At 49.0% G+C, this 70269-nt stretch overlaps 3 protein-coding genes across 5 annotated transcripts; all 3 read left to right on the forward strand.

Moving 5' to 3' along the window:
* The first annotated feature begins 3153 nt into the window (after positions 1-3153).
* Positions 3154-21982, forward strand: ZFAND1 (zinc finger AN1-type containing 1). Of its 3 annotated transcripts, XM_059672643.1 has the most exons (9): positions 3154-3261; positions 5793-5835; positions 7156-7195; positions 9702-9829; positions 9922-10013; positions 11018-11139; positions 20704-20859; positions 20953-21173; positions 21518-21982. In XM_059672643.1, the coding sequence occupies exons 1-8, from the start codon at positions 3207-3209 to the stop codon at positions 21124-21126; spliced, it is 810 nt and encodes a 269-aa protein (XP_059528626.1). In that variant the 5' UTR covers positions 3154-3206; the 3' UTR covers positions 21127-21173; positions 21518-21982. The 3 variants fall into 3 exon arrangements, with proteins under 3 accessions (XP_059528626.1, XP_059528625.1, XP_059528627.1); XM_059672642.1 differs by having other exon boundaries at positions 20953-21982; XM_059672644.1 differs by having other exon boundaries at positions 20956-21982.
* A 3082-nt stretch (positions 21983-25064) lies between these two features.
* On the forward strand, positions 25065-28429 carry SLC10A5 (solute carrier family 10 member 5). The gene has a single exon (XM_059672645.1). The coding sequence runs from the start codon at positions 25520-25522 to the stop codon at positions 26858-26860; it is 1341 nt and encodes a 446-aa protein (XP_059528628.1). The 5' UTR covers positions 25065-25519; the 3' UTR covers positions 26861-28429.
* A 3623-nt stretch (positions 28430-32052) lies between these two features.
* On the forward strand, positions 32053-46710 carry IMPA1 (inositol monophosphatase 1). The gene is made up of 9 exons (XM_059672646.1): positions 32053-32181; positions 34666-34780; positions 35246-35379; positions 36884-36988; positions 38576-38621; positions 41020-41128; positions 42366-42474; positions 44446-44597; positions 45374-46710. Exons 2-9 carry the CDS (start codon positions 34718-34720, stop codon positions 45487-45489), a joined length of 834 nt encoding a protein of 277 aa, XP_059528629.1. The 5' UTR covers positions 32053-32181; positions 34666-34717; the 3' UTR covers positions 45490-46710.
* The last annotated feature ends 23559 nt before the right edge of the window (positions 46711-70269 follow it).

Genomic DNA, 70269 nt, shown 5'->3' on the forward strand with positions numbered 1-70269 from the left:
TATGGTAAAGAGAACACTCAATGGACAAACGAAAGAGCTGGAAGGTAGGTTCAGGAAGTAGTTGGAGGTGGGAAGTGAGTGCTGGAGCCTGTGAGGAGTGTTACCACTAAAGCAGGTCCCCACCAAGCTAAGGAATCCGATGAGTAATGGGAACCAGTGGAGGGAGGAAGTGAGCTCTTTGGGGGAAATAACGGGAGAATCGAAGCGTGCAGGCGCGAGAGACTGACAGTTCAGCAGGTGCTTCCCCGGGAGAAGTAAGAAAGGAGAGTGGAGACTGCTCTCCTCAGGGAGGGTCATAGGGCAGGGAGGCATTCCTTTTCCCACTGGAGTTTTACATGACAAGTGACACCACGCACCTCACTTAGCCCAACCTCTCCCAGGAATGGAAACACAGACCTCCAGGTTGGGAGAAGGTTATTGGGGCTGGGAATATGGGCATGGGAGTCACTGGAACTGTTGGCAACAGGGAGAAGGGCACCCGGTGTTAGGCTTGTGGGGTCAGACCGGGCTGGGTTCGGCAACCTTGGTACTTGAGTTCTGGCTAGAAAAGAATTCAGAGCCAAGACTCAAACTAAACTATAAGAGAAAGTTTATTTAGAAAGTCGCAGAGGTAGACGTGAGTGGTAGGAGAAATGGGCTCAGGAAACAAGTTACAGAGGCAAAGGAAGAGGCCTTGGAGCTTAGGAGAGAGGAAGGTCATGGTAATAGGCCTGGGCAGGGGGTGGGGGAAAGGGGAGGAGAGGAAGGGGAAGGAGAGAGGAATGGGAAAGGCATGGGTGGGTGTGCTCCTGGGAGGGAGAGCGCTGGGTCCTCCATCCTAACGGTTTCAAGGTGGATATTTTAGGAGAGGTCCCCGGGGAGCATCTCCATAGACCAGCGGTTCTCAACCTGGGGGTCGCAACCCTTTTGGGGGTCAAACGACCCTTTCACAGGGGTCGCCTAAGACCATCCTGCATATCAGATATTTACATTACGATTCATAACAGTAGCAACATTACAGTTATGAAGTAGCAACAAAAATAATTTTATGGTTGGGGGTCACCACAACATGAGGAACTGTATTAAAGGGCCAGAAGGTTGAGAACCCCTGCCATAGACTATGTCTCAGCTTTCCAGGTGTGTCCTTTCAGGATCTCGGTCTCCGCTGATTGGTCAGCACCAGGGCAGGGGTCCTTAGTCAATGCAGCTGGTCCTTGGTCAGGCTTGTCTGGTTTTGCTGCTTTTCTGGGCCCTGAGCTGAAACACAACTGAGGCCTAGATGCATCGATGCGGGTCAGAACCTCATTGTCCTGGGGCTTAATGCGTAAGGGCTACTCTTTGGATCCCTTTGTCATTCCCCCTCTAAGGGGGGTTCTAACCCACATGACCAGCAGCATGCCAGGGCAGGAAAGGTGAGGCGAGGGTCCGAATCGCGTGACCAGCAATATGCTCAGGGGAGGAAAGGTTATGTTGGGGGCGAGGTCCTTGTTTCCCAGTTTCACCCATTGCTAGGTGCCAGGGGCTTTCCACCCAGTGACCTTCTACCGGGCCCGTCACCCTGGCTCTGCTCCTGTCTCTCTAACTGCCTACCACAGAAGCATGGGAACTTTCCTCATATGAGGATGCAAGCTGATAAATGGACCAAGGACAAAACTGTGGGGAAACAGGCATGTTTAAGTAGTACCTAGAGCAGTCAGTAAAGGAGACTAAGTAGAGATGGAAAAGCTAGCAACTGCAATCTTGGCTGTTCTAATTATTTAATACCTATACCCCCAGGCTCAGTGACCTGAAAAAATAAAAAATATTTTCATTATGATAGGACAGATAACATATATATTTGCCACCTATCTAGAACATTCTAGTAAATTAGAATTTACTTAGTAAATTCGAGTGAACAGTAAAATTTTAGAAAACCTATTGATTGATTGACCCAATCAGCTAAAATAAACATACCAAGTCCAGGTAAGGAGGCTGGGATATAGCCAGATGATATCTTAGCTTGCTTCCAGCTCTAATCTAAAGTGTTTCTGGAGATCCAAGAAACTCAGAGATGGATTTACTAAATAGAGTTATTCAAGAGCAAATCCTGAAATAATGGTACCTATTTCCTAAGCCTACCCTTCCCCCTTCCTCAGTGAGGACTGACTAGGGACAGTCCAAGGTCACAGAGCGGGCACTGGGATGCCAAGGTCATGAATAGGGCGCTGGCTACCTTTCCAGTCCCCATCATGAGTAGTCTGATTTGTCATTTATGCGCTCTGGCTGGAGCCGGGTGTGTCACGTCACTGGGTCACTGGGAATGGCATCCGTTTGTGCCTCGCCCAGCCAACCGCTCCTTCCTCTGAACCTGTGAAGTGGCTCACCAGGCACGCTGACTCCCGCACCCCAAAGGCTCAAAGGAACCCCGTCTGCAGTGCGTCTGGGCTCTCTAATGAGGGCCTTTACGGTTCCCTACGCACTCGGGAGCCAGAGACTTTTTTCTACCAGGATTTTTAAAAAGGCAAGAAAAAGGAAAAAAGAAACCTTTATTTATAAAAGAGCCTAATGTCTTCCTTACAAAGGGCATTTACTTTAAACTACATAATCAAGTAGCACGGGTGTAGGACAAACGAGGAATTGCACAAGCCACGTCGTCTCCTTCACTGGACTCTGGCAAATCCCTGTGCCAGGCACCGTGCTAGTCCCGTTACGCTGATCACAACACAACCCTAGTGAGACCTTCCGCGGCGCCGGCGGCAGCGCGAACCCTCAGCGCGGAAGCTGAGCGCTTCCTTACTGACCGTCGTGACGACTCCAGGCCTGGAGAAAGACTAACAAACCGCAAACCTCAGGACACCCTCAACGCAGCAGCTTCGCCGCTTCCGGCCCTGGCCCCGCCCCAGCTGCAGGCTCCGCCCCTGGGTTCACCACCTCCCAGCAGGCGCCGCGAGCGCCGTGGCCCCGCCCCTCCGGCCCTGGCCCCGCCCCAGCTGCAGGTTCCGCCCCTGGGTTTGCCACCTCCCCAGCAGGCGCCGCAAGCGCCGTGGCCCCGCCCCTCCGGCCCTGGCCCCGCCCCAGCTGCAGGCTCCGCCCCTGGGCTCGCCACCTCCCAGCAGGCGCCGCGAGCGCCGTGGCCCCGCCCCTCCGGCCCTGGCCACGCCCCAGCTGCAGGCTCCGCCCATGGGTTCCCCACGTTCCCAGCAGGCGCCGCGCGCCGTGGCCCCACCCCGCCCCAGCGGCGGGGAGAGATGGCGGAGCTGGACGTGGGGCAGCACTGCCAGGTGGAGCACTGCCGGCAACGAGGTGATGGCGGAGTCGGCCCAGCTCTGCCCCACGAACAGTGGCGGCGGGAGGGGGGCCTGGGCGGAGCTTCTCTGCGGGAGGGAAACGCGTAGCCTCCGTGGCATGGAGCCCGGGAGCTGCTGGAAACACCTGGCGTGCACCTGGGTGTTCAGGGGCGCTCGCCGTGAAGTCGCGCCCCGGGAGCACTGCAGCTCCGCTCTGGCCCTGGCACTGCGCCCTCGGGGCCGCCGCTTCTCTTCCCCTAACTTCAGTTTAAGCTGCTACTGTCGGTGAAGGCAGCGAGAGATCAGTGCTAACCTGGGTTCCGGGCCCCTCCCGAGAGAGCTCTAGGCGGAGGCCCTTGGCATTACCAGCTCCTCGGTGGGTCTGACCCCCAGGCTGCTCCGCCGGGGGTGCGCTCGCAGCTCAGTCTCGCTGGGACTCCGATTGTCGCCAGGCAACCAACACCTACCAGGCAGTCGGGAGCTAGGACAGCGTCCAGACTCGTTAGCGGCATTTTAGAGCATTAACAACAGTGTGAGCCCTCCCCCTGAGCCGGGAGACCCTGACCGCACAGCCCGTCCGGCAGCAGCGCGGGCAGTGCGGCCGGCGTTAGGGTTTCCGGTCCCCGGCAGGCGTTCCTGAAGCGGGCAGCACAGCAGGCGGTCCCGGGCCGGGGTTTCACCCGTGCGCCATCGCCTGGGGCTCCCACTGCGGGAGGGTGGCAAGTAGGTTGCATCGCTCGTGGCGGCTCCAGGCACTGGTGCAGGTACCCGAGTCACTGTGGAGAGGACTGAGGGTCGGCCCGATTAGTGGGAGTGCCACCCCTGATTAGTGTGCCCCGGTGGGCCGTGGGCGGAGGACAGCTCCCGCCGGGTCCTTGCTGCTGACGCGCTCTGTGTCCCTCTGCTGCGCCGCCGGCCCCTCGCAGCCCCCTCGCACGTCTTGCATGGGAAGCCTGGCCGGGCTTTGCGGGTGAGTCTGTATCGCTGCTGTGCCCGGCTCACCCTGTAAGTCCACCTCACCTGCCATGTGTGAGATGATCGGCTTCCTTGCCCACTCCCGGTGTCTTATAAAGTGCAAACGTCTGAAACGAGGCCGAGGTCTAGCTCTTGGACTAGAGGACAGCAGTTAAATTTGGAGTGTGCGGATCCTAAAACTTGTTAGCTTCCCGATGGATAGAAAGATGGTGTCCGGTACCAGGAAATTACCCCGATTTCACTCTTCCCCGAGTCCTCTTGGTTTGTATCTAATGTTTACGTGGTCACTAAAAGTCTCAAAATAGCAAACAGGTACAGTTCTTCCAAGTTGAGAAAGACATCAGAAGTTTCTGTTTCTGTCGCATTGACAAATGTATGCGCACTTTCTTGGTATGAAACGCTCTGGAATGGTGCAGCCAGAACCACAGGGACTGTTCTCAGGGGAAGGAAGAACCAACCGGGTCCTCTCGGCCCACAGCAGAATTACCCAGGGTCCCTTTCGGCTATAAGATCCTTTCTGCTTCAAGTTTAGATAGCCTGCAGGATGAGATCTTTGGGGGGAAATTGTAGCTTTCTCTAAAGGGCAGTATCTTATGTTTTCACTTTGTAAAAGTGGCGTGATTAGATATAGCCAGCCTTACGTTAGCTGTGATTTAATATGAGGTACATTGAAAACATTCTAGAGAGTAACTGATTGTGTCGGTGGTTAATAGTTGTCACATCTGGGAATGGATACTTCCATATGCTTTGCAAAAATTCTGTTCCTAATGTAGTTATTTGTCTATTTAGTTAGTTAGTTAGTTAGTTAGTTAATACTAACTTAGTTGTTCCTCAACAGCAAGGAAAAACACAATTCAGGATTACATTTTGCAGTATCAATCCACCAATCTATTGAATTTCTGGACTTTCTTTAAAAATATCTCCACCTAGTCATCACAGTATTTTTCTCAGAGCATATTCAAGACAAATTAATTGTTGTAATTATCTTAGGAATTATAGTTGCTTTCTAACTATTCATACCTTTTATGTATATCATTTGGTTTTTATAATTACCCTGTGAAGTAGATATAGCATATGGTATAGATATATATACACACACATATACATACAGACCTATATACATACTTAATAATAGCTCTGGTTTTGTGTATATATACTATAAAATATATTTATATATAAAATCTACAAAGCTCTACTGTTAAGTAACTTGCTTAGCATTGCTAAATTAGTAAATAGTGGAATCAGAATTGAATCCAGGTTTTTCACTTAAAATGCAGGAAATTTGCAAAATGCAGTCTTCGAAAACAACACCTACTAACTCTGGGAAACAAAAACAACATTTTTTTTGATTTAACATACTACTCTAAGTAACATTTGTGTCCTAACTTTCTCCCAGAGGACTTGAGGTTGTGATGGCTTTTGTTTACTTGCTACATTAGGATATTGGTCAAAAAAGGAAAGTTCTTGACCAATAGGAGAGGTGGCTCAGTACTTGCAGATTCTTTATTCTTAAAAAAACTGAATCAAAATCAAATACTGACCAGTACATATAACATTTTCCTTCAATTTTAGATTTTCTTCCATTTGTATGTGATGGTTGTTCAGGAATATTTTGGTAAGTTATTTGTTTGTATAGGATTTGAAAGTAACTTTGGTGTTTGTAATATGAGGTTTACTTCTGAACAGCAAAATGATGTAAAATAGCTCTTACTTTAGCCATTGATATTTAATGTTCATTATAGTAAAATGAACACTTGAAAAAAATAGGTTAGTCATAGGCTCTGATTACTTGTGCATATATTTAGCTAATCTTTAAATTTCATAGATGGCATTATCTGTGTGATTTTTCTTTTTTAAAATATATATTTTTATTGATTTCAGAAAGGAAGGGAGAGGGAGAGAGATAGAAATATCAATGATGAGAGAGAATCATTGACTGGCTGCCTCCTGCACCCCCCACCCCTACCCCCCAAGGGATTGAGCCTAAACCTTGGCATGTGCCAGGACCAGAATCAAACTGGGACCTCCTGGTTTATACATCGACACTCAACCACTGAGCCACACTGGCTGGGCTGTGTGTGATTTTGTATGTAAAAGTTGTATTTGTGGCTTTTAATCACAAGGAGAGAACATGTCCACAATATAAAGAATATGGGAAAAATCCAGTTAATGATTATACTCTTTATTTTAATTAATAAAATGAAAGTAATGCATATTTTAACATCAGAGCTAGAGCACATTTTTGACCTTTTATTATTGACTAGAGGCCCGGTGCACGAAAATTCATGCATGGGGAAGGGGGGGAGTCCCTCAGCCTGGCCTGTCTCCTCTCACAGTCCAGGAGCCCTTGGGGATTTCCTACTGAGGGCTTAGGCCCGTTCCCCGCGGGGAGCCGGCCTAAGCCGCAGTCTGGCCTCCCTCTGCGGGAGGCGACTGGCCAATCAGGAAGGCACTGCCCCCGTCACCCCCTCGCTGCTGCTGCTGCCGCCGGCCTTCCTCTGCAGGAGGCAGCTGGGCCGATCCCGGGAAGGCGATGCAGCTGCTGCTGCCACTGCCAGCCGCCGGGGCTGCCTGAGCCTCCGGCCCGGCCCTAGCAGTGGCAGACCCCCCTTCTCCACCCCCCCCGCCCCCCCCCCCCCCCCCCGCCATGTTTTGGTCTTTTCACACACCTGAACGCACTCAGAGTAAAGGAGGTAATTTAGAGTGGTGAGTTTGTTTTTTTTCTCATATGGAAGTTGAACAATTGTGTTTGAGGCAATAGATGCTCTATTTTTACATGATAAGGTATTTCAGCTTATCTTTATTTGTAGAGTTCTTATGTAGCATAAATGTAATTAATCTTAAGGATGCTAACAACTGAAATATCTCAGATTATGTTATCCTTACATTATTTGATTGCATTTAAATAAACACTATTTTTTTTTAATTATTTAAGCCTTGAGCACAGAAGCAGAGAGTCGCACAGCTGTCCTGAGGTATGTTAATAGTTCTCCTCTGTAATAACTCACATTTGTATTTATGTACTTTTCTTCCAATTTTTAAAAATGTATTTTTATTGATTTCAGAGGGGAAGGGAAAGGGAGAGAGATAGAAACATTAATGATGAGAGAGAATCATTGATTGGCTGCCTCCTGCAGGTCCCCTACTGAGGATAGAGCCCTCAACCCTGGCATGTGCCCTGACCGGGGAATTGAACTGTGATCTCCTGGTTCATAGATCAACACTCAACCACTGAGCCATGCCAGCTGGGCTTTCTTCCAATTTTGAAGAGGTTTCAAACCAGCCAGTGTCCAGCAGATTAACATTTGGCATACTAAGCTAATTATGCAAATTATTGTTTTTGCTTTATTTATATTATTTTTCTCAGTTTGTTTTTTAAAAAATTGGTCTACTTGGTATTTTTACTTTTTTAGCCTCATACTTCTTAGTTCTTTACACTCCAGTTCTGTTTGGGTGGCCGCTTGCAGCTCTCGGCTCGCTGTTTGCAGATCTGAAACGGGATTGCCGCCCTCATGCGCCCCTGCCAGTTTCCTCCGCTGGTTTGTTTGCACGGAGCCTGGTGTTAGGATTTGGTGACAATGTATGGTTCTGCCTCAGTCAGCCTTAGCCCACCCGGAACAAACCTGTGGTCGCACAAAGTCCCATTCTAATTCTGACCACATGGAGAGCTTAAAAAGCGGCCGGCGGACAGAAACCAAACTGTCGTCTGTGTTACTGATAAAGGATAAGGAGATGGTAAGGCTCAGCGAGGAGAGCCCAGTAGGTCTGCAGAGAACGCCAGGGCTGGGCACACTGCCTGCCCGTCCCAGCCGTGCGGGACCCGCCAGGCCTCCTCCCTGACACCCAGGTTCAGTTCCGAGAGGAAAAAGAGAAAGCTGGGCCCACTGTCTCACATCTGACAGGCAGACAAGTGGCCCTGCCTCCCTCGGGTCCGGAGAGGCGGGAAGTTAAACTGGATTCTCTCCGTTTGGAAGGAAGCGTTTGCCTCACACTTTGCAGGGGACACTTATTCCTGCCCACTGTTTGCCAAGCACGAGGATTTTACATCTGTTCTGTCGGTTATAGAAAATTCAGGTTAAATGGCTTCAAAGTCTGGCCCTGCGAAGTTTAGGTGATTTATTTGAGGGTACTAAAAATTAATGAACTTACTGGTATTACGCAGGGTTAACTGGGAGGAAAATCTCATTTAGAGTCACAGAAACATGCTGATGTTTCTTATGCACCTTGTAAATCTGCCCTGTGCTTTCCTTTTTCTTATGATACCACTTGCTTTTCTTTTAATGTCTCTCACAGAATGTCTCTCAATTGGATCTCAATTAAATTGTGAAGAAAAATCACTTACCTTGAGACTGTAGGCAAGTTTGGAAAAATAGTTAAGTCAATTCCAACAGATGCAACTATCATTTATATGGAGGAGTGTCTTTGATTGTGGATTTCAAGCAATTATTTCTCTAAATTCATTCAACTCTAGAAACGTAGTTACTTAATGCACCCCCCCTCTGTTTTCGAAAGTTCACTTTAAGCCCCTTCACTTGTATGAAAGACCCACATTAGTACCTGTTTGTGCTAACCTAAAGAAACCCAAAAAGGATGTTCACTTTTACAAAAAAAGGGGAGGAGGGAAAATAGCATTTAACACTTGTTTTGCAGTGAGCCATTCTCTACACAGGCAGCGCACCCCGAGCTGTGAGGGCAGCCTGGCAAGCTCCTTCCCCCGGAACCATGCTCAGCATCTCGGCATTAGGGCTCCCTGGCTTTGGACTGTGTCTGAGCATCTGGGAGACCCATTTTGGGGTCTGGGAACAGGGAAAAATTTTCCATGTAAATTAATGGTCATTGCGCCATTTCGGTTTATGAAAAGTTTCATAGGCAGGAATGCTCAGCTACTTTCGGATACTGGGGGACACCTGTAGTCAAAAGAGCCTGGTTGATCTGGATTTTTTTTTAATCTTATAAAATCTCATCTTTTTCTGATGTAATATTTGCTGGAAATACAATACTACACGCACCATCATGAACAGTATATCATTAGGAAAACTATCTTTAACGCTCTGTATCATGGATAAACATAATTTTAAGTGTTCATTTATTTATACTTAACTACTTAAAATTGGTGTAGAAAATCGGTAGACTTGTCATTGAGGGCTGATGTTGAGATGACTACCTGAGCTTGTTAGCGTGGGGCATCTTTGTGTTGGTCCGTTTACAAAGTAGAAGACTAAAATTGTAAAGAGTAACTCAGTAGTCACAGTAACTTGACGTAGAAGATAAATATACCACAGTAGGAAGATTATGAAAATGTAGAACAGTCAACACAATAATCATTTCTCACACAAATATTTACTATAATCTGTTTTGTGGGAGCATCGAAGTTGCTCTTATAAGTTTAAGCAGCAGTAAAATGAATGCTGCCTTCCTAAATAGATTTGTTGACTTATTCTCCATGTGAAATACACCAATTTCTCCTTTTTACATTTTCAGGTGACTGTAGTCAAGGAGAGGCTGAACTCAGATACACATGCGTCTTACCCATGTGCGTTCAAGGGCTGTGCTGAGAAAGAGCTTGTACCAGTGACCTGTCCTCACTGTGAGAAGAACTTTTGTCTGAGGTGATCTCTCAGATCCCCCACACCCTGTGTATCTGCTTAACTTGTATCTGATGCAAATACTTGAACTGGTGTCACTCTTCTGTTGCTCACAGACACCGTCACCAGTCAGATCATGAATGTGAAAAACTGGAACTCCCTAAGCCTCGCATGGCTGCCACTCAGAAACTTGTTAGAGACATTATTGGCAAGTACCAAGGAAACTGGTTTCATTGCTCTCTGTGTTGCTGTCTGCCTATTAGTTCCAAAGCTCCTGCTGCTTATGTCTGCTTCTCAGTATGGAAGGCATTGTTAACAGCCCCAGTGGGCTGAAACTTGCAGTCTATTTTGATGATACTCTTGCAACAGTATTTCTCACAAAGCCAGATGTTTTCCTGCTTGGCCACTCAGATCAGCTGGTTAACTATCACAGCTAGAAATAGTTTCACGGAGCTAAAGTAGTGGTTTGTAGTCTCTAAAGACTAAACATTAAGCCTAGTCTGCTGTCCTAAGAATGCTGTTACAATCTGAGATACCAGGAAATAATCTATAATAATAAAAGCGTAACATGCTAATTAGACCGGACGTCCTTCCGGTCGACCTTCCGGATGACGTCGTGTCTGCAAGGGAAGCCCGGGTCCCAGGTGCCTGCCAGTGGCCGGAGGGAAGCCTGGGTCCAGGGTGCCAGAGAGAAGCTGGTGCTGGCAGCCTGGAGAAGGAGGGCCTACTCGTGCACGAAATTCGTGCATTGGGCCTCTAGTATATCTATAAACTAGACCAGTCTCTGCCAACATGTTAGTTCAGCAGAATTTTCATTCTTTGTAAGAACGCTGCCTTTAATAAAATCTTCTATAAACAAATCTTAAAGTTCTCTGTGGAAGTGTTAGTGATTAGCGTAAATCAGCTTAAGTTAAAAGAAGCACCATACTAAGGGTTTTGATGTGGAGATTGTCAATATTTTAAATATACCTACACAATATGTTGTCTCTGTAGAGCTCTGTTGTGTGTCGTTTTTGATGTTTCAGAGCCATAAAAAATTAATCATGGAGGATGGGCCGAGACCATCCTCCGCCCCTGTGCCCACCGCAGCCTTGCAGCCCACAGTTCCTTTCAAGGTGCACGAATTCGTGCACTGGGCCCCTAGTAGTTAATAAAAGTCTAGAAAATATAATGTAAACATTATGTGTTTATATGGTTATTTTTATTTCTTAGATTCCAAGACAGGAGAGACAGCGAATAAGCGACGGAAGGGTGCAAAAAATAGCGCAACAGCTGCCAAGGTAGCACTGATGAAATTAAAGATGCATGCTGATGGGGATAAGTCACTGCCCCAGGTTGGTCTTGGAGACTTTGAAAAACGAAATGTTTACATGTGGTTGAAACCCCTCTCTACTCCTCCCTCCCACCTAGTAACAACTAACCTGAACCTGATGTGTATCTTTCCTAGTGTTACAGGTGTGTAGCTACATAAAAAATGGTACATTGTTTTGTGAGATTTTCACTTTATAGAAATGGTAGGGAGTCATACGTATCTTTCCTCAGCTCTTTTTTTTTCACTTGGCATCATGTTTTTAGCGTTTATCCATGGTGACACATTTAGTCTAGTTTGTTCAATGTGATAACTGCAAATCCTATAATATGAATATACCACATTTATTCATTCTCGTGATGAACAATATTCAGAATTTTCCCAAGTTTTTTTGCTATTATAAACTGTTCAACAGTGACTGTCCTCGTGTGTATATGGGAATGTCTCACTAGGGCAGTTCCTTTAAAAAGCCATAATGTCAATTGCATTTTCTACAGCAACCCAGTACATACATACATACATGCATACATACCTTAACACAGTGTCACCTAACCTTACACTGGTACTTTCTAATTCTATTTTGTTTTAAAGAGTACTGATTTTATAACCCCTGAAGGATTGAGGCCCTCAGATTGAAAAATGCTCCCCGAGGGAAGATACGGAGAAATAGAAAAGCTGGGTCCTGGGCTTTGCTTATCCTCAGGTTTCCTGGATGCTGTCAGCTTTGTGCTCGGTGGTTGTGCTAATTTTTCTTCTACCCGTCTGGGGGCCTCAGGGTTTCTTGCCAACACTGGGTGTCATTCACTGTTACCAAACTGATAGATATGAAGTTATGTCTCCCTGAGGTTTAAAGTTAAATCTCCCTTTTGACAATTAAGGTTCAGTTATTTTGCATGAGTTTATTGGCTATTGACTTTCTTCTGTGGATTATTTGTTCATATCCTTTGCCTATTTTTTCTGTTGGGTTGTTGCACTTTTTTTACTCTAGATCAGTGGTTCTCAACCTTCCTAATGCCGCAACCCTTTAATACAGCTCCTCATGTTGTGGTGACCCCCAACCATAAAATTATTTTCGTTGCTACTTCATATCTGTAATTTTGCTACTGTTATGAATCGTAATGCAATTATATATGTGTTTTCCGATGGTGACCCCTGTGAAAGGGTCGTTCGACCCCCAAAGGGGTCGCGACCCACAGGTTGAGATCGATGCTCTAGATGTTCTGCATTTTTTTACTACATGTGTTGCACATTTCCTCTCTCAATTTGTGGTTTGTCTTCTCTTTGTTTTTTATGAGTGGTCCAGACTTTTAAAATTTTAATATGTTCAAATTTATTAGTGATTTCTCTAAGATTTGTACTTTTCAAAATAAATTGTTTAAGATATTTTCTTACATTTTCCTTTAAAAGCTTTATTTTATTTGCTTATTTTGTGTAGCTCTTTATTCCATTTAATTATAAGTAGAAGTAAAGATTTACAGACATACACATATCTGAATGGATTACCTATGGTCATAACATAAGGTACTGAGAGTTCATCCTTGTAATTACACCTCAGTCACCTACCATATAGTACACATGGGACTAGTTTGGGACTGTCCATCTTTGCATCAATATCAAACTGGCTTATTATCATAGCTGTGTAAGAAGTAGGACACGTTTCTTCACCGTACGTTTTGCTTTCAGTTGTATCTATTCTTGGCTCTTTATTCTTTTGTAAAAATTGTTGGATCACTTTGTCCTGTTCTATGAAATTGTGCTTGATAGGAATTATACTGAATTTTCTATTAGAACGGTTTACCTCCTTAGAATTTTGACTCTTCTCAACCCATCCATGTTTGTGGTCTATTGTTCCAATTTTTTTTTTAGGTCTTCTTTTCTGTCTTTAAATAACATATGTAATGCTTATCATTCATATCTGTATGTCTTTTCTTAATTATATTCTTAGGTTCTTCATAATTTTTGCTGCCATTGTAAATAACTTTTGAAAGCTTAGCGCTTCCTTAATTGGTTATGCTGGTTGTTGTTTGTTGTCCTTCTGTCCTGCAAAGAAACCTCTCATTGTTCCCATGGTTTATAGGCTTTCTGGGATGTTTTCATGCACTTATATTTTCTGCAAATGACGGTTTTGTGTTTTGGTATTCCTTTTCCTCAAATTTTCTTTCCTCTTACTCCTGCTTTTCATCATTATTTGTCTTAATGCATGGGTTGATCTCTACAGAACAGGACTGAATAATATGGGTGACAGCAGGCATCTTCATCACAGTTCTGACTTTAATCCAAATGAGTCTGAAGTTTCAACATTAAATATTATCTTTATTGTAGGTTGTTCATAGTTGCCTTTATCAGGTTAACAATATTTCTTTCTATTCCTAGCTTACTAGAAATTTATGTCATGAATACTTATTAAATTTTTCTGTGGGTTTTTCCCCTACATCTAATAAGATGATCATGTTGATGTATTTTTTTTTTCCTTATCAGTGTGATAAATTATGTTGATTGATTTTCTGTTGTTGAATCACCCACATTTTCTGGGATAAACCACTTGACTTTGGTATATAATTCTTTTAAAATGCACTATTACATTGATTTTCTAATATGTTACTTAGTAGTATTTTGTGCCATTAGTAGCCAGATTATACTTATAAAATTAGTTGAGTAGCTTTCTCTCTTCTATTCTTTGAAATAGTTGTAGAAGGTGGGATTCTTTGTTGTTGAAGCTTTGGTAATGGCTATTATAGCCTTTTTGAAAAAGCGGAGAATATCTAACATGATTTCAAAATGTTAAATAGTTCTTGGTTTATTTGGATAATCTGTTGCTTCTGAAATAAATGTTGGTAAATAATATTTTTCTTAAAATTCCTGGTGTAGATTTTCCTGTTTATTATTATAAAGTTGTTCAACTTATTCTCTTAAATAAGAGAATTCCAGGATCTTTACTGTGTCTTTAGTCATTCCATTTCATTCTTAATATTTTTTCATTTGCATCTCTCTTTGTTTTCTCCTTGGCCAGTCTTCTTAGATGTTTGTGTTTATTTTATTTATTTATATTTTAGTCTTTTCAAAGAACCATATTTTGGTTTTATTGTCCTCTGTATTGTTGCTTTGCTTTCTTTTTCACCAAACTCTGGGTGTCCTTTTTTCTTTGTTCATATTTTTTCTGATGTTCTTTTTTCATCTTTTCTCATTCAATGGTGAACTTATGTTTTCAACCTACTTATTTGGGTGTGTTTTTCAGGTAACTTTAATTTGATATAGTTGCAAACACAAAATAGTAGCGAGAATAGTACAAAGAAATTTTCCATATTTTTTACCCAAATATACCAGTTATTACATTTTGCCCTTACTTGCTTTATCATTTGCAGTCTCTCTCTTTGTACCTATGTCTACACATGTGTACCTGTGTTTGTATGTGTGTGCATACTAATTTTTGGTTTGCTTATGTATTAGTTTCTGAGACAGGTGTGTTAAAATCTCCTGGAGCTGTAGTTTTGTCAGGGTTTTTCTTGTAATTCTAATGGTTTTGCTGAGTTGCATATTATCAGATGTGTGGAATTCTCCATTATTATATCTCCTTTATGAATTTTGCCTTTAATGCTATTTTGAATTATAATAGTACTAGGGGCCCAGTGCACAAATTCGTGCACCTTGAAAGGAACTGTGGGATGCGAGGCTGTGGCGGGCACAGGGGTGGGTCTCGGCCCATCCTCCGTGCCCCTGCCTGGCCCCTCCCACCGCGGCCCATGGTCCCCTGTCTGCCGGAAGCCTCGCTCCCGCCGCCGCCACTCCCATCCACTGATGGCACAGAGCAATTGGGGCCAGTGCCATCAGTGGGTGCGAACGACGGCTGCTGCCCCGATCGCCCCTCAGGAGCAGGGGGAGGTGGAGAAGACCTCACGGGCGATCAGGGCTAGCAGCCACCGCTTGCACCCACAGACAGCACCGAGTGATCAGGACTGACGCGGGGTGCTGGCAGCGGGTGTGAGCAGAGGCTCCGCCGCCAGCTGCAGGTGCTAGTGGGGCTGGTGCCAGCAGCAGGTGTGAGCTCCTGGCAGGACCACAGTGCATGGGAGCAAAGAATTTTCAGTAACCACCAGAGGCTTGCCCCAATGACAGCGACTGGTGCCCCGCCTTGGTCTGGCGCCCCCGCTTACCTGCTCCACCATCCCGCCGCGACCAATGCCTGCCATGTTCCCCGCTCTCCCACCTGCTGCCAATGCCCACCACGTTCCACATGTGCCCCCTGGTGGTCAGTGCACATCATAGTGACCGGTTGTTCAGTTGTGCCGCTGTTTGGTCTATTTGCATATTAGGGTTTTATCCTATCTAATAATAGACAGACATGGTAATTGACTGTACCTTTGCTACACCTCCCATTGGCTAATCAGCGTGATATGCAAATTAGCCACCAACAAAGATGGCGGCTGATTTGCATACTGTAGGCAGGGCGGGACAGCGCAAGCCGCCAGCATGCCGCCATCCAGGGCAGGCCTGCCCCAGAAGCCCCAGTAGCCGGCCTGCCTTGCTGCCGGGGACCCGATCGGCGGGTCCCGGGCGGCAAGGCAGGCCGGCCCCAGAAGACCCAGAAGCTGCCTGATATGGTAGTAACTCTATCAGTAAGCACTTTGAAAGTCAGTGGCATAAATGCACCAATTAAAAGACAGATTATGAAGGTGAATCAAAAACAAAACCCACTTTAAATATAAAGACACATATAGATTAAAAGTAAATGAATTAAGCTGCAGCCTGTTTTTCTCAGTGGATAGAGCATTAGCCCGTGGACTGAAGGGTCCCAGGTTCAATTCCAGTCAAGGGCATGCACCTCAGTTGCTGGCTTGATCTCCAGTCCCTATCAGAGCATGTGCAGGAGGCAACCAATCAATGTGTCTCTCCCTTTCCCTTCACTCTCTAAAATTCAATGGAAAAATATCCTTGGTGAAGATTAACAAAAACAAAGTAAATGGATTAAGTAACATTAAAGAGATTATAAGAAAAATATATTCCAAATTTTGTTAGTTCTATAATGGTTATGTTTAAATTATTAACACCTAAGAAATTGGGTGAAGGGTACATATAATATGCTGTAGTATTTTATAGGGTTTTTTTTACATGTATGAGATTATTTCATATTAAAATATTAAAAAATTAAAAATTAATAAAATATTAATTGAAATGTGTATGCATTACATGAAAAAATATCCTAATTGCTTCTAGCATAATTTATTAAATTGTGCTAAAATTTACAAGGGTTCAATTAAAAAATATCTTAATTCTAAATGATATAATAGAAAATATATAATAATGCAGTTATAAGCACTTATCTGAAAATAAACATTTAAAGAAGTGAATTTAAAAAAGGGATTAGCCAAAGAAAATATATGCACTACCCATGGACACAGACAACAGTATGGTGATGGCCAGAGAGAAGTGGGGGGTAAGAGCTGGGTAGAGGGGACAGAAGGGGGGAAATAAGGACATCCTATATAATAATAATAAAAGGCTAATATGCACATTGACTGAACGGCAGAATGACCGGTTGCTATGATGTGCACTGGCCACAAGGGGGCAGACGCTCAATGCAGGAACTGCCCCCTGGTGGTCAGTGCACTTCCATATGGGGAGTGCCACTCAGCCAGAAGCTGGCTCATGGCTGGCCAGCGCAGAGGTGGTGGCAGGAGCCTCTCACACCTCTGTGGCAGCACTAAGATTAGTCCAACTAACAGTTTAGACCTGATCCCTTGGGGACCTAAGCCTTTAGTCGGACATCCCCCGAGGGCTCCCTGGCTTCCAGAAGGATGTCTGACTGCAAGCTTAGGCCTGATCCCCAGGGGAGTGGGCCTAAGTCGACAGGTGGACATCCCCCAAGGGGTCCTGGACTGTGAATGGGCACAGGCCGGGCTGAGGGACCCCTCCCCCTCGAGTGCACAAATTTTTGTGCACCGGACCACTAGTATATATAGATTGTTTCACTAGTTTTCTTTTGGTTAAGATTTAACTCTTATGTCTTTTTTCATCATGTTATGTTCAACTTTTCTGCATTGTTTTGTTTTAGGGTGTCTCTTGTAAGCAGCAGATAGCTGGACTTTGTTTTCTTAATCCAGTTTGATAGTATTCCTCTTTTATAGGTGAGTTGAATCCATTTATATATATTGTGATCACTGATACATTTGAATGTATTTCTTCCATCTTATGATTTTTGCTCATCATCCTTATTTCTCTTTCCTGTCTTCTTTTGTATTGATTGGATTTTCTATGTTTTCTTGTATTCTACTCTTTTAGAAACCATTGATTGTATTCTTCTTTTAGTGATTATCCTTAGTATTTTTCTTTTTAAAAATCTTCCTTTAATGTTTTTAAATTTGCAAAGGTAGTACACACTTTTAGCAAGAGTAACTATTAAGAAATGTGTAAAGGAAAAAATCAAACTTCTTTAGGATTCATACTGGATTTGCATTACATGTTATTTACCAGTTTTGAGAGAAATAATGTTTTTATTACGTGGCCTTCCTATCCAGGAGCCTTATATGTCCTTCCAGTTATTCAGATCCTATTTCTTGTCTTGTGTAACATGCTTGTCTTCATTTAAGTCTCATTCCTTATTTATTTTCATTTCCAATTATTTTTGGGGTTTATTTCTGTTGTGAACAAAATATTTGTGTCCACCTCTATTTTCAGGTACTTACTGCTAATATAGAGAAAAGAGTCTTGATTTCTGTATATTCATCTGGTTCAGCCACATCATCAAACTCTTATGATTAATTTTAGAAGTTTCTTTTTTACCATTAGTGCCTTTGATTTCCTAGATATGTAGTCACACCCCATTAGCAGGATAGCTTTTATTTTATAACTAGAGGCCCGGTACACGAATTCATGCACTGGTGAGGTCTATTGGCCTGGCCGGTGATCGGGGCCATTGGGGCCATCTCGCCCAGTCTCCATCGGGGCTGGCTGGCTGGGGGGAGGGACTGTGGGAGGTTGGCTGTGGGAGCGCACTGACCACCAGGGGCAGCTCCTGCGTTGAGCGTCTGTCCCCTGGTGGTCAGTGTGCGTCACAGCGACCAGTCGTAATGGTTGCTTAGGCTTTATATATATAGATAATTATATTAGTTATTTCATTTTCTTATTCTACATTATCTAGAACAGCAGCTCTCAACCTGTGGGTCGCGACCCCTTTGGTGGTCAAACGACCCTTTCACAAGGGTCGCCTAAGACCATCCTGCATATCAGATATTTACATTACGATTCATAACAGTAGCAACATTACAGTTATGAAGTAGCAACGAAAATAATTTTATGGTTGGGTCACAACATGAGGAACTGTATTTAAAGGGCCAGAAGGTTGAGAACCACTGATCTAGAATCTCCAATATAATGTATTACAGTAATGGTGATAACAGGCTTATGTTTATATTTTTATTTTTTATGTATAAAAGTAAAGCCAATTTTCCTCTTTAAAGTTACTTGGTATTACATCCTCTCAAATAGCACGAGGAGCTTGACATGCCTACCCACTCGAATGTCTCCCATCCGTCATCTTTGTTCACACATAAAGATTATTGTCATCAATACCTATGTAAATCTACACATTTTTTTTAGTTTCTTCTTTCCTGAGGACTTACATTTATTTTTCTGAACTCCATTCTTTGGTGATTCACTCAGAGTCTGTGCAGGTAAACTCTCTTAGCCTTTCTTGTCTGAGGGTGCCCTCTTTTACCTTCGCTCAGCTGCGTGTCTATTAGACTCTCACTTCCCTGGATCTACGTACAGTGGCCTCTGATCTGTTATAGGGGAAGTATTTGCTGTCTCTTGATTTTCATTGCTATCTGGGTAACTGTCTTTTTTGTGGCTTTTAAGACTTTACCTGTGGTATTTTTCAATTTCAGTGAAATGTTTCTGGGCATGGAGTTATTTTAATTGCCCATCTTGGCCCTTGAGATACATTTAAAATTTTAACTTATGTCTTCACTTTTAGAAGATTATGTCATTTTTCTCTGACTATTGCTCCTCCATCATTACTTCTCTTCTGAAACTCTTGTTAGTTTCAGACCTATTTGGGGACATATAGTTTCTATCTTGCTGTCTCCTTGTGCTACATTCTAGATGACTTCCTCAACTCCATCTCCCTATCAAGTAAGCCTTTTTATGGAAGGTTAGAGAAATTTTATCCTGTTTGAACTTTTAATTTCAGAAACTGTTGTTTTTTATGTTTATATTTCTTATTAGCTATTTATAGCTTCTTATTTTATTTCTGCCTGTTTTGGTTTCACAACTTCTTGTTCCTTTTTTTATGGGTATTATCCCTTAATTTGTCTCTTTTTTAAATGTCTTTTTCACACTTAGTTATTTTCATCCTTGGTTTGCTATGAAATTTCAGTTTACAGATTGTGCATGTTGGTCTTGAATAGGAGCTCCCTTCTGGTCTCTCTCTGCCCACTCACCTTTCTGCATTTCTGTTCCATTTGTGATCTTCGAGCATATTTATCTTTTTTTTAGGTGAGTCTATATTTTTTTAATATTCTCTTTTCATATTTATACTCTGATTACTTTGATTTTATAGAGTTTGAACTTCCAATGATTTCTTATTTTTTCTTTTAATTCTTGTTATCTGTAATAACACACTCCACTGGTCTTCAACAAATCTAAGTTCTTTGGTGCTGGGAATGGTCTTGAATCTAATGTTTCCTAAAATAATTGTAATCTTTCCTCTATGACTTAGAGATGCTCCTCTTATGCCAACAATTTCATTGTGACAGGAATTGGTCTGTAAAGCCAACTCTTTTTAAGGCAATTTTTAGGAATCAAGGAACACCTTTGCTTTTACTCTTTTTTCCCTCTGCATTTATTAACTTAGCATGAAAATACAATATGAGGAAACATATCGGGTACAGAATCCTGGAGGGACCATCCAAATCTTCTATGAAACTTGTCTATTTTTTCTTTCTTTTTTTCTCGCTTCTTTATTCTCAAAAGCCCTGCTATCTCTAAAACATTGTCTTTCATGTAGGAAGATGTGTTTCATGTTTCAGGTATCTTTCATTTGCAAACGACAGAAACTTGATACCAACTAGCTTAATTAAAACAGTTTTCCCCTGGAGTGATGGGAGTGGCGTTGATCTGGTCACCTGGATGACTGAGTTCCAAGGCCCAGATGCATTAGAAAGAACCCATTGTGTCCTGACTTCCCTCTGTATTGGGCCCATTCTTTCCCATCCCACGGGACTTTTTCCACCTTGGTTCAGGAATGGCTGAGGGGCCTGGGCGATAGCTGTAGGCAAGTCCAGGTCTAATTCAATAAGCCCTAAAATCTCAGGAGAAAGAGTTGCACTTTCCACCCCAGCGTTTGAATGTAAAATCCCGGGAAAGACCTTAGTTGATTTACCTGGGGGTCACATAACCCGTCTTTGCACAGGTCACCCCGGCCAGGCCCTCTACCCATGCATTCAGGTGGCTGCTGGGCGACTCTGACTGCTACTCCCACCACCAGTTTTACCATCAGAGTGCAGTCCCTCGCTGACCAGGAGAAGAGTGGAAGTGACAAAAATATATGTCTCATTCATGTATGTAATCTGTTGTAACTGTTTTGTTCCTACAGACGGAAAGAGTCTACTTGCAGGTTTTCTTACCCCAGGGGAGCAAAGAGAAGAGCAAACCCATGTTCTTCTGCCAGCGCTGGAGCGTTGGGAAGGTCATCGACTTTGCAGCTTCTTCAGCCAGCCTCAGAAACGACAACAACAAGTCCACAGCCAAGGTACCCGCGGGTCGTAACAGCTCTGCCTGGGGGCTTAGGCTGTGCCACACACGCATGTTTGTTACGCTACCTTGTGCCTCGTTTCTCTCTCAGCAGAAGTTAAGGCTCTGTCACATGACTTCTGGAGAAGCGTTGCCCTTGGACCACACGCTGGAAGCCTGGATGGCCAGGGAGGACTGTCCCTTATACAACGGCGGGAATGTTGTCCTGGAGTATCTTAGTGAGGAAGAACAGTTTTTAAAGAATGTCGACTCTTACTTGGAATAGTCATTCAAGGATCCAATCCAGGAATCATGAGGAAAAGTCTCTGTGAAGTCAGTTTCTTTTACTACAAATACTATAAGTATTTTTTTAAGTTGCTCTTACATTTTTTTCATTATGTCGTAATGTCCATGATCAGTTTTCTATAAATTGAATTTAAATTTTTTGTTTCAAAGTTTAACTATGAGTTGACAGTTATTAGCACGTTACCGTGTTTAATTAGCTTTTGTTAGGGTGTGTTGCTCGTGGGCTGTGAGCTGTTGTTTGACTGCGATGCTCCCTGTCACCTGGACTCCAGGATCCACACTGAGTGTTTCGATGTCCCTTTGGGATGTTGCCGTTCTGTGGCAGAGGAAGATGCTCTGCAGGATACATGTATCTCTTTTGCTTTGAGCAGGTAACATGCAAGCGTAGCACTCTGGTGCCGGGAGTGGAGATGTTCGTGTGCCTGCACCATGGCGTATGCACTGATGTGTGACTCGGGACTGAGGGCTTGTCTCAGTCACTCTTCGGATGAGGATCCTCGGGCCTGGGGAGGAGAAGCGCTTTTCCCGCTGTCACCTGCCTGCTGTGGGGTACGGCTCTGACCAAGGCTCTCTTCCTGGGCGTCACCACCTGCGTGTGTTTGTGGGAATGGATTCAAATGAGAAGAAAGATGGCGCAGCTCAACTCGATGGCAGTCTCTTCTGCCCACCAAAGCAAAATGCATGCCAGGAGTGACTACAGTGTACCCTCAACAAAGGACTATTGTCTGGAGGGAACAGAAATTATTTGTTTGTTCTTTGTGCCTTTTCTATTTTAATTGTCATGGACTTGCAGAGTGGCTTTAGGTTTAATTAAAGGAATGAATTCGGAATGTTCATTTCATCTCTAATTTTTCGTCGTATAATTTTCATGCAAAGAACGGAGATAGCTTCTGACTTTCATCAGCTGCTTATATACTCATTTATTAGTGTGATTATTTGAGTACCTACTAAGGATAAGGATTTGATTTTTAGTTTCCATGGTAACTACAGTGCAAAGCTGTGTGACAAGTACCAAATGAACAGATGGATAGTAAGTATAGCTATGTTCCAACAGCTCTTTTTCACAAACTGTATGACCAGAAGTAGAAATAATCCTTAAATCTATTCCCAGAAAGTTTTCATACACACGAATACCTTAGCATGTTTCACAATTACTCACATGTGCCAGGGGATCAGCACACGGCTCATGACTCAGCTGAGGCTAAACATGGGAGAGAAGGTCCCAGTGGGGCTGAGCAGAGGGCAGGGAAGGCAGCAGGAACTGAGTCACGTGGAGGCGAAGGCAGAGCTGTCAGTGATCAGACAGGAGGGAGAGCCAGGGCATGGAGGGAAGGACTGGTGTTAGTCGGCACCCGAGTCTGGTGAGGGAGGTCAGTTTCCAGATAGCAGGCCAGCTTCTGGAAGGCACAGGTACCAGCCTCCTCAGAGGCTCCAGGCACGGCTCCAGCATGAGCCCCTAAAGACGGGTTGTGGGCGAGAGAAGCTCGAGCTTCGCACTTCAAATGACTGACGAGACAGCTTTCTCGGGCGATGTTGTGGGGCTCTCCGTGGAGTGTGCACAATGAAATGTTAGGTTTTGACTCTTCGCAGCCGACCCTAGTATCTGTCCACCTCTTGCAGACGACTAGAATTATAAGTAGGAAACACACAAACAGCTTTAAATTCCAATACTGTCACTGTAACAACAGAAGGGTACAAATGAGCTCCAGTTGAAATGTCATTAGCCAGTAAAGGTGTGTGGCGGATAGATCATTACGCTTTTCTGGACGTGTTGGTTTTATTCCCCACAGATCTTCGGCAAGGGGAGGGCCAGAGGGCCTGGTGACGGGAGAGGGTGCAGATAGCAATCAGGAAGACAAAAGGTCCCTTCCTCACACCTGTGACCTGGGCATCTAAAATTGGGAGCTAAAATACTTGCTCACGTACTATACAGATCGCTTTGGTTTTATGAAGTTTCTGTTTTACTTTTGTCTTTTTAAACTAGGAATGTTCTCTGGGAATTTAACTGAGATATCAGAAGCATTAGTTCTGTTCTCCATTTTCAGCATCAGCCAATGTCTTGATGTGGTACATGCAAATACAATTTATGAACTACAAGTTCCATTGCGTTTTTTAAAAGTGTAAACTTTTATTTTTTAATTACAGTTGACATTCAGTATTATATTAGTTTTAGGTATAAAGTCTACTGTGTTTGAAAGACTAATCCACATAAGTAGAATTTTTAAGAACTTACAAAATGTCCAGTAAAATTGCTTTAACAGTTTTTGAGGAGCAAATTATGGTGCAAAAATACTTACTCCAAACTGTCCTTCTTGTGTTGAACACAGATTCTGCCTTGATTCATGAAGGATCTGCTGAAGTGGGAATAGATTCAGAGACTACCAGGTCTGTAGGTTTAATACAGGATGTCCAAAAAAATGTATACGCACTTTGAATGATTATAAAGGCAGTGTTTATTAACAAACAGTTCATCTTCAAAATTTAAAAAAAATCTACAGAAATGCCTGGCCAGTGTGACTCAGTGGTTGAGTGTTGACCCAGGAACCAAGAGGTCATGGTTCCATTCCTGGTCAGGGCACATACCTGGGTTGCGGGCTCAATCCCCAATAGGGGGCGGGCAGGAGGCAGCTGATAATGTTTCTCTCTCATGGATGTTTCTTTTTGTTGTTAATCTCACTGGAGGATATTTTTCCGTTGATTTTTAGAGAGAATGGAAGGGAGAAGAAGAGAGAAACATCAATGTGAGAGAGGCACATCAATTGGTTGCCTCCACATGCTCCCCAACCAGGGCGGGGGATCTGGCCTGCAACTGAGGTTTGTGCCCTTGACTGGACTTGAACCCATGACCCTTCAGTCCTAGGGCTGAGGATCTATCCACAGAGCCATACCGGCTAGGGCTGTCATTGATGTTTCTATTTCTATCCCTCTTACTTCCTCTTTCTCTAAAAATCAATACAAAAATATTTAAAAGAATCTACAGAAATGAATAATTTTTTTGTCAGTGTCTGTTTTCAAACTGATGACCATTCTGGTCCAGGCACTGCTGATAACTGGAAGCAATGGAATCGCAAACATCAAGAATCATTTCGTTCGATATTTGTGCGCCCTCAATTCGTCAACTGTTGCCAGTTTTGTACCTTAAACTTCATATTTTATGTATCCCCATAAAAAAAAAAGTCTAGTGGAACTTAAAGATAAGTTTTCTTTGTTCAAAGCTTAGCCTGGTTTCACCCATTATTTCAAATCAGTTAAACCTGAAAAGAAGTGAAAATTAAGTGAGTTATCAGCTGTTAAAGTATAGGTATGTTTTTTGGGGACACCCTATAGTAGACAGTCACAGTGGATTTTTGTTCTTTTCTTTCCTTTTTTCTGCTTAGAATCTGAGCACCCTCTTGTTTGGGAATACATCATTATGGGAGTATGTGGGGTGTAAGTCCTCACTAGAAAACCCCCATTACTTTTCCTTCTTCCCGGCGGGCAAGGCACAGGCCTCTGACCTCGGGTGGGCAGTGGGATGACATGCCCTTAGCTGTGACGAGGCAGGGGTGTTACAGAGTTAGTGCCCGGGGCCTCCCAGTGCCCCATGGTGTCCAGCAGCAGGGACAGGCTGTCCCTTTGGCCATACATCTGGCCACCCACTTTCCCTCGGTTCCCAAGCTCCCCGGTCACCATCCAGGAAATTGTTTTTCTACTTAAGGATTCCAAAACCAGTTTCAGATTTTGCCTAACTGATGCACTCTCCAGAGTTGTAGGAAATTTATTAGCCGCCTCAGGATACGGCCAGCTAGTTTCTAGGCTCTGCGGTTGTCTAAGTCTTGCTCAGGGGCTGCCGGGGTGAGCCGCAGGGGGAGAGGGTGGAGCCGGTGACTGGCTGGATTGCTCTGCTCCACCCTGCTCCATGCCCAGCGCCCAGCAAACGTGGCCAATAAATACTTGTTTGATTTTGACGTGGCTCACCCACCTACCTGCAGGCCCCCTCAATATCTATTTTATATTTTTGGGTCGTGACTGTTTCTAGTGTAGATTTTCCTTAGGAAGAAAGAAAACTAAAAAAGGTGTAAGCTTTTAAATGCAAGGGAAGAGGAGGCTGTTTTTTCCTTAGCAGAAACCAGAAAATGAGGAAGAGATCGGGTTTCTGCTGTGAGCCGCTGGAGCTGTAGAGTGCCGGGCTTGGGCATTTTCGTAACTACAGGTTGGGCAGGTTGTGTCACTCAGGAGGCAGCCAGGTTTTGTTTGAACGTACAGGCCCTCCTCCTGGACTTTGATCCAGCAGAACAGCTCTTGCCTCAGCCTCCGCCCGGGACGCCTCTCCAGGGAATGTTCTCTCGTTGTCTTTGATGCGTTCGCATATATGATTGATTTAAGCTTTCAAAATGATTAGACGACTTTTTATTGTCTTGCTTTTTGTGACGCTGGGAGAAGCAAGGGAGCCATTCCTCAGTTTTCTGAGTACAGCGAGGACTGAAATACTGCTCTTCACAAAGACTGAAGAAACCGTCCTTGTCCGATCCACGTACAGAGATAAGCGGCCCAACGCCAGCGTCCTCGCTGTGCGGCTCCAAGACCCTGAAATGCTGCAGGTGGTGAAGGTGACCAGGGCCACCTCCGGTCCTACAACCTTCATCATAAAACTAGTGGCGGAGGAAGAAGGAGAGACCAACTTGACCATTCAACTGTGGGACTCCGAAGGTAGGCCAGAGAGGCTCATTGAAGAAATAACGAATGTCAGAGTCAAAGTGCTCGAACAGAGGCCAGACAGCCTTTTCCAGGCATCCACGCACATGGACAGGACTATCCTTCTGCTGGTGCTGCCAGTGATCCTGTTAAACAAGTGCGCATTTGGCTGCAAGATGGAAGTGCAGGTGTTCCGCGTAGTATGGAAGAGACCTTTGCCAGTAATTTTGGTGGCAGCTACACAGTTTTTTCTGATGCCGTTTTGTGGATTTCTTTTGACTCAGGTTTTGGCCTTGCCCGAGGCACTGGCTTTTGGGTTTGTAATGACCTGCACGTGCCCAGGAGGGGGTGGGGGCTATCTCTTCGCTCTGCTTCTAGAAGGAGACATCACTTTGGCCATTTTGATGACCTGCACATCAACGGTATTGGCCCTGGTAATGATGCCTGCCAATTCCTACCTGTACAGTAGGATCTTAGGGCTCTCCGGTACATTCCATGTTCCCGTTTCGAAAATTATGTCAACACTCCTCTTCATACTTGTACCTATATCAGCTGGAATAGTCATCAAGCAGAGAACACCTGAAAAAGCAAGCATCCTGGAGAGAATCATTAGACCTCTGAGTTTTATTTTAATGTCTGTGGGGATTTATTTGATGTTCCGGATGGGATTGGTGTTTCTAAGAACAGATAACCCAGAGGTGCTTCTGTTGGGTGTCTTAGTTCCTGCTCTGGGTTTGCTGTTCGGGTACTGCTCTGCTAAAAGCTGCAGGCTGCCTCCCGCTGTGTGCAAGACTGTGGCGATCGAAAGCGGGGCACTGAACAGCTTCTTGGCTCTGGCCATCATCCAGCTCGCCCTCCCCCAGTCCCAGGCCGACGCAGCTTCCGTGGCTCCCTTCACAGTGGCGCTGTGCTCTGGGTGTGAAATGCTGCTGATTCTCCTGTTGTACAAGGCGAAGAAGAGGTGTATCCTTATGACAGGAGAGGAAAGTAAGCATCCTCCCCGCTCTAGCAATCACAGCACGGCGGCACGCCCGCTCTGAGGCCCTGTGGGGCGTCAGGGTATCTACAGCGATGCTGCTCTCAGCCCCCTTCCGATCTGATTGAAAACTTGGCACTAGGGGGAGGCGTACCCGTTATAATATACCCATCATCATGCACACATTCTCACACAGGGGCTCGGGAGGAGGCCACTGCCTGTGTTGGCCTGGAAATGCTTTATAGAGTGGGATTTGATTATGACACTTCATTGCGGTCTCTTAAGTGGGAAAAAGCAATTTAAAAACACCTCCTGTAGTGCTTCTGAGAATATCCCACTTTTCACAGGAGGGGCACTCCCTACAGTCTCATAGTATTAGTTACTTAGTTTGCCAGCTGATAAGATAACCAAAGTTCTTTTTTTCTAATTTTACCAAATTCAGTATACGAATACCAGGATTTATAAAAGATGGGCTTCAGCCTGGTGGTGGCTCATTATTATTCCCTTTATAAAATGACTAGAGGCCTGATGCATGAAATTTGTGCACTGGTAGGGTCCCTAGGCCTGGCCAGCGATCAGGGCGGATCAGGTTCCCTCCTCCCTGCCTCCTCCTTCCCTTGCTCCATCAGCATCCCACTGCCGCTGGTTGCCCACCATGTTCCACATCGCCACCTCGTGGTCAGTACACATCATAGCAAGCAATCGAACTCCCGTTCTCCCAGTTGAATTCCTGAGGGGACACTTAGCCTTTTATGTATATATATAATTACCCTCATGGAATCTTTTACTGCTGAGTCCTTTCAACAGAAACCTCCATTTAGGAGTAGAAAATATAATTGAACTTGCACCAATTTCACTCATATGCGTTTCCATGAACATATTCTAGTGATCGGGTGATGAGAGACCTGCATCCTAGTTGCACTTTATCATGTACCTTGAGAGCTAGCAAGACACTCTCTGTACTTCAGTTTTCACATCTGTAAAATGAAAAGATCAACTGAGGTTTAAGATTTTGCTCAACTCCTGAGTTTGTGGTTGGGGCATGAAACTCCAGGACCTAGCAGCACAGCAGGGTGATGAGCGGAGAGAAGGTTCGGGCTGATGGAAGTAACCACACCGGACCGCTGTAGTGGAGGCAGCAATCAGCATTGGGCTTCTTGAGTGCAGGGACCCTGCATTCTCTGAATGCCTACAGTGTTTCACACAATGCCTTGGATAGAGTAGATGCTCATTAAACATTTATTGGATTAATTAATCAGTAACATCTATAACGGTCAAGGTCATATGCTCCAAGCCAGACTGTGCCTGGGTCTGCCATTTCAGCTCTGTCACCCGTCAGCTGGATGACGTTGGTCAAATTACTTGACCTCTCTTTGCCTAAATTCATGTGGAATGTGGGGGTGATGATCATACCTACCTCATGCTGTATATGTGAGGATTGAATGAGTTAATAGGAACAGGGTTCTCAGAGCCCAACACACAGGGGACTCCTCAGTACTGTTACCTTAGGCGTATCTGATTGGTCTTCCATGATGAAAATGCACTCTCTGTACTTGGACTTGGAATCTATTTTATTTCTCTTATAGATGTTTTGTGGAAAACAATTTATATATTAAAATTTATCTAATTTGGATTGGGATGAAATTCCTTTTTTTAAGTTTCATCCCTTAAGAGGGATGATTCTGTGATACATTGTCCAAGCATAAATGTCTATGATATATACTAGTGGCCTGGTGCACGGATTTGTGCACATTAAAAAGAAAATAATTTGTGCGCATTAAAAAGAAATATTTTAATACTGCTATTTGCCCTTTCTCTGTAATGGAAGTGTCAGAGCCGCCACTGGTCGCCATCTGCGGAGCGATAGGCAGGGTGATGGGGCCCCTGCCCGGCTTTCTTAGCACCTGGGAGCTAGGCAGCTGCCACCGCTGCTGGTCACCATCTGCGGGGCAATCAGGCCCCCCCGCTCGCACCTGCCTTGGCCTGGCGCTGCCTGCTCACCTGCTCCACCAGCCCACCACGATACTGCTCTCATCGGGGGCCCATTGGTGCTGGCAGCACCTCCACTGCTGCCTGCTGCCAGCGCCACATCGCCAACTCCCGCCATGTTCCGCGCCGCCCCCTGGTGGTCAGCGCACGTCATAGTGAGTGGTTGAACTCCCGGTCGAGGGGGCAATTTGCATATTAGGCTTTTATTATATAGGATTCTCAGATCTGGGAAAGTTGTTGGCATTACAGGGCACATCAGGGCTTAACCGATATCCGCAGCTCCAAACTATTTTATGTCAAAACAGTAAGTGCTGTCAGCTACCCAGGAGACTCCACCCCAAGAGCCTGCACATTGCCGTGTACTTTTTTTAAAATATATTTTATATTTTTACAGAGAGGAAGGGAGAGGGATAGAGAGTTAGAAACATCGATGAGAGAGAAACATCGATCAGCTGCCTCCTGCACACCCCGTACTGGGGATGTGCCTGCAACCAAGGTACATGCCCTTGACCAGAATCGAACCTGGGACTCTTCAGTCCCCAGGCCGACGCTCTATCTAGTGAGCCAAACCGGTGAGGGCGCCATGTACTTTTTAAAAAAAATCAGTCCCCTAAACAACTCTTACCCAAGAAAGTCTTGTGATGTGAACCTGATTTTTTTTTTTTTTTTTTTTTTTAGTGAGAGGAGTTGCCATTTGCAAGCAGTCATCTCTTGGGAGTAAGTAGGCTTAGCAAGATACCCAAATGCAAAAACAGGGCAGTTGGGCCCCTTTTGCCCTTGCGGAAGCCCGACCCAAGCTCTGGCTGACAGAGGCCATCCCCCCCAGAAGCCTCTCCGCGTACAGTCAGGTGTCTGGGGAGGAGCCAGGGCTTCAGATCTCTCCTCTCTTCCATTTGGAGGTTAGCATCATTAGCACCTCTCTCAGGGATGAAGTCCCCTGAGGGACTCCCCATTAGTGAAATGTGGGCCTGTGACCTGGGCTGCACAGGGGGGGGGGGGGGGGGGGCGCGTTCATTCTCACCCTGTGTGCCTCAGGCTGAGCCTGGCCCCTCCCTCCCTGTCTCCCAACCACCTTGGCGTGATGCAGTTTAAAAATTGAACTCAGGAGCGATACACCAGGTACTGAGGGCCCTGCAGCCACCTGGACTCAGACAAAAATCTTGGATTTTGTGGAACCAGTTTGCAATACATCCAAAGCGAGAGCCGCGCTGGACGGCCCTGTGCGCTGGAGGACTCTTCATTTGCTTTCAGGCGGGCCTTTGGGAACAGAACAGCCTCTCTGGACTGAAAACCCGCAGTGACTTGTGAACAACTGAGAGGCAGCAGCGGAGGCTCCTAGGAAAAGGGTGGACCTCCTGCTCATTTGAGGTAGGAAGCGTGAAGTGATTTTAATTTGAGAGAATAAGATATTGATCTTCTACCTATGAGCGGGACCACGTTCGCTTAAAGGAGGTTTAAAGAGGATGCTGATGACATTTCTGCAAATGCCTGGAACATTTTACTGGTTTATGAATCAACTCGTCACCGTGCAGTTGACAAGTTTATTTTAAGGTGTCTGACAACCAAGAACCAAAAAAGCTGATTTCTGAGGTTTTCTTCTCTTTTATTAAGAACATATAAGCATGTTTTGCTAGACACATCGGGGTATCCAATGCAGATACTTCAGGCATTCTTAGAAGAATTAAAACAAAGTTCTGGCTCTGTGTGAGGTTTGAGAATTGGTCACTAATCTGAGAGCTCCTGCATCTGCAGCATGTGGTGACAACACCTTGCCTTTCGGTGAAAGAAAGCAAGCAAGCTCTTCACAAGCAAGGAGCTTGTACTTTCTTGGTCCTGGTGTGGCTAGGGTGTCTCAGATCGGTGCATTGATTTCCCTCTACAACGGGAGACTGTATGTCCCGCACGGCCAGACCTGTTATTTGAGGACCTCGAGGATCCCAGACTAGCCTTGTGTCTCACAGAGCGCCGTGCCAGGGAGTCCCGGAGTGTGGACTCTGGGTCCGTGTTTCCACTCTGCCTTTGCTGTGTGACCTGAGGACAGGTGACTTCTCTGGGCCTACGTTTCCTCATCTGTATGGAAGTCATATCTTTGTCCTGAATCTGTTGCGATGTTTGAGTAAAAGAATACATAGAAAAATGCAATTGTCTGAAGCATGGTAAGTTCTCACTAAGTGGTAATGTTAACATAAAAACATTCAAACCTGTAAAAAATTTTTGGGAGTTTATTTGAGCCAAACTGTTGACAATTGCTAGGAAGCAGAACCTCAACGGTTTGAGATAATGCTCCAGAGAATGGCGGTTTCTCATCTATTTTATACATTGCAATCAAAGGAGGGATGTAGGTGGGTTACATGAAATCCACTGGTGAGAGACTAGAGAGGCGGGAGAAAGCAAAGCAGGGGCTGGGGGGAACCCCTGGGATTGGATAAAAAGTAAAATGATAGACACATGCTTAGGTGGGTGCAGGATCAATTAACATGATAATGAAGGAATTTTTGGTATCTGTCCTGGCACCCAGGCACATTAGGTTGTGCCCCAAGGGGTCCTGAAAAAGGGAGGTTACAAGTTACCCTGACATTTCAAGGGTGTGTTATCATAGATGCAAAAAGACAATAGGCTCAGTGAAGGTAAAGGTTGACCTTGTCAGTGAAGATACCGGCCTAGGATGTAACTACCCACCATCACTGCTTTTAGTTGAAGTTTAATTTCAGACCATCCTTTGTGGTGACTGTAGGTCTGAGTTTGCAAGACTGCCCTGCAGGCCTTCCCTGAGCTGTCAGGTCAGCGTGTGGCCAAGTGAATTATTGAGAATAGGGGCAGTTGGTGTGGCCATCACTCACCAGTCTTCCTATCTATATATATTTGTAATTTGTATGGTGTATATAATTTACATGGTTTACATATAATTTATATGCTGTATAAATAATTCATATCATATACTGGTGTATTTATTTATATTTACTCCCTAGCATAGGTTTAACAAGTTGCAAGGTACTTGCAATTTGTGTTTTGTCAGAAGTAGTCTGGAATAAGAGAAAGGGGTAAAAAAGAGAAATGGGGAAGGGAAGGGAAGTAATGGAAGAAGGGCAGTGCAGCATAAAGAGGAAAGGAATTAAAAAACAAAAACAAAAAAAAACAGAAGAAAGTGCAGGCAGGACGCTCTGAATCAGAACCAGAGATGAGAGCGGAGCCAGGCAGGAGGGGAAGCCTGAGGCCCCGCCCTGACACGGCGGGAGGGGCGGGGCGGGGCGGGGGTGGGCGGGGCCGAGACAGCCGCGCCCCAGTGGCCGGGCGGGGCGGGGCGGGGCGGGGACTTCCGGTCCGGACCTTCCCTTTGCCCCCGGAAGAACCTAGCGGTCCCGCTAGCAGCCAGCGAGCCGGGTGCCTGCGGCTGAGGTGAGACCGGCACCCCTGCGGCCCTGAAGCTGGGGGCCGGGCGGGCCGGGAGGGGCGGGCGGGCGGGCGGGCGGCGGGCCTGCGTGGCTGGGGGCCGGGAGGGGCGGGCGGGTGGCGCCGGGAGGGGCGGGCGGGCCTGCGGGGCTTGGGGCCGGGCGGGCCAGGCTGGCGGCGGGGCTGCGGGGCTGCGGTGAGTCCGGTGTGGCCGGTCCGCCTGGAGCTGGGCGAGAGGTTGGGGCGGAGCTGCACGGAGGGCCGTCCAGGCGCGGGCCTGTCCCCTGCTCCGGTGGCCTTTTCTCCCTGCCGGCCACACCCCTCTGCGAGCTCAGGCTCCCTGCGTCCGTCCGTCCGCCCGGGGGGCGCGTCCGCCTGGCCTCCGGAGGGCCTGCCTCCCCCGCCTCCCGCCCGACTCGGACTCCTTTCCGCTGCGCCCTGTTGCGGTCCAGGCACCACCCGTTCAGTTGCCGCGGGGAGACCTGGGCACCCTCAGCGCCTCCCGTCCTCCCGGACCCCGCCCAGCCTGTCGCTCGGTGCCCCCGGCTTCTCCGCCCCCAGCAAGTGCCTCCTGCACCTCAGCCCCACGCCCCCACCCCCAGAGCCTGCATTGGTTCTCAACCTGTGGGTCGCGACCCCTGAAAATACATCCTGCATATCAGATACTTACATTACGATTCATAACAGGAGCAACATTACAGTTATGAAGTAGTTTGAAATTTGTGGTTGGGGCTCACCACAACATGAACTGTATTAAAGGGTCGCGGCATGAGGAAGGTTGAGAACCACTGCAAGGTGTCAGCCAACCACCGGGGGCCCTGGTCTCGGGTTGAAACGTAAATCTGGAGCTGATCTGGAGCTGATCGGCCCCTCTCCACCCCCCCCCCCCCCCCCCCCCGCAGGAGGATCGGTGGGTGCTCACATCCGTCCTCCAGGCCTGCGCCGGCCCCTGCTCTCCCGCCTCCGCCCTCCCTTCCGCTGGATGCAGCTGTCCCTTCCCGGTGCCCTGCCCTGTGCTAGTTACTGGTAATGCCTGTTCACTCGTCACGTCCTCAGGGAAACGCCATCCGAGACGGGGAGCTGGTCAGAGCCCCCTGTTCGCTGCTTCTCATGGCTCCTCACCTTGTCTCGTCCATGACGGTGCAGGTAGCCCGATGGCGACGGTTTGATGACGGTGCAGGTAGCCCGATGGTTTGGTCCCTATCTGAGTCCCCACTAGGCAGCCCGTGGGAACCGCCGTGCAGGGCACAGCATACCGTATTCAGAAGTAGTTGGGGGTGGTAAACAAACCATGACTTCTGGGGGTCCTTTCCCGGGGGAGGGCCCCCAGGAGAAATGGCAGATTTGGGGGCGGGAGGACTGACTGCATGGTCAGTGCCATTGCACGGGGAGAGGGTGGCTGGAGGACAGGGAGGGCGGTAAATAGGAAAGGAAGAAAAAGAGTTTGCAAACAGCTCCTGGAGCCCCTCAGCAGTTACTGTAAAATTGTAAACTTTTAAACTGCTTTTCTGGGAAGAGAGCCCCTGCAGAAGCAGCTGGGATCTGCCTGCCCTTCCCTCCCCTGAGCACTGTGCAGGGTCCCCACGGCCCTCGGGGGGAAGCTCTGGCCGTTGTTTCCGCTGTGAAGGTGGCACAGTCCGGTTGCTCTGTCAGTGATGCGTTTCTGACCCTGAGCTTGAAGGCCTCCCCGCCCAGGGACAGACTGCGGGGCTCACCCTGCCTGGGCCTCCCTGCAGCGTCAGTGGACAGCTGGGCAGCAAGTATGTTGTGTGTTTTTCCTCTGAAACTCGGAGAGAAGTTTCCTTTTTGCTTTATTATCCTTTTTAGTCCTGGAATTTTCGCCCCGGGCCTGCCGAGGGTCTCCTCCTGATATAAGAGATACACCTCCGTCCCAGTTGGGACGCCATTCCTCCCGCCCTCCTGGCTGGGATCACTAGCGAGGCTCACCTGTCATCTGCTTGGAGGGCGTCATTTCTTTCTTTGGCTTGTGAAGCGCGATCGTCCCGCGTGCTCTGGGCGTGTGGCGCTCCCTCAGCAACCCCTGCGCTAGCAGAGACCAGACCGGCCTCCAAACGAAGCAACACGGGCGGGTGAGGGGTGGTGGGAGCTCCTGGTCTGTGGCCTTGATGCCTTCAGCTCAAAGTGATCCACGCGCAGGGTGCACATTTAGGGGAGACTTGTTCTGAACCCCTATCTTTGAAAATGTCCCTGTGTCCTTTCTCCTCCATTTTCCAAGCCAGGGTTGTTTTAATGTGACAAGATATGGGCACTTTGGGAGACACTTTTGTAGAGTATTTTTTGTTATGAAGAATGTTTCTGCAATAGAAGTGGAGTCATTTAGGTAAAAATGTTTTTTTGTGTTTTTTTTACTGGATCTACCAGTGAGTCTTGGGAAAAAATGGAACTCTGGATTCAGGAGGGGAGAGAATCCTGAATGAAAGGACGTTGCTAATTGAGATGCACTTGCGAACTATCTGTTCTGTGGTTCAGACTCAGAGATTCGGCACGGCTCTGTCCTGATATGCGTTAGACCTGTTCAAAGATGGCTGACCCCTGGGAGGAGTGCATGGACTACGCCGTGACCCTGGCAAGGCGAGCTGGAGAGGTACGGCTGCCATCGCGTCCTGATGCCACCAATCACCAATGCCGCCATGTCCCCGATGCCACCCTGTCCCCGATGCCTCCCTGTCCCTGATGCCGCCATGTCCCCGATGCCTCCCTGTCCCCGATGCCGCCATGTCCCCGATGCCGCCCTGTCCCCGATGCCGCGGGTTAAGCACCTGCGTTGCTTTTCATTTCACTAAACACTGTGCATGGAAAGAATACTCCAGTTTTGTGTCATTAACTTTTGGGGATGACAGTTGTGGATCTAAAATGGGATGTAAGATGCTATGATTTTGTACCTAGAAGGACATAACCACTAAAGGTTTATTTTGTAAACCCTGTGATAAGAAAATTTTAAGGATATCATTTAAGACAGACTGAATGTCTTACACCATTTCTCTGTTTCGTTTTAGCTTGATTTAAATTTACTTACGCTTTTCTACTTGCTTACCAAACAAATTTCCAGGTGGTTCGTGAAGCTCTGAAAAATGAAGTGAACGTGATGATTAAAAGCTCTCCAGCCGACTTGGTAACTGTGACGGACCAGAAGGTTGAAAAGATGCTTCTCTCTTTCATAAAGGAAAAGTACCCCTCACACAGGTGCGTCTCACTGCCACTCCAGGTGATAGAAAGGGACCTGCTTAGAGTCAGTACCTGAGGCAGCAGTGCCGACCTAGACAGAAGTTGACTGTAGTTCCCTTAACCTGGAAGGGAATGCCTCCGGAGGGTGGCGGGCGGGCAGCCCTGGGAGGGAGGTTGGGCAGGAGCCAGGGAGGAAGGAGGACCTGGACCCCCCACTGGAGCCACGGCTGCTGAGGCACCGGTTGCCTCGCTCTTGACTCTGATTTCCCAGTCGCTTACGATTACAGGTCCTGGGCAGGGCCACCAGCCAGGAGGGATAAGGGGCGTGTTTGGGTGCAGGGAAGCTGTTGTGAGAAAGGTCTGCCACAGGCGTGATTTAGGTCAGTTTTGTTCTCTATCGCAGACTCTTCTGCGTGGAAGCATTGGGGACCTAAAAGAAACCACCGGAGAGAGGGCTCTCGCAGGCACAGCCAGAGCAGGAACTGCCGCCACTTTACGTCTTAGTGCTGTCGTTCTCTGCCTCTTCCCGGTCGTGCGTGTTAAGCCTGTACACTTCCTCTCAAAACGCGCTGTACAGCTAGGAGACAGAAGATCATGAAGTGATGGTTAGGAGAGCTCACTGCCGAATAAGGGAAAAGATAAAACTGAGAGTAGGGAAGAGCGAAAGCAGTGAGCTCGGGCTCCACTTCCGGAATCCCCTGACATTTGTCGCACAGCGTGTTTGGGGAAGACAGGTACTTTTGGTGGGCGACTTGCCTTCTTGCTGACTTATCTCATGTTCCGTTTTATCTATTGCTGCAAAGCAAATTACCCTAAACATTAGCAGCTCTAGACAACAAACATTTATATCAGAGTTTTCTCTAGAGTTTTCTAGGTTCAAGAATATGGCAGTAGCTGAGCGCAGGGTCTCATGACACTTGGGAACCCGTGGGTCGGGGCCGCAGGATCCATTCACTTGGGTGGTTGTGGGTACTTCCCTGCCTCCCGAGGTCTGCGGGCAGCTCCCCTCGGTTCCTTGCCACGTGGCCCCCCTCAGAGCAGCTGACACGGGTGGCCTGCTTTCCCGGGCATGGCAGGGACGGAGTAGAGTGGGTAAGATGAACCACAGTTCGTGCTGTGAGTGGGTCCTCAGGGTGGCACATTGGCACTTCTGCTTCATTCTGTTGCTTAGAAATGAGTCACTAAGCCCACGTTCACACTCGAGGTGTGAGCGTTAAGCCTGCCTCTGGAAGAGAGGAGGATGAGAGACCTGGGGGTATCTTTTTAAAACCATCACGTCCTCACCTGTACCAGCGCCCTGTGCACGCCCACGCCTTTGCTCACCCGGCCCCGTGTTGCAGGTTCCAGTACTGCTTGTCGGGTGGCCTGGGAAGTGAAGCTTGCCCACTCCGTCCCTCTGGAGGAAGGAGGCCCGGGATGGAAGAGTGCTGTGTAGGCTTGTATGTTTGCTGTGACGGTAGCTAAGGGAATGTTAAACCTGGAACTTGTGGAAATTGGTGTAAAGAGTCATTCTTGCTTTTAGTTTCATCGGTGAGGAATCCGTGGCCGCCGGGGAGAAAAGTGTCCTCACCGACAACCCCACGTGGATCATCGACCCTATTGACGGAACAACTAACTTTGTGCATAGGTACGAATGGGTGTTTGCACTGAGGGGACCTTTCGAGTGCTCTGTTCATGAACAATCATACTTTAGAGAATCGTGTAATTTGTAAGCTGTGTTAGGAGACTTTCCATCACGTATAGCAGCAGTGATGAAATATTGCTGGTGGGACTTGTGCAACCCAGCGGCCTGCTCACTTCTTTTCCCACTGAGGGAGCAAGTGCAATATAAGCCAGCACCGTGCTGCTCTGAGGCAGCTAGGGGGCTCTGCAGTCCCACTGCAGTGCTGTCGGTGCTGCCTTCAGTCCAGGCGAGGAAGCTTAGAAAGCATGGGTTTTAGGGTCAGCACTCTTGGGCTTGAGCAGGTGCTTTTCATAGGCTTTGTGACCTGGGCAAGTTCCTTCACCTTTCTAAGCCTCAGATGCTTATCTGCGAAATGAACATATTATTGGTGCCTGCCTCATGGAACTGTGGAGACTCGATGAGTGGTACACAGACGTAAAGATGCTGTAAAGGGCTCAGGACTCAGGGTTGGCACACAGGCCTGGCACACAGGGCAGCAAAAAAGGCCTCACACACAGGGCCTGGCACACAGGGCGTGCATGGGAGAGAGCCCATTCCCAGTGAGCGAATATGAGCAGCCTCGCTGGGCGGGATCAGGGAGTTGCCCTGTGGCTGCGCATACCTGCAGGGACACAGAATTGTTTATATTGTAAACCAAGACATAGACTCTGTAGGTGATGGATAGGGATGTGGAAGGATGCCCCTGGGATGTTGTAACCGAGAGAATATTATAATGCAGTGTGTACAGAATGGTCTCATTTTTGTTAAAATAAAAGCTATTACATATTTCCAAAATTTTTTATTTTTAACTAAAGGCCTTGATGCACAAAATTCGTACAAGGGGCTTGGCCCTCCCAGCCCCAGCTTCATCCTGAAGGTTGTCCAGTCTAATTAGCATATTATGCTTTTATTATTATAGATAATTATATTGAACCCATTGTGTTTTTTCTTTATCTTGATTCTCTTCAGAGTCAGAAATTACCACCCCTGTCTTCAGACTGCTATGCAGCCATAGCAACCATGTGGCTACCAGTCACCTTGCAGGTGTGAGGCTCCGGGTGGGGTTCGAGGGAGACAAGTAACAGTCTATTCTGTGCAGGTCATGCCTGTGTTTACAGGTCCAGGCTGGGGGAGAAGTGACCACAGAAAAGAGACTTTTTAGCCGTGGTCAGTGTAAAGTCTCTTAAAAATTTTTTTGTTTTTATTTTTTGAAAAAATACTGTACATCATTACTATGTTTGTGGTATTCGACATTTAAAAGATATGAAATGGCATGCAGAGCGAAGTGGCCTTCCCGTTTCTGTCCCCGGTTTCTCAGGCCTGTCTCTGGAGGTGCCTCCTCCCAGAGTCCCCTGTGCGTCTGCATCTGTGTCCCCGAGCCCCAGCCCATGTACACGAAAGGTTCATACTGTACACACCGCTGTGGGGCAGCAGAATGGGACTTTATGTGAAAAATGTTATAAGCAACGATATTGTGAAAACACGTATTTATTGAAAATAAGTCCTATCTTGGTAAATTTGTGTGTGTGTGTATTTTTCTTTTTTTTTAAGATTTCCTTTTGTGGCTGTTTCCATCGGCTTTGTTGTCAATAAAGAGGTACGCTGTTTAATTATGGCTGGTAACATGCCTTGCTGTCCTTTCTGAGAAAGAGTAACTGCCCATAGTACGTACAGGTTTGTCTCTATTCAATTTATACGGCTGCGTTGTTGTGGAATAAGCTACAGGAGGATTAACATCATCATGGTACTTTTTCCATTGAGCAGCGGGAGTTTTAAGGAAGAAATACACACACCGATTTAGTCACCGCTGCGTATGTGAGAGTCGGGTGGTTACAGGGAGGGTGGGATGCCAGCTGGCACGCGTCCGTGGGTGTCGGCAGAAGGCCAGGTCTGGGTGGGAGAGCAGAGTGTCGAACCCGAAGCCGCTGTGTGCAAGCCCAGCAGAGCAGAGTGTAGCTCGGGCGGGCATTGTCACGCTGTGTGGCTGCTTATTGATAAACAGTGAGCGATGTTCCTGTTATCCGTGGACCTGTCTTCATGGGGCTTGTGATGGGTTGATCAGCATGGACACGAGAGAGTTCAGAGTCGCTGGAAAGGAAAGCACAAGGTAGTGCACACGAAATGAGCCATGGGCTGTGAGCCGTGGGAACGTGCGAAGGAGCCGAGTGAGCTCACCCTGCGTGGTGTGCGGTCCCGCCCTCGACTCCAGCCGGCGCCAGTTAGACGTGGGACAGATGGGGTCCTGTGGTGGGCGCTGAAAACCGGCCGCGAGAGTGTGAGTGGGTCCAGGCATTTGCCAGGAGGGTCTGAGGAGCTTCCTAACAGAAGGGTCTTAACATTTGATGGAGCGGTTTGGGCCTTGGAAAGTGAAGAAAAGGAATGCGTTTCCATCAGAAAGAACAGCTTGGAGAAGAGCCTGGTGTGGGGGAGCCGTGAGGGGCTGTGTGAAGCCCTGGGCGTGGCCGGGAAGGCCAGGGAGGCTGGTCGTGGAGGTCTGTGAGGCTGTGGCCTGTCTGTACCACAGCATTGAGGTTTGGCTGGGGGAGGGGGTGTGTGTGTGGGGGGGGTGGGGGTCAGGAGAGGTTTCTAAGTCCAGAGTTACAGGTGTTTGCAGCTGTGTCAGGATTCTGAACGAAGACAGTGCAGTGAGAATAGCTGAGGAAATGCCAAAAACAGGAAGTGTTCTCAAGACAGAATCTGGAGGAGGAGCCCTGGCCAGTGTTCTCAGCGGTAGAGCGTCGGCCCCAGCACCGCAGGGTCTGGGGTTCCATTCCTGGCCCAGGGCACGTACCAGGTGGGGCATGTATGGAAGACAACCAATCAGCGTGTCTGTCACATCGCCTCTCTCTCTCTCCCCTTTCTACCCCTCCCTCCCCCTCTCCCTCCCCCTCCTTTCCTTCCCCCCTTCCACTCTATAAAGAAAAAAAAATCTCAGGATTAAAAACATATTTTGAAGGAGAATGGGGAAGGATGGAGGTGTGATCAGGTGCTGAGTGTGGCCTCTCTGGTTGCGGTTCCTAGGAGAGGGTCTCACCTGTGATGGTGGAGTGGATGGAGCCACAGTGCCAGTGGTAGTTGATTTGTGGGCTGTAGGACGGGAGAGCTAGAAGGGACGGAGAATGGAAAACGCTGATGCACACAACTTTCAAAGGTTGAGCGAGAAGAAGTTCCTAAGAGAAGTGACGCGCCCACTGGTTAGTGAGTGAGGTGGGGGCTGAGTCCCGGGGAAGCGCGCAGCCTCCGGGTTCCTGGCTCCGTCTCAGAGAAGGCAGGTGGCCCGTGGAGTTCATAACCATCTCTCTGCGGGGGTTTCAGCAGAATGCGTGGTCAGGGCAGAGGCCAAACTAGTGTGTGACGGGAAGGGGAGAGGCGGAGTATAGACTGCTCTTTGGGAGGGAAGGGGAAAGAATGAACATTTTAAAGGTTTTGTAGGGAGGGAGAGCTTGGTGAAGAGGAAGCAGAATCGATATTCCAGAGGAGGGAGCAGCAGGGAGCAGTAGGAGGGGGAGCAGCCACACAGGAGGAAGGATTGGCCCTGGAAGATAGGCAAGCTCTGTCCTCTGGGCGAGAGGGAGGGGGCCACGTGGGGACTGCGAGGGTTCTAGATGCTGCGACCGCTTCCCTCCCATGAAGCTAGAACAGTGATGGCGAACCTATGACACGCGTGTCAGAGGTGACACGCGAACTCATTTTTTTGGTTGTTTTTTTCTTTGTTAAATGGCATTTAAATATATAAAATAAATATCAAACATATAAGTCTTTGTTTTACTATGGTTGCAAATATCAAAAAATTTCTATACGTGACATGCACCAGAGTTAAGTTAGGGTGTTTCCAAATGCTGACACGCCAAGCTCAGAAGGTTCGCCATCACTGGGCTAGAACTCGGCCTTCTCAGTGTCCCCTGTGTGGCCATTTGCAAACATTACCTGTCCGTGTGCCGGACTTCCCTGTTGCTGAGGGTGAGCGTCACCAACACCCAGGTTTCCGCCCGCAGATGGAGTTTGGAGTTGTGTACAGCTGCGTGGAGGACAAGATGTACACGGGCAGGAGGGGCAGGGGCGCCTTCTGTAACGGCCAGAAGCTGCAGGTCTCCCGGCAGGAAGGTAGGCTCACTGTGGGGGCGGCGCTAGCATCCGCTCCTGTTCTGTGCTTTTGAGTGTTAACTGACTCCTAAATGGTGTGTATTTTCTCTGCTGTTTGCTCGCACTGGAGCTTGAATGTGGTGGTGGAAGCGGGGAAGCTGGTGGAATTGAGCAGACCACACTTCGGGACAGCGCTGCGGGGCTGGGGACGGAGTTTATGGCGCTCTACTGCGGCCACTGCCTCGCGGATTCTTTGTAGACTTGCTCTGAGCTGATAGCGTTGGTACCATTTATTAGGCAGTAAGTCAGGGAAAGTGTGTTAAATTTAGGAATCACTAAAACTGACGCATGCACATTTAGTAAGAGCTGGATGATTGACAGTTAAGCCTTCTCTCTCCATGACAGCTGAGAGGGTTTGAGGACCTTTCCCCCATAAGCCACGCCCAGCTTTTTTCAGTTTGCATATCAGGTTTTCTTAAAAATATATTTTATTGTTTTTTTGTATAGAGAAGAAGGGAGAGGGATAGAGAGTTAGAAGCATTGATGAGAGAAACATAGATCAGCTGCCTCCTCCACACCCCCTACTGGGGATGTGCCCACAACCAAGGTACATGCCCTTGACCGGAATCGAACCTGAGACCCTTGAGTCCACAGGCCGACGCTCTATCCACTGAGCCAAATCGCTTAGGGTATACACATCAGATTTTTAAGTGCATCAAGAACTTAAAGATACTTGCAAAACCATCTAAGTTCAGAATCCTCCCACACTGTTAAAAGTTTTCTCCTTAAACACTTAATTTGAGAGCATTTATTTCATTATCTTTTTATTGAACTCTAAGACCCGAATGTCAAGACATTAATGTGTGAAAAATGTGCATCTCAGAATTGAAGGAGTGGTCGCTTTCCTACCAGTAACTCTTCCCCTCTTTATAATAATTCTGCTCTATAGTATTTAGTTAAACCTTGTGATGAAATATTTAAGGTATTTGCTTATTTTCCACTAAAGCTATTATGTAAGCAGGTAAGTTGGTTATATTCTGCATTTTGGGGGGATGGTCTAAGAAGCTAGACTCTTATAAAATGACCACTGAGGGATAATAAATGTATCCGTATTTTAATATTTAAAGCCTTAGAAGTAAACAAATTTGATACAACTAGGAAGAGGGCTAAGAATGTCCTATTTTGCTCTGAATCACAAGTGTTAATTTTTTTTTATCAGAATTCTAAATGAGTGATTTTTGAAGTCATTTCCCTTTAGATGTCACCAAGGCACTCCTGGTGACAGAGCTGGGCTCCTCCCGGACGCCGGAGACCGTGCGGACCGTCCTTGCCAACATGGAGAAGCTGCTCTGCCTCCCCATCCACGGGTAGGTAGGCTGTGCTCACAGCTGTGGGCAGCACAGCGATTTCCTTGTAGCTGTGAAATGTTCATACTGGACATGGGATCAGTACCATAATTCTAATTTTCTAATTCAACTTGAAAAACTTTTATTTGAAAATAATTTAAAACTTAACAAAATTTGCAGAAATAAAATAATGCAAAAAGACAACAGTATATCCTTTGCCCAGTTCACCTATCAATATGTTACCCCATGTGTTTTACCCTTTTACACACACCTTTCCCCCTGAGCAGTCTTAAGGTAAATTACTTACAGCATAGGTCTTTATTCCTAAACTAGAGGCCTGGTGCACGAATTCGTGCACCAGTGGGTGCCTTTGGCCTGGCCTGTGGGATCAGGCCGAAACTGGCTCTCCGACATCCCCCGAGGGGTCCCGAATTGCGAGAGGGTGCAGGGCAGGCCGAGGGACCCCACCAGTGCATGATTGGGGCCAGGGAGGGATGTGAGAGGTTGGCCAGCCAGGGAGGGACCGCTGGTGGGCTCCAGGGTGTGTCCGGCCCATCTCGCTCAGTCCTGATCAGTTGGACCCCAGCAGCAAGCTCACCTACCCGTCAGAGCGTCTGCCCTCTGGTGGTCAGTGCACGTCATAGCGAGTGGTTGAGTGGCCTTAGCATATCATTATCATATTATGCTTTGATTGGTTGAAGGACCGACTGGATGACCAGACACTTAGCATATTAGGCTTTTATTAGATAGGATACTTCAGCTTGTTACTTCCTAAGAGCAGGGATATTCTCTCCCGTAGCCACAGTGCATTGCTGACTTTATAAACGTTCTTGTTCTCTAATCTGCCGTCCACATTTGCTGTGGTCAGGGGATCTAATGACATCCGTCCTTTGCAGTGTTCCCGTCCTCCATGGGGAATCCAGGCGCCGGCCGGGCGTGGCCTTGGGCTGTCCTGCCTCTTCAGCCACCTGTGCTTTGCATGTTGTTTTTGAGGAACTTGGTGCCAGCCTGATTTTCTTGGCATTTAAACTATTTCTTGATTTACATGGAGCCGCTGGGATTCTGTTTTCCTTTTCACTTTTGAGGTCTGGTTGTTTTACAAGGATCTGTTTTGGAATTTCACATCTGGGGGAGTTTTCTCCTTCAGTATGGATTTGTGTCTTTTTTTTCAAGCTTTCTTGAGTTATAGTTTTAAATATTAGCTCAGGTCTGTTTTTATTTTCTTCAGACACCAATAGGCGAGATCCGTGTCCTCCGTTTCAGCCACTTTCTCTCTGACCCTTTTACTCGTGTTTTTTCCTGCTTTTCCTTGGGGCCTTGATTCGCTTTTCACTCGCAGCGGCTTGGTTAGGGGCTCCCTGAGTTGCAGTCGTCCTCGATGTCATGTGTCTTGTTTGCCCACCACTTCTCTGGGCTCGGTCTCTCATTTTATTTCCTCCTGGGCTTTGTTCCCCCTTTTCTGTGTGTAGGTTTTGTATTTCTGATTTAACATCTATGTTTACAACTACTTCTTTGAGATGTTTCATTGAGATGGATTGATGTCAGTTTCAGTTTTCTTCCATTTCATTGTTGATTTTTTCGAGAGAGACTTTATTAGCCACAAAAGTCCCAACAGGTTTATTAGCAGCTGAGCAGGGAGCAGAGTCAAATCTTTGTGATACAAAGGTGGTCAGTCCTTTACTGGGTTTCGACAAATGTGGTTATATACACACCTGTGCATGTAGTGGAATTTAGTATTTTCTTCAGCCTTTTCCCCTGAAGATGTCATGGCTGTAATGTTTATCTTATTAAATTACTTTGTGACAGTGGTCATTTCTATGGTGCACCACAGTAATTAGGTTTTTATGTATTTTTATTTAATCTAAAATTAGGTATGTGTCCTCTAGACGGGTTCAGATGGTCTCGGTCGACACTGAAAATGAACTGACGCGAAGGAGGACCTCCTTTGAAAGAACTCCTTTTCCAACCTCCTTTCTCAATGCTGTCTGCTAGGATCCGAGGAGTCGGGACGGCGGCTGTCAACATGTGCCTGGTGGCCAGCGGGGCTGCGGATGCGTACTACGAGATGGGCATCCACTGCTGGGACATGGCAGGAGCGGGCGTCATCGTCACCGAGGCCGGCGGGGTGCTGATGGACGTGACAGGTAGCGGATGCGGCGGGAAAGCATCTTCCTGCCCCATCGGTTGGACTTTGGTCTTCCAGTGTGTGCTGTGTTGATATTTGAGCTCTTAAAGACAAAACAAGCCATGTAACGGTCTGCGAATTCCAGATAGACATTGCAGTAGAGGCGAGGATAAGAGGCTAAGGGTAGTGTGGGGTTGCTCACGCTACGTGGCTAAGCCTCTTCAGACGTGAGGAGCAGGAGCTCTGGAGAGGCCGGGAAAGTCTGGCGGGTCCGCGGGCCTGAGGGTTGTGCCAGCAGCTCTTTGGGTGGTGGACGAGTGGCAGCTGATGATCGACCTCCGCCTCCATCACTTTCTGCCTTGGGCTGGAACGGTTCACAGCTTCAAACGGTTGATGATGTTTTTAAAAGTTGGGCGAACCTGGGTTAAAACTCTCCAGTGTCTGAGAAGGGCAACGGAGAAGTCAGGAAGTGGGAGGGGATTCCCTGCCCACGGATGCCCAGCCGTTGCAGAGACAGTCAGAGTATAACAGTGACTCAGGGGGAATGGAAAAAGGTGACAGGTTCAGACCGGTATGATTGAGGACCCCCAAACTGGTATTAAAATAAGATGCCTAGAAACTCATTTGTGTATTGCCAAAGCTTAACCAGTATGGTCACGTGACAGAGTAGCTTTTTGAAAAGATGACTGGAAGTATTAAAATGTTACGATTGGCCTAGTGCCTGTCACCAGACGAGTTCTGTAGGAATGGTTTTGGTATGAGACGTAACTGTCTTCCTTGTTTGATTGATTTCAGGGGGACCGTTCGATTTGATGTCGCGGAGAATCATTGCTGCGGGCAGTAAAACCTTAGCGGAGAGAATAGCCAGAGAAATCCAGGTCGTGCCCTTTCAAAGAGACGACGAAGACTGAGCCTCACCGCCTCACACTCGGCCACGGTGGCTGCTCGCCCAGATTTGCTGACACTGATGGTGTACAAAATTTAGGACATCATTTCGGTCCTGTAATCTGATTGGCTTAAATGGTCTTGATGTCCAGATTTAAAAATTGCCACTTGTTCCATATTTTACTAGGACTAGGTAGGCACGAGTAGTTGAACTGTTGTTTCATTGTTTTAAAATTCTGTGTGTAAGAATGTACCTTTGGCAGTTGATGAGACGAAGTAGTGAGCATTCAGTTTCCGAGTCTGTATGAGCCTCTGAAATTTTGACTTGCCACTGATGTACCTAAACATTCTTAATTACAAAGTCAACCTTTTGGAAAAGAATTTATATTGAAAATAATTTTAGGTTGAAAAGCCGCATTTCATTGAGTTTGTAAGAAGTGTGATGAGAGTACTGCCCGGGCCGGGCTTCTGTCTTTGCAGAGGGCCTTGCCTTGTGCACCGGTGCGCAGCTAGCACCTGGCACAGCACCTGTCAGGCACTCAGCAGTGCAAAGCAAAGCATTGCCACCACGAGGCTTCTGGAGGGAGCAGGCCCTGGTTATAGCAGATACGTAAGTGAAGAGCTCACCATTCTGTGTTATCACTTCAGGTTTTGAAGTGAGAATTATCTAGCCACCCTTTACATTTCACATTACCATTCCTATTAGCATTTCATTCCACACGTTCCCATTGCCACCCCGCCAGGTGTGAGCATTTCCGCAGCGAATGTATCGCCGGGACCTGCCTTCCATGTGCCGTGGCTCCCTGTGCTCACAGAGACCCGGGTGAGCGGCGGAGACTGGACGGGGCAGATAGATGGAGTTGATCATGTTGAGCTGCTTGGTCCTTCTTAGACTCCTTGTTTCATTTCGTTTCGACCGGTTTCTATTCAGCCTTTAAATATTCCTTAAGGTCTTTGGTTTATGAAACTCAAAAAGAAAATTGCTTCAGTTCATAGATGCTTTTAAAGATTTATTTATTGTTTATTGGCATGTGAACAGACTATTAAGTTTAGTTATAGGCTTATGCGAGCCTGGTGTTTGAGGGAACGGAAGTGTTCAGGGCAGGGCTATTTTATTGTGAGTGTCTCACATTAAACTGTGTGGTACTAGACTTGAGTGTTATCATTGTGCATTTGTGCTGTTGTCCACGTGCAGTAAAACATCTCATACTGTATTCTTGCAAGTAAATATATTTTAATTAAGACAATCATGAATAACATTTTAAATAAAACATAATTGAAATTTTTATTAAGGTTTATAGTTTAAGCTATCTTTTTATTTCTTTTAATAACTCATAATACATTTTAAAAATAAGAAATAGCCTTACTATTTAGCATTTGTCGAGCACTATAGCAGGCACCGTGTAGCACTTGGCACCGTGATCCTGTTTAATCCCACAATAGTCAGGAGAGCTGGGGTCCTCATTTTCCGAGGCACCTGGGTGGTATTACTGAGCCCGCTTTCCCTGCTCAAGGTAAGGAGCGGGGAAGCTCACGTAGAGAGCGAGACAGCCGGAGCCCACAGTCTGACCCTGCCCAGCGGTCCTCACCTGGCTGCCAGGAGAGCTGCCTGGGGCTCTTGAACAGGCATTGCTTGGTCCCACCTGAGGGAATCGGGTTTACTTGGTCTGCGCTGTGGCCTGGCCGGCTGTCCTTTGGTAAGGGGCCTGGGGACTCTGCGGGTGGCCAGGAGTGAGCACCGGTTGCTACACTCTCCTGCCTTCTCAGGAATGGCCGCCTCAGCGACTCGCCCTCGCCACCTCCACCGCCTCGGAGGGCTTCATGGTGAGATTGGGCGTCTTAACACTGAAATGTGGTTGTGAGTCATCCCTTTGCGGATGGCTGAGAGCCTGATTGTAGCAGCCTTTTTATTTCCACAAATGACCACTAGATGGCAAACTACACACAGGGATCATCTTACACATTAGCATTTTCATCACTGAAAACATTTTATTCTTCCTTCAAATAACCTCATTGGCCAGTATTCGATTTAATAATATAGCACCAGAGCCAGGGTAGTTTTCTCATGAAGTGAAAATGAAACACATTGTGGGTCAACTTATTTCCCTTCAGCAAAGCCAGAGGTACTGATGTCCTGTGGCCTAGACTTCAGCATCGTGCAGCTCTAGCTTTCGGGGTTCATTAACCACAAACATCAACCAAGTGTGGGCCTTGTAATACTTGAGGACGCCTTTCCTCCAGTGGAGTCCAGTGTCCCTGTCAAGTAACCAGCCGTTCACAGAGCCATTCCCGACGTCCTGCTCACCTTTCCTGGGGGCTGGTTAAAAGGTGAGGTGCGGTGGTGAGATGTGAGGAAAGTAATAAAAGTATATGAATGCAGTCATGCAAGCACTTGTGTTGATCAGTGAATGATTTTTAAATTTTTCTATCAAAAAGCAACTACTTTCCGTGGCCCTTCATTAGACTCATGCTTGGGCACCAGCTGAGGGCTGGCCTGGGAAGCTGTGATGTAGATGTCTGAGGGCCCTGCCCTGCCCACCCAAACCTTCCCTCCTCCATCCCTGCCTTGCTCCTGTTCCTCGCTAGCTGTCCCCACGAAGGCATTAATTTTTGGGCGCGTGGGAGAGCGATTCCTAGAATTACGGGAGCGAGGGGTCCGTAGGTTGTCTGGGAGAGTTTCAAGGAGGGAAGATGCCCTCGCTGTCCGTCTGTCTGCCCACAGCCAACACACCTGAGAAGGGCTGAGCCCGGCGCTGCACCTGTGCGTCTGCCGGGCAACCAGACTTCCCTCTCGGATCACTGGTCACTCCCAGGAGGAAGCTCCGGGAGACCCAGGTGTCAGCCATCGAGTGACGCAGCCTGGCATCGGCTCTGACCCAGGTGTGAGCTGGGCGTGCTCCACACCTGCTGGGCCCTCACTAAGGAGCTAACAGGGCCAGCGCTTCGCTGCGGGGCCTGGCTGGTCCCGGGGTGCAGACAGCAGACGCTGTGTGCTTAGAGCTAACAGGGCCAGCGCTTCGTGGGCCTGCAGTTAACATAGAGCTCAGCTGAACTTGAAAAAGTTGAGCCGCACTCACTTTTAGAGAACTGAGTCCAGATTGCCTGAGGACTTGCCACAGCAACGTGCTCAGCGTTCAATCCGAGGCTGCAGCCTTTTCCTAACCGCGGCCACCCCCGTGGGCCGTGTGGCTGTGAGCAGCGGCCCGGGGAGGGCGCCCTCCTCAGGACTTGGGCCGAGTTAGGGGGAGCGGAGCAGGTCGGGAGGAGTCACCTTGGACTTGCTGAGCTCCCAGCAGGAGTGGGGGGTGAGGGGGCCGTGTCCAGGCAGAGGTGCCGGAGGGCACCTAGGTTTCAGGAAGGGAGGACTGGCCAGCCAGGAGGGTCCCCCCAGAGTGGCAGCGGACATTGTCGAAGGGGTCACTGCAGGAGGCGGAAGGAGCGGATGGAGATAAAGCTCCTCTGGGAAGGTCTTCCCAGTGTGGCCGTCCACCGGGAGGGTTCACCGGGAGCTCGGCCGCGGAAAATAGTGACCAAGAGCAAGTTTACTCCACCAGGAACCGGCTCTCGACCTCTCAGAGTAAGATGGGGTTATGAACCCTAAGCCACCCGGCTGCGGGAGAAACAATGAGGGGGCGAGGTGAGCGGTGTGGGGTCCCCTGGAAGCTCGCCCCTGTAGAGGCAGGCACCCCGGGAGGAAGGACGCCGCCTCACCGTGTGGTGTGTTTTACCGCCCGGGGCGAGCAGCAGACCCGGGCCTGCGGCTGTTCCTGGGCCTGGTGGTGCTTCCTGCTCGCCCAGCCCTGGGCCTGGCCCCACCACGTGACCCCGTGACCCCTGGCTGCGCGGCCACTGAGCAAACTGCTCCAGCCGACAGCACTTCCCCTGGCGGGATTGCTCCTCCAGTATTCACCGATCCTCCGGTGACTCCGGCCGAGGCGCTCACGCCGCTCACACATGTGGGCCTTTGGGTGTGAGTGGCGGCCGCCAGGCTCTGAGCCGGGCTGAGTGGCTGGTGGCACAGGGCATGCGACACCGAGGGAGCAACTGCTATAAAGTAATTCACCAGATAACACCGTGGGAACGGCCCTTTCCTCAGGCATTAGGTTCCGTCTGCCGCCGCAGGGGAGGAAGGGGCCGCTCGCGGAGCCCACCGCTTTCCTCCACGCATGACGCTCTCCCCCATGCGTGACGCTCTCCCCCACGCGTGATGCTCTCCCCCATACATGACGCTCTCCTCCACGTGTAACGCTCTCCTCCACACGTGACACGCCAGGGGAGATGGCTTTGCTCCTCCGCCTCCTCCAGCTGTATCAGCAGAGGTGGCAAGCATGAGTCTGTTAAAGATCGCGAACCCTCTGACGATTCAGATCTTGTCATTTTAGACTCCGATTCCTTCCCTTGCTCCGTAAGAAAGTGGAGAGGACTTGTCGCTAGAAGAACCCGCCTGCACCGCCAGGCAGGGGCCGCTTCCTGTTTTTGGAAACTCACGGAGAGCAGGACACATGGTGAGGAGGGGCTGGAGGCAGTGAGTCCTGCCTTCAGTGACCTCTCCCTGATTCCTGCTCAGGAGCATTTAGGCGAGTTACTGTGGAGCGTCCCCAGGGCCCACCCCTGTGCTGGGTATGGGTGCAGCAGGGACAAGCAGACACAGCCCCGCCTCACGGTGCACGCGTGTCACCAGAGGAGACGGGCAAGTGAAAAAACGCCACGGAGGGCTGCCGGCTTTGGAGCTGTGGGGTCTGGCTGTCCGGGCAGCCGTCTGGGGCGGTGTACCCTGGGCCACCTGTGGGATCCGGCCAGTTTCTCCGCTTCTCAGGTTGCTGGCAGGGTGGTGGGAGGATCCGGTTAAATGATAACCACAATCCCTCGCACGCAGTCCACGTGTCTGATGGTGTTTTAAGCTCCTTGTGACAAGGTTTTGAATCATTTTGTTCACGCTGTGCTGTGTCCCCAGTGCCTGGAGCCACGCCCGACGCGAGGCAGGCATTGACAAACACTTGTTGGCTCAATGGCTTTAACAATGAAGAGACTCATGATGGGGAAAAAGAGACCACAGAGGAGACACACGTAAACGGCCAAAAAGATTCATAGGTTGCTGGATGGAGCCTTGGCAAACTGGACGTCACAGAGTGCAGCTTTTGGAGTGAGAATCTAAGCCAAAAACCAAGAGTTGGTGCTCAGAAATGGAAATCCTGTCATCCTCAAGAGAAGGAGTCGGGTGTGTTCCCATCTGTCCCCACTGGAGGGAGCCTGTCCCTTCGCATGAGCCAGCCGGTCCCCAGCCAGCGCACCCGCCTCACCAGGCAGCGCTCATGGGGAGGCCGCTGGGGCCACGGCCCGCTCTGTCTGGCTTTGTAGATGTTCTTTTAAAAGGCTCAGATCAAATCACTGGTAGCCAGAATAAATCACCAAACTGTAATTCATGTAGTCTTTCCGAAGAACTATTAAAGGAAACCATTTTTATTTCATTATCTTCAAAAGAACTAAATCTGTTCCCAACAGGGAGTATGTCTGCACATTTTTAATCTTTGGGCACTCGAACCTCGGTGCTCTGAAAATCACTGGAAATGTCATTCTGTGGTTGTTTTGGAAATTAAAGTTGGCCAACTTTCCTTTCTTTGCACATTTTCTTGAATGCTTGAGCCAGATAGTCTGCATCAAACGTCTTTGTATCTGACATGTGTGGGTGTGGTTAGTAACGTATAAGTGGTCACGATCACGATCACACCGTGTTGGGCACACGCTGACACGATGGACGAGAGGCATGCGTGGAGCAGGGATCCTGGGCAGAGCTGCGTGCCATTGGTCATGTGTGAACATAGATGCTGCATGGAGTTCTTCATGTTCAGAATTGCAGTTCAGAGCTTGGAGCACAAGCCACTTGCTGGTATGACCTGCAGGCCAGTGGCCCCGGGGACACCAAGCGTGTGCTCAGGGCCCTGTGGCTCGGGAGACAGAGGCCGCCCCTCCGGGAAAGGGCGGTTTGCTCCCAGCGGCCGAAGCTGTGGAGGCCCAGCATAGTCTTGGGAGGGCAGGTGCTGCCGAGAGACGACGCGCCCCTTCCCCGGGAACCGATCGGCCTGTCCCCTCCGTGCCACAGGCACTGTCAGGTGAGGCGTGATTCGGGCTGTGGGGTTTCACAGCTTTGGGCACTCCTTGGCATGCGTGCGTGTGTGCATGTGTGCGTGTGTGCACATCTGTGCATGCCTATAGATAGATGGTTTGTGATTCGGTCAGTGTTCAGCTGACTGGTCTCTCTAAGCCTCCAAATCCCCTTCACAGGGGAGAGACGGGCCCTCAGCTGTCACGCTGTTGTCAGATGAGAGTGACCCTCCGTGCCCTTCCACCCCTCAGGCCTGGCCCCGCTGCCACCTGGGTGGTGACCTGGAAGTCACGGCTCACTGCTCACTCTTGGATCAGCAACCAAAGCTCTGAGTCCAGCTGTGGCCCCGAGTGCCCAGGAGCCCAGGGCCCAGCTGCAAGCTCCTTACGCTGTATGTGGCTTCCTCGGGGGCTGGGCCCTGGGCCGCTGAGCTTCTCTGGGCCAGGTCTGTAGCCACAGGATTTCAGGAGCGTCGCCCCAGAAGCGGTCATGCTCATCAGTGAACAATTCCCTTCTCCGAGTCGCTGGAGGGCAGCTCACCCGCAGGACAGCTGAGCACAGGGAAGCAGCTGCTCGTGGGCCCATCTGGGGCGGTCAGCACTGCCCGGGGCCTGTGGACTCACGGGCCAGGCCCGGGCGGTCAGCACTGCGTGGGGCCTGTGGACTCACGGGCCAGGCCCGGGCGGTCAGCACTGCGTGGGGCCTGTGGACTCACGGGCCAGGCCCGGGCGGTCAGCACTGCGTGGGGCCTGTGGACTCACGGGCCAGGCCCGGGCGGTCAGCACTGCGTGGGGCCTGTGGACTCACGGGCCAGGCCCGGGCGGTCAGCACTGCGTGGGGCCTGTGGACTCACGGGCCAGGCCCGGGCGGTCAGCACTGCGTGGGGCCTGTGGACTCACGGGCCAGGCCCGGGCGGTCAGCACTGCGTGGGGCCTGTGGACTCACGGGCCAGGCCCGGGCGGTCAGCACTGCGTGGGGCCTGTGGACTCATGGGCCAGGCCCGGGCGGTCAGCACTGCGTGGGGCCTGTGGACTCACGGGCCAGGCCCGGGTGGTCAGTACCGTGTGGGGCCTGCAGATCCGTGGGCCAGGCCTGGGTGGTCACTGCACTGCGCGGGGCCTGCGGACTTGTGGGCCAGGCCCAGGTGGTCAGCACTGCGCAGGTCCTGCCAGATCAACAGCCAGGAGGCCTGAGGCTGGGCTGAGGGGTCACGTCGGTGACAAAGCCCGCCCACCGTGCAGGGAGTTCGGTCTCAGACAGGGGCCTGCCGGCGGAGCAGGGGGACACCCTCGGTCATTCTCTGAAGCTCCGAGAGGAGCTGATCCCACGGACAGACCCTGAGGTGAGACCCAGGCTCCGCTCTGGCAGCCTGGTCCCCCTCCCGTGTCGCTCACGTTTCCGCCATGTGTCTCCGTCCTGTACCCACGACGTGACATCGTGGTGTGACACACCGTTGTGACAAAGATGCAGAAATGAACGTTTTATAATAAAAATCCCGACAAAGTGGCTGTTTGGGCAGGAATGACCTTCACACGACATTCCCTAGGGAGGACCAGGGCGGGGCGCGGGCTTGCTGACGTTCCACACAGCTCCGGTTCATCCCAGCAGCGCCGGGACCTCGCCTCCTCCGCCGCCTGGGGAGGTGCGGGTGCTGCGCAGACGGGGCCCCACAGTCCTGTCCACCCTCTGGTGGAGAGTAACCCACAAAACTCCACAAAGGCCTCTCCTCCCTGTTCAGGGCCGTTAGGTATGTGACATGTGCTCGATGCCAGGGACCCCGTGGAGGCGGGAAAGAGGGCTCTGTGAGGGCTTAGAGCAGCGGTTCTCAACCTTCCTAATGCCGCGACCCTTTAATACAGTTCCTCATGTTGTGGTGACCCCCAACCATAAAATTATTTTCGTTGCTACTTCATAACTGTAATGTTGCTACTGTTATGAATCGTAATGTAAATATCTGATATGCAGGATGTATTTTCATTGTTACAAATTGAACACAATTAAAGCATAGTGATTCATCACAAAAACAATATGTAATTATATATGTGTTTTCCGATGGTCTTAGGCGACCCCTGTGAAAGGGTCATTTGACCCCCAAAGGGGTCGCGACCCACAGGTTGAGAACCGCTGGCTTAGAGGGTCAAGAGAATCGACCAGCATGGCACAATGCTCCTCACTCCCACAGACATCGTACTCGCTGTGGACACGAAGGATGACAAGTGAAACCATATTCTACACGAACACAGGGAAATCAGCATCATGCTTTCATTGCACGGAAAGGGAATGTATATGTCTGGGGAAATGTGTGGAAAACGCTATAGTTTCCAAAATAATTAAAAAGTATTTTTTTTCTCTTGGGAGGAATCCCAAATCTAAGCTTTGGCCTATAAACAAAAGGGTTTTTCTTGCCTTTGCAGGCGCCGCAGGGCGGGGAGCAGGCGGGCTGACGCTTGGGCCAGAGCAGAGCCTGCAGCAGGCCAGGCTTCCCTCCCGGGGGCTCGGGAGGCAGGTCGGGGAGCCCCATCCTCCATCATAGCCGTAGAAAGCCAGGCACCTGGCAAGCGCCAGCAGCGGCCTCGCAAGGCAGGTGACCAAGGACCCCTCAGCCGTCACTGTGGACCTGTTGGGACCAGACCCTGTCATCCTGACCGAGGAACAGGACGGGGGTCAGAGCCGGAAATGAAGAGAAGGAAGCACGAGGCTTCCTCTCAGCTGACCCCGTGTTCGGCCCGTGGGCCAGGAGCACCCCCAGGACACCACTCGCGAGGGGCATAGAGCACCCTGGATGTCACGGGATGGTGAGCACCCGTCACTGGAGCTCCTGCGGAGTGTGGAATGGAGGGTGGGTTGGGGTAGGACCTCCAAGAAAAATGCCCAGGGAGCAAGGTCTGCGGAGAAGCCTGTTTAAGCCGATCCTGTGCCGGCTGAGTGAAGTGCAAGTCTGCAGCCAGAGCGGAACTGTGCGGACCTGAGAGAGGCTCCCAGATGATCGCCTCTCTCCAGCCACCAGAGGCCCTCCTTCTCTGGCCCCCCCCCCCGCCCCCCCAGGAGAGCTCACCCAGCCTCCACCCACTGAAATGGCCAGAGTACCTTGGCCATGTGAGTCCCAAGGGTGACAAGTCCTGGTCAGCTGTGGTCGCCTTCATGTGCACAGACTCAGGGCCGGGCAGCCTGGAGGGGGTGTGGGTGGCCCACCCGCTCACTGTGGTGCAGAAAAGGAAAGACGGGGCTGCCCCGCTTCACGGCTCCCTCCCAGAGCCGCTACGGCTCCACATCCCAGCCCCTGAGCGGGATGGGCAGAGTCCGTATTCGAACCACTGCAGCTCCTCGGGGTACGCAGGGCAGACTCCCCTCTGACCTGCTTTCCACCCCTCCCGTGTGTGAGGAGCGCTGTGTCCGCAGGCCTGGCGGCCTTTCTCCTCCTCTCCCTCCTCGGCTGGATGTCTCCTTGCTCCTCTGTGCAGAGCACAGGCTGCAGGAGCAGGCGCCTGCCCAGGGGCCGGCTCTCCGTGGGCCATTCATGTTGATGCAATCCTCCTGTCCGTTCGGCCCAGAGAGGCCTTGGGCAACCGTGGTCCGCTGTGTCCCAGTGGCCTCTCCCCGAACTGGCCTCTTGGACTGTCCCCAGCGAGCCCCGTGCTGACCCAGAGCCTCCCCGGCTTCCTGCCCACGGAGGCTCTAGGCCACGGGGACCAGGGCGTCGCCTGTGGGCCTCAGGACTGCGTGCAGGGGGCAATCTGTGCTCCTCTGTTCAGCCTCTGAGATTTTCAAACCAAATTTAAATGAAGCTTAGAATCAACCCTTTTTGTCAAAGGACATGTCTTATTTTTCTTCTTTGGCTGATAAAAGACTTGCTGTAGAAAACAAATGGAAAATAAAATCTTATTTTTTTGGGGAAAAAATCACCACATTTAACCCAGATGTCAGCTAGGACCTCCTTGTAGTTTGAGAAAACAGTTCAAGATTTTAATTGGTTTCAGACCAAACTGGAATCATGGCTACTCTTCTGGCGCGCTTTCCCACAGCCGGTCCAATCTTACAATCACACCGCGTGAGGGTCAGCTGGACTTCCCTCTGCAGACTGTTTCATTCAGGGCACCACCTCATAAACAAATCTGAAAAGGTAGGCACATAAGAGAAAAATGAGGGGAATGGTTAAGGGGTAGGAAACGATGTTATGTAGAGAAGGTTCAGGAATTTATTACCTTCTTCCAGGAAAAAAAATACCACATACCTGAAAGGAAAATGTTAGCTGTCTTAAAATATTTGGAGGACAGCTAGGTTTATTTTGTTTGTATCAGGGACACATAATTATATCTAATAACTAGCAGATGTAGAAAAATGAGTTTGATGCAGTATAAGGAAAATCATCCTACTGGTATCTTCTAGAAACACAATTCAGTGCCAAAGAAAGCTTCCTTTCCCTAAAGTCGTTCAATCTGCAAATATTTGTTGTGCTGAGTTCCAGGTATTGTCCTAACACTGGAATGTAGCCAGGAAAAACTCAACAAAAGGCCTGATAGCCACATATCTGGGCTCATGTAGGATGTCCTAGAATCTGCACAGGAACGTGAAATTGTTATTTCTATAGGATTTCTCCTATTCGAAAAGGTGACACTTTCATTCACTTGAAGAAAATAATCGCAGCAAACCTAGTTATCGTTCACCGTTGTAACTACTGCTTTCGCGACAGCGACTTCCTCCGGAGCTGATGAACTGTGCTGTAGTGAAAAGCTGTCCATCCGTTCTGGGCTCTGGGCTCAGCCCCCGAGGAGGCAGCCATGCTAACCATGCTAACGTTTCCTGTCGCGGTGGCCGACAGGCCGGCCCTTTCCAATGGGTCCAGTCAGTCAAGATGTCTCACTCTCACCTTTCTTCTCAGGCACATTAGCTCTCATCCGGAACTGTGTGCAGCGGCCCCTGGAGCCATGTGCCTTCCGTATCTTCATTGCGATCCGTGGAGGAAGTGTTCACAGGACAGGAGTAGATACAAGGTGTTCCTGCCAACTTTCCATCACGCCACCAGGCCATGCGGGTGCCGGGAGCGGACGGGCTCACTGCGGCATCCCACATGCGGGCTTACACGCCCAGCTCAGATGCTGTGAAAGACGTTAGAACTGGCTTACGAGCACCAAGGCACTGTGTTTGCAGCAGGCTTTGTTCTGCTCATTACAAAAGTATGATTTGTGCCCTAGCTGGTGTGGCTCAGTGGGTAGAGCCTCGTCAGCCTGTGGACTGAGGGTCCCGGGTTTGATTCCCAGAAGGGCACGTGCCGGGGTTGCAGGCTTGGTCCCCAGTAGGGGGCGTGCGGGAGGCAGCGGTCAATGATTCTCATCATTGATGTTTCTATCTCTCCCTTGCCCTTCCTCTCTGAAATCAATAAAAACATATTTTTAAAAAGTATGATTTGTTATTAAGATACTTTGATTTTTTAGAGAGCACCACTTCACTGCCTATATGCTCACGAACAGTATTCAAAAATTTATTGTAACAGTGTTCCACAATCTAAATTTACTTAAAAAAATTAGCCCTGGCCCGTGTGGCTCAGTTGGTAAGGCGTCCTCCTGTGCACTGAAAAGTTGCCAGTTCGATTCCCGGTCAGGGCACGTGCCCAGGTTGTGGGCTCAATCCCCAGTAGGGGGCAGGCAGGAGGCAGCCAACTGACGTTTCACTCTCACATAGATATTTCTCTCTCTCCCTCTCCCCTTTCTTTTTTTTAAACATCAAGTTTTTAAAATCTTAAAAAATAAAGAACATCTAGAATCTTTTATCGCTCCAGCTGACTTTCTTTAGTGTCTCCAGGGGTGAAATTATTTTCCTGAGTCACTTTTCTTTTACTCCAGTTCCTCTTATTAAAAATTACTCCAGTTCCTCTTATTAAAAATTTCTATTAAGAATACACTTTAACATGTATTCTAATCTGGAATTTAATAGAATTCCTTATTTTAACTATGGTATAGGACCGTGATCGGCAAACTGTGGCTCGCGAGCCACATGAGGCCCCTTGAGTGTGGCTCTTCCTAAGCCTTAGGAGTACTCTAATTAAGTGCATAACAGTGTACCTACCTATATAGTTTAAGTTTAGAAAGTTTGGCTCTCAAAAGAAATTTCAATCGTTGTACTCTTGATATTTGGCTCTGTTGACTGATGAGTTTGCCGACCACTGGACTATAGGATGTTGCTTTTATTGAATTGATTTTTAAAAAACATATTTTTATTGATTTCAGAGAGGAAGGTAGAGAAAGAATCATCAATGATGAGAGAGAAACATTGATTGGCTGCCTCCTGCACATGCCTTACAAACGATGCTCAACCGGCCAGACTTGAATTGATATTTTAAGTACTAAAAAATACTTATAGAAATACAAAATAAAATGATGATAAATCTCCTTAAACATATTAAAGACTTTTAAAAAAATTATTAAAAGATAGAGAATTACCCTATGCCACTAGATTCTTTCCATGGAGGTTTTATTAGTCACTGAATAAAATTTTCAATTTAAAACTAGGTTTCCATCGTCAAGTGTTATATTGTTAACTCTCTCCATGAAGTTTCTAGAAACAAAGCACACACAAAGCAAACCCAGACACGTTCGCTAAGCCACGCAGTCTCCTCAGGCGTCCAGGCCAGTCAGTTATCCGTTGGGACATGTCTCCTTTTTATTTTTATTTTAAAAAATAGTTTTATCAAAGGATTGTAACAAGAATAAGATAGTGTCTTTGTGCTTGTTGAACACTGTCTTCCAAACATGGACTGCGGTGTAGAGCTTAGGGCAGGTGCTCATCCATGTTCACTTAATGCATGCTGAATGGATGAATATGCAAACTAAGTGCATCTCAGCATAGCCCAGGGTGGGTCCTGGAGAGGAGGACAGGGCTGAGAAGACTGAACTGCCCAGCCACGACCAGGATATGACAACCACAGGTCATTCTGACCACGTTTTAAAAACAAATACATGCAGCATTTCTACCCCCTGCCTGCCCCCGCCCCCTCCTTCCAATGGCCTTGGGGACACAAAACGTGTAAACGGGAGTCTTTGAAAACGAAGTTAGAATTGTAAGTTATAAAATTCTGAGTGTTCTTCCTTTGAAATCCTTCAATTTGTTTTGCTTCTTAAAAGTCTGGGCTGGTTTTCAGGGTGACTACATCAAAAGAGCACAGATTCGGCATCTCCAAGGATGGCGCAGACCAGGGGCTGACGTGGTACCTGCCTGAAGGATTTGAACTCCACAGCCTGGCAGTACATGTCTTAGGCACCGCTTCTCCCCTTTGATCTCCCTGACAGCTCGCTGATCTCTGGCCTCACAAGGGAACGTTCACAGTTTGGCAAGCTTCTTGAGCCTGCTCTAACAAGTTCCTTGTCTCTGAGTAGCTGCAACTCTTTCTCTGGAATCAGTTTAAAAGGAAGGGATTAACCCATGCTCTCCATTGCTGTTGGCTGTTTCGATGAGTGCTGAAGGGAAACTGAACTCTGAAGGCTCCCTGGCTCCCACCCGGATACAGACCCAAACCCTGAGCTTGCCCACCCAGGCCTTCCTTCAATGTATCCTCATCTTTCCAACTGCTCTTTCCATATTGGTCAAGGTTTTCCAGAGAAACAGAGCCACCAGGGTGTGTGGATGTGTGCATCTATGTATCTATCGTCTGTCTACCTACTATTATCTATCTATCTATCTATCTATCTATCTATCTATCTATCTATCTATCATCATCATCTGTATATCATCTATGTATGTATGTATTTATCTTCTATCTATCTATTTACTATTATCTACCTATCTACTGTTATCTATCTATCTATCTATCTATCTATCTATCTATCTATCTATCATCTGTATATCATCTATGTATGTATGTATGTATGTATGTATGTATGTATGTATGTATCTTCTATCTATCTATCTATCTATCTATCTATCTATCTATCTATCTATCTACCTATCTATCCATTTATCACCTATCATCTACCAATCTATCATCTGTCTGCCTATCTCTATTTTTCTTAAATAATTGGCTCATGCAATTGTGGGAGTTCTTAAGTTCAAATCTGCAGGTTAGGCCAGCAGGCTGGGGACGCAGGGCAGAGTGGCCATCCTGTTTCCAAGTCCTTGCTCAAGGGAGATCAGCTTTTGTTCTACTCAGGCCTTCAGCCAGCTGGATGAGGCCCACCTACATTATCAACTTTTCTCAAAGTCCACCAACTTAACTGTTAATCCTCATCTAAAAAATACCTTCACAGAAACACCTAGAGTAAGATTTGACCAATTATCTGGGCCTGGCTAGTTGTGTTGACATGAAATTACCATCATTCTTTCTGTCCCAACTGTGCAGCTCTCCTGCCACCATCACTCCCCTCCACACACAGCATACTTGTCCTGACTCCGACTTGTCCCCCAGCTGCAGCCCCTCTTCACCTGCCAATCCTGTCCTCCAAGTTGCCTTGCTCTAGTCAAATGGATCTCTTCGTGGTGTGTCTCAGAGTCATCGGGAGCGGAACAGACTAGAATGGCCCAAACTTGTGGGAGTAGCATAAGGTCCGAGGGGGGTTGAGTGGGGGGCTGGGTCTGTGTTTTGCTGCACGTTGTGGAGGATTCTGATACACAGCCAGGTCTGAGAATCACGACTCTAGTCCAAAGCCTGCCCAGTCTTTAAGTGTTTTATGTCCCCTTCATTTCGGAAATTATAATTTCCACGAATCCACCAGTTTACTAAGTCTGCCATAAAAAGTTCTTCAGACTGGTGGCGGGGAGGGGGGCTTAAACAGCAGACATGTATTTTCTCTCAGTTCTGGAGGCTGGAAGAGCAAGATCAAGGTGAGGGCAGGCCTGGTTTCTCCTGAGGCTGCTCTCTTTGGCTTGTAGACCTTAGCTCCTCACTGTGGCCTCATGTGGTCTGTCCGTCCTTCGTATGTGGGAAGCCCTGGTGTCTCTTTGTGCCCAAATTTCCTCTCCCAAGGACACCAGTCAGATTAGATTGGAGTCCACACTCATGATCTCCTTTTAACTTAATCACCTCATTAAAGGCCCGCTCTCCGAATGCAGGCACATCTGAAGCACTGGGGGTTAGAGTTTCAACGTGTGAGTTTGGGGGACACACCGTTCAGCCCAGAACACCAGCCAATTCCAGAAATAGTTTTCCTTTTGTAAAGTCCAGCCCGTTACACGGGCACAGCACTATGTCAGCTTTCTTTGGGCATTGCCCTCTGTTTTCCCAGTGTGTTATGTTGTATGCATTTCTCTTCCCCTCCTGAGCAGAGCCAGTGTCATGAGGATGGCGACCTTGCAGACGGCGTAAGCTAAAACATGCAAAGAGCCCTGTTGGGATGGCTCAATGGTTGAGCATCAACCTAATATCCAGGAAGTCACGGTTCGATTCCCAGTGAGGGCACATGCCCGGGTTGTGGGCTCGATCCCCAATATGGGGTGTGCAGGAGGCAGCCGATCAGTGATTCTCTCTCATCATTGGCATTCTATCTCTCTCTCCCTCTCCCTTCCTCTCTGAAATAAAAATCAATCAATCAATCAAGCAAGCAAGCAAGAAAGCAAAGATTCTCAATCCTGTGTGGACTTCCGAATCACTCGGTAAACTTTAAAAACTCTTAAGCTGGGGCTTCACTTCCAGCGGTTCGGACTCAGTGGCCAGGAGTGGTCGTTGGTGCTGGTGTGTTTTAGGAGCTGTCGGGTGATCCTAGCATCTCAGCCAGGGCTGAGGACCACAGATGGAGGGAAAGCTGTGCCCCGGGCAGTGCCAGGCACGTGGTAAGTGGTCACTCATATTTGGTGGAATAAATGTGTTTTCACCACGTTTAGCTGTGGGCTGTGAAGGGTCTCCCACGAGTTCTCTAAACGCTTTCTCCTAGTTGTAAAGTGGAGGTGACAGGACTGTACTGAGGGGGTGGTTTGGGGATGACATCACTTGGCTCCCAGTGGAGGCTCATCAAGCGCTACCTGCCCTCCCTTCAGACGTGCATGTTCTCTGTTCTCTGTTCTGGCAGGAATGCCATTGGGGCAGGAACACAGTGCATGTGACGTGTGCAGGGAGTGAGTGCCCACCACGTGGACAATGAATGATGGGCACAGCACTGAGTGATTAAACGAGCCTGAGGAGGGGCCTGTCTCGTTTACATTATTGGTGCCCACATCCCACTGCCCCTCGAGGCAGAGCTGAGACAGTGGGTGTGAACCTTGGAGGAGCGCCTGCTGTCGGAGCAGAGCATTCTCTCTTGTTAAAACAAACAGCGTTAACGAAGAAACTGGAATGTGATCCAGTGAACTCATCTGGCCCCAGACCTTACTTGGATCACATGTTTGAGTGCCCTTGGACCCCAGAGGCCTTAAAGGTCATTGCATGGTGCTAAGGAGGGAGGGGAGCGAGAAGACACTGCTGAATGGTCCCTCCCATTGGCTGGAGTGTGTGTGTGTGTGTGTGTGTGTGTGTGTGTGTGTGTGTGTGCACACGCGCGCGCGCACACCTCTTGGGGACATGCTTTTCCATGTTCGTGATGTTACATTACTGGCCAGGCATCCGGACTTTGTGAGCTGGCAAAGGGCGACACACTGCTATTTCAAAATCGTTGCTAATTGTTCAACTCCCACTTTTATGCTCTCTAGATGCAAAATGTAGGAATTCTGATGTTTCCCTCCTTTCTTTTAAACATGACTTTATTTTTTAGACATAAAGGGAACAAGGAGTGTTTGCGAACCACCCTGGTGAATGTGCCTGAACACGCAGAAGCGCTGGGGGGAGTGCCGTGTGCCAGGCCTGGCCTCGGAAGGAGCTGGCTTGGTGCCCACGGGCGGTGGGGAGCAGCTGGCACTGGCTGGAAAGCGCAGGTAGGGGCGGGGCACCACCTGCGGGCACTCGCGGTCAGTCTGCGTGGCTCAGGGCTGCTCCACATGCTAGGCCTCCGCTTCCCCTCCCCTGGGGTTGGTTCCATCCGCGCGGTTACTGAGAGTGCTTCCTGTGAGCAGACCTCCTCTGGGCAGTCGCACTGTGTCTGAAATCCCGCTCTACGGAAATTCTCCTAGCTGCTGGAGTTTTTACACCGTGTCTGTGGACCTGCTCTCCACAGAGCCTGTTCCGTTTGAACCTCAATCCACTCCATCGGACCCAGAACGGTAGCCAGAGGCACACACGCCGTGTGTTATGGGGGCAACACTCCACAACCAAATACAGACTTTCTTCAGCAAAACGTGCTTATTCACTTATTTGCAAAAATTGCAAAGGGCCTCATTCATCGTGCATATTGCACCAGGCTGGCATTTTAATGAGTTAGGATTTGAAATCGTGGGTCAGGGGCTGTGAGCTGTGTCTCCATTTCCTTGCTCGGCCATCTCTCCCTCCCTCCCACCCTCCTTCCCTCCCTCCCTCCCTCCCTCCCTCCCTCCCTCCCTCCCTCCCTCCCTCCCAGGTCCTGTCACTCTTCTCCCACGCTGGCACCCCCAGGGGCCATGGTCCCCTGCCCCTCCTCCAGCCCCTTCCTGGAGCCACCACACTGCCCAGGGCGACGGCTCCTGCCCCTCGCTCCCCTTGGATCTCCTCCAAGGATCTTCGTTTCTAGCCCCCCAGCGCCCACTGTCCTTCAGACACGAGAGGGCCTGGCCCACAGTCCCGGGCTCAGCTCAGAGCCTGGTGTTCTGGTCACCGCCGTCTTCCCGCTGCCCCCACACCAGGACTCCAGTACTGGCGGGTCTCGACCTGCGTGGGACCCCGAGGGAGAGGTGACATCCCCCCGGTGCCGGGCTGCAGCAGCCTGCTGCCCACCTCAGCCTTGACCCCGAGACCCCTGGGTCGCCCACCCTCCCCCTTCCCCAGGCCCCACGGCCCTGCCTGGCTCTCAGCCTCTGGTCAGGAAACCTCCTCCTGGAATTGCTCCCCCACGCTCCCCATTTCAGGCAGAATCCCCATTAGCAAACTCTCCCGATCCTGCGGCTTACTCTAACCCCCACTGGGCTCTGGGGGCTGCTGCGGCCCTGAGATGCGGCCTGAGCAGCCCCACCGCAGGCCGGGCTGGGAGGGTGTTCCTCTTTGTGTTGACATGAGGGCAGGGCGGAGCCACGTGTGCTGGGGAAAAGTCGCCTACACAAAACTAAAGGCCTTCTTTCCCTGTAGTGTGGGACTTCTTACTGGCTGACCCAGCCAAGCAAACCCCTTCTCCCGTAATGCTCTCATATTTTACCTTCTCTCCACAGTGGGGGGAATGGTGGCCCCAAAAGACCTGTCTGCCATCCTACATCGTAATCCCTGGAACGTGGGAGTGTGATGTTATTTGGAGATAGAGTTTTGAAGACATAATTGAGGATTTTGACATGACGTCACCCTGGATTATCAAGGTGGGCTCCGGAGCCAGCAGCAAACTTCCTTCCAGGAGGGAGAAGAGGAAAAGACACACCCGGAGAGCCGGGAGCCAAGGACGCAGAGCCCCCAGAAGCTGGAAGAAGCAGGAAGGCCTGCGAGGGCCTCTGGGGGAGCATGTGGCTGCCGGCACCCAGCTCCAGGCTTCTGGCTTCAGAGCAGGGGAGGGGAGGGTGTCTCTGTGGTTATGAGCTCACACACTCCCCACTCCCCTTTCTCAGGCGCCCCACTGGCTGCTTTCATGTGAGTTTTCATGGGACTCTGGACCAGGTCCTCTATTTCCCCACCGTGACCTAGGCTGACCCCATGCACTCCACGTCACTAAGTCATTTCCCCCCGGCCCAGGCCTCTGTCTGTTGTGCTGCAGGTCTGTGTCTGTAACGTCCTGTTGCCCACTTTGCCTGGCTGCAGACACGGGTGTGCAGTTGAACTCACATCTCCCTTTCTTCTGCAGAGGGGCCCAGTCCGCGCGGGGCCCAGTCCACGCGGGCCAGCACCAGTGCAGAACTGGAAGAGTGGGGACCACTACAATTATAAGAAACATTAATCCTGCTCTGTGAACCGTGATGGTTCTGTTCTGATTAGAGAAAGCACATTCTAACCTGGCTGGGAGCTGTGCGCCCTGGGACATGGGAGCTCACATCGGAATGCAGTCTGTCCTCCGTTCTGAGAAATGCCTACCATCATGGAAAGATTAACAACCTCGTGGCTGAAACAATCTAGTCCCAGAGGCACCCGCCCTCTGCAACCCCAGCCCCTATTGCCTGTAAGGAGGTGCTCGGAGGCACCTGCCCTCGGTGAACCCCTACCCCCCCCCCCCAGCCCGCATTGCCTTGTGACCATTATCCTGTGCCCACTTTCCATGCCTGTAATTCCTACTTCCCCACGTAATCTTTGTCCTTCTGCCCAGTAGAAGAGCTGGCTGTGGGGAGGGGAGAGCAGATCTGTGTGGATGACCTGCTGCTCTCCCACGCTGCCGGCAGGACTGGAATAAACGCTCATATAGGATTCAACCCTGTCTCTGCTTAATTGGCCCAGACACATGGGTTGTCCGGTTACATCAGGACCACTTTCCACTAATTTCTGGCCTTCACTCCCGCAACCTGACAGCCTCACAAGCCCTTATTGAACAGACTCTATTTTTAAAATTTTACCTCTTTACTGTTATTTTACATATTGCATTGTATTGTCCTTTATATGTAACATGAAATGTACCACCTGAACCATGAAGTACAGTTGGTGGGTCATGTTCAGTCCTATTCACATTGTTGTGCAACAGATCTCCACAACTTTTTCATCTTGCAAAACTGAAACTCCGTTTCCACCCTCCCCTCCGGCACACTGAAACTCCTCCCTCCCACCACCTTCCTACCTCCTGTTTCTGTGGTTTTTGACTACTTTACATACTTCATATTAGTAGAATCACAAGGTATTTGTCCTTTGGTGCTTTAGTTTTTATTTTATTATTATTTTTTAAATATATTTTTATTGATTTCAGAGAGGAAGGAAGAGGGAGAGATACAGATAAAAACATCAAGGATGAGAGAGAACCCGCAACCTGGGCAGGTGCCCTTGACTGGAATCGAACCTGGGACCCTCCAGTGTGCAGGTCGATGCTCTATCATTGAGCCAAACTGAGATGGTGCTTTATTTTTAAAATAGAATCTGTTCTTTTAATTAGGGGACAATTTTAGAGAAATTGAAACTACTGAGAAGTAGAAAGAAAGAGAAAATTATTTTGTCCATAGTCAAACCCACAAAGATGCTCACCATTAACTTAGTATATTTACTCCCAGTCATCTTATACAATTTTTAAAATAGTTTTGATCAGACTGTAAATAATTTTGTATGCCCATAGAGGAATGAATGAGCAAGTCTCCTTGTTTTTCAAAATTGTTAGTGTTTGTTTTTATTTTTATTTTTAAAAAAATATATTTTATTGATTTTTTTACAGAGAGGAAGGGAGAGGGATAGAGAGTCAGAAACATCGATGAGAAAGAAACATCGATCAGCTGCCTCCTGCACACCCCCCACTGGGGATGTGCCCGCAACCAAGGTACATGCCCTTGACCGGAATCGAACCTGGCACCTTTTAGTCTGTAGGCCGACGCTCTATCCACTGAGCCAAACCAGTTAGGGCTAGTGTTTGTTTTTAGACACCCCTGAAACAGAAGTCCTCATGCTACCCACCATCCCCTAAACTAATTTCAAAATAGTATTTACTTTCCAGCTTCACTGTGTTTTGAATCAGAGCCCAGGTGCTAACCTCATCCCTCACCACCCTCCCACCCTCACCCCCAGGTGCTCCCTCCAGTGGAGCCGCCATTGTTAAAAGAGCTGAGGTCACGTTTCCCGTTGACAGCGACTCCACGTTGCCCAGACCTGCTGGAGGTTCACACAGGCAGCCGTTCCTGGAGTGCCATGATTCACTTGGGATTTCACAGTTGACACAATGTGAGAAGGGAAGATGACTCACGGACTGCCTCACCCGTGGCTAATTGGATCCATGGCACACGCAGGGTCACACAGCCCAAGTCATGAATGCTCCGCCTTCTAGGGCAACGTTTTTGATTACTGGATGTTTCATTGTGGTTTTTAGACTCTAAAGGGCCAAAACTGTAACCCTGGGTGTCTTACTTGGAGATGATGTTGGATTATCCCATGAGTGTTTTGACAGGATGGTGGACTTCCTTCCTTCGGTTGACAGAAGTCAGCCCTGTTCGCCTTGGGGTGCAGTCTGTCTCCACCTCAGCCAGGGGCCAGGGTCCTCAGGTCACCCTGCCCCTCCTCCCTTGTTTCCCAGGTTGTGCAACGGGGCTTGTCACTGATGTGGGAGATATTAGCCTCCTGCCAATCCTGATCAAAATGTGGGGAAATCTCCTTGATCATCAGCAACAAGATCTGAGGTTTTGTTTGTTTTTAAGTGGAGACTAAAAGAAATAAGACACAAAAAGGTTAGAAATGGGGACTTAGTGGAGTATTGGTGTGTTGACTGGAGCAGTCAGCACACCCTCAGAGCTGCCCACTGGCGACCCATGACCTGCCTCCCCCCTGGAAACTGGGAGCAGCCAGCCCCACCCAGAGCCCTTCCCAGGCTCGGCAAGGTGCGGCACCCCACAGCGTGTCCCCAGGTCCCACTCAGCAGGTTGCTTCCAACATTCAGGTCATTGTAGGGTTGCCTCAGTTGCCCTCAAATCATTTGGGTGATAGACTCTTTGAAAAATCCATGTGCCGTGGTCCAGCTCAAACAATGTTTTTAAGGAGTATTTTTATTGATTTTTATAGAGAGAGGAAGGGAGAGTGAGAGAAACATCAATGTGCGAGTGAAACATTGATCAGCTGCCTCCTTCGTGCCCCCTACTGGGGATTGAGCCTGTAACCTGGCATGTGCCTTACTGGGAATCAAACCCACAACCTTTTTGGTGCCTGGGTCAATGCCCAACTAACTCAGCCACACCGGCCAGGGCCATTTCTCCTGACTTTTAACCCCCAATTCACTCAGGTCCTTTTCTCCAAGAGAAGAGGGTCCATGCCAACAGGTCCAGGGGAGCGTCCATTTTCACCATTCTCACCATTCTCTCTGGGTTTGATAACTCCCCATCCAGAAACTGCCTTTATACAATCAGTAGCTTCTTGTTTCTGAGACTTCACTGGAACTGTCCGCCTTCCTAGTTTCATGCCCGCCCTCCAGTGGCTCCTGGCTGTTACCTGTGGCCACACATCCTGTTGAACCTTGTTCTGTGTGAACAGGGGGCACCTGGAAGCCCTGCCTCTCTGCTGAGCCTGTGATGGGCAGGTGGCTTTCCACGTGCCATCCTGTCTCTAGAATCCCCGGACGTGGTTGATCTGGAAACCGGAGTTCAACATCGGCGTTTATAGTGACAATGGGTGGAATCCACCACTTGTCAGCCTGGGAGGTGCGTGGACCAGTGACAGGCGGGACCAGGAGGTGCCAGCCACGTGGGCTGTCTGCAGGAGGGCGTCTGTGGCAGGGAGCAGGCCTGGGTGGAGATAGGTATCAAAGCAAGACTCCTGATTTTAAGGAAGGAAATGCCTCGCTCTGGCCGGTGTGGCTCAGTTGGTTGGGCATTGTCCTGGGCACTGAAAGGTTGCTGGTTTGATTCCATGCCTGGGCACCTGCCCAGGTTGTGGGCTTAATCCCCTGCAGGGGGTGTAAGGAGGCAGCTGATCGATGCTTCTCTCTCCCTCTCCCTTCCTCTCTCTCTCTCTCTAAAAAAAAATTAAAAAAAAAAATACCAGTACAAATATTTTTAAAAATAAAAAACTTGTCACACAGACACAAGAGAGGGCCTGAGCCTTCGAGAAGGTTCCATGGAGGCTGAGCCCAGGAGTGGCACAGAAGTTCGCATGTGAACTGGGTGGAAACTGAGCCAGGGTCGTGAGAAGTGGGCAGGCCTTCCACAGCCACATGAGGGCCTGTCCAGGCCCAGACCAGGCCGAGCCGACGCTGAGTTCCCGGCTCGTGCTAGAGAGCGGGTTTCCACATCTTACTGCTCAGCGACGGCTCCCTGAGGATCTGTGCAAAAGGCAGATTCTACGCACAGGCCCAGAGCGGGTGCTGGGGTTCTGATCGTCTGTGTCACACGCGCTCTCGGGTGCTGCGGGCGCTGCTGATCTGGGACCACACTTTCGGGGTCTTGTTTTTTTAATTGTTTTTATTTAAGGATTTATATTTTGGAAAAATTTTAGATTGACAGAGAATTGCCAATAAGGCACACAGCATTCCCAGAGCCCACCCACCCCACTTTCTGACGTTAACATTTCACGTTATGGTGAACATTTATCAAAGCTGAGACGCGCCTGCCAGCACAATACTGGAGAGCTGCAGCCTTTATGCCGACGCCCAGCTTCTCCCCATGTCCTTCCCTGGTCAGGACCTAACTCAGGGTCCCAGCTACACTTAGTTCTCACGTCTCCTTCGCCGCCTCCGACCTGGGCACTTTCTCAGGGTTGCCTTGCTATTCGAGACGTTGACAGTTTTCACGAGTGTTTGGTAGAATGTCCTCGGTTTTGTCTTCCTGTGTCCCGTGCTGCCTCATGGTTAGAGCCGGGCGGCGGGGCTTCGGGAGAAGAGCACAGAGGTGAGCTGCCTCTCGCGGCCCCATCCTGGGGTGGGGGTGGGGGTGGGGGTGATGTCAGCATGACTCAGCACAGTGAGGCCGCACTCGGCCACCAGGCAAGCGCCACGCCAGGTGTCTCTCAGCGCTGCTGCCTTTCCGTCCTCTGGTCTTTGGACGCGGGTCCGAGTGGACGAGGTCCCGGCGTGCGCGCACCAGCTCCGCTGCAGGGCTGGACAGGGGCCAGGCCCGGCCCAGAGCTGCTGACTCCCCGAGTTCCCAGCTGATGCTCGGCGGCCAGGCCAGACCCCACTCTGAGGACACTGGCCTCGAGCATTTGTCCTTCATGACCGGCCTGACTTGCTTTTCTACCCAAAAGAAGGAAACAAAGTGGTAGGATCCTTGGCTTATGTGACAACATATCCCATGGGCTGTGCCCTGAGGGGGGCCTGCAGGAGGGCCGTGCAGGCAGCCCCACACGAGAGGCCAGCACGATGCCGTTGGAGGTGTCAGTGACAGGCAGGACGCAGCGGGGCACAGAGACGCCGCCGCCGGGAGCATCTGACAGTCCTCAGGGCTCGGGAGCAAGGCCACGCCACCTGCACAGGATCGTACGTACTTCATGGAACAGAGCTCCTTGCGTGCTGCTGGGACCTGGTGGAGGCAGAATTCTTCACGATAGGACACAAGGGACCGTGCGTGCGGAGCTGTCCCTTGTGAGTTGGCTTCTGTCAGGCCCACAGCCACACTCAGGCAGGCCCTGCAGGGACCAGCACAAGACGGAAATGGTGCATCTGGGATCCAGGCTAAGACCAGAAGACCTGAGGTGACTGCACCAGCAGGTAGCCCAGACCCCAGGTCACCCACCCAGGTGGACCAGCACCCCTCTCTTGGGACTATGTGAGGTTCCATGTGACCAGCTGAAGGGGTGGGAAGAGCCTGAACACGTGTTAGGAGCAGGTCAGCTCGGGGTGTGGACCCCAGCTGGCGGGCAGAGGTTAGTGGCACCGAGGGGGGCGCGGGCCTTGAGAAACAGTGCTGAGGAAATCGGGTCCCAGTGGACAAAGCTCAGAGGGTGCACCTTTACCCACCCTGCGTGCAGGGGCCAGTGGCCTGAGGTGAGATGTATACATCCTTGCGGGTACAGGTTCTAGTCTGATAGGCCAGTCAGGGGTCTGGGAGGGAAAGGACTCAAAAACTGGAGGCAAGGAATGGTCTTGACTTACATTTGAGAAGCTTGTCTTCTTTAGATGGTATTAAGGGGAGATGACAA

The sequence above is a fragment of the Myotis daubentonii genome, chromosome 17, assembly GCF_963259705.1.
Source record: "Myotis daubentonii chromosome 17, mMyoDau2.1, whole genome shotgun sequence".
Lineage (NCBI taxonomy): Eukaryota > Metazoa > Chordata > Mammalia > Chiroptera > Vespertilionidae > Myotis > Myotis daubentonii.

Bases quoted from the DNA above. Each gene is read 5' to 3' on its own strand.
- ZFAND1 (XM_059672642.1), top strand. From the start codon at position 3,207: ATGGCGGAGCTGGACGTGGGGCAGCACTGCCAGGTGGAGCACTGCCGG. The intron at 7,196-9,701 runs GTATGTTAATAG...TTACATTTTCAG, and splicing joins AGTCGCACAGCTGTCCTGAG to GTGACTGTAGTCAAGGAGAG. The intron at 11,140-20,703 runs GTTGGTCTTGGA...TTGTTCCTACAG, and splicing joins GGGATAAGTCACTGCCCCAG to ACGGAAAGAGTCTACTTGCA.
- SLC10A5 (XM_059672645.1), top strand. From the start codon at position 25,520: ATGATTAGACGACTTTTTATTGTCTTGCTTTTTGTGACGCTGGGAGAA.
- IMPA1 (XM_059672646.1), top strand. From the start codon at position 34,718: ATGGCTGACCCCTGGGAGGAGTGCATGGACTACGCCGTGACCCTGGCA. The intron at 34,781-35,245 runs GTACGGCTGCCA...ACAAATTTCCAG, and splicing joins TGGCAAGGCGAGCTGGAGAG to GTGGTTCGTGAAGCTCTGAA. The intron at 41,129-42,365 runs GTAGGCTCACTG...ATTTCCCTTTAG, and splicing joins GCAGGTCTCCCGGCAGGAAG to ATGTCACCAAGGCACTCCTG.